The sequence below is a fragment of the Magnolia sinica genome, chromosome 15 (genome assembly GCF_029962835.1).
Source record: "Magnolia sinica isolate HGM2019 chromosome 15, MsV1, whole genome shotgun sequence".
NCBI classification, from domain to species: domain Eukaryota; kingdom Viridiplantae; phylum Streptophyta; class Magnoliopsida; order Magnoliales; family Magnoliaceae; genus Magnolia; species Magnolia sinica.
This window is the reverse complement of record NC_080587.1, coordinates 66,755,424-66,827,512: the sequence shown is the minus strand read 5'-3', so window position 1 is coordinate 66,827,512 and position 72,089 is coordinate 66,755,424. Positions and strand designations below refer to the sequence as shown.

Below are 72,089 nucleotides of genomic sequence, written 5' to 3'. Positions count from 1 at the left end.
ATGTCCTAAAGCTCTAGTCAAACAGTAGATCGCAGTTTGCAGTCCTTGCATGGCTCGCAATTTCTCCTATTGGAAAGCCTCAAACACCGTCATTGTAATATGATTGTTCCTTAGAGTAATGTCCATGGAGTTGTTACTCAAACAAATGTTAGATGTCATTAAACTAAGAAAAAGCTTCACCATAATAATAACTAATGCAGAGAAGAGCATGAAACAATAAGAGAAAGATCGCCATCTTTCTTAAGTGATTAAAACCTTAAATCCACAAGGAGAGTTCTTGAGTCTACACGAAAATAAGAGAGAAAATTCGGGTCTTGATTGAATAATGTGTGTATGATTTCTCGATTACACAACTAATAAAGAAAACCCAAACCTTAATTCCAAATTATCCAAAAAGCATAATTTGCCAAGGAAAAAAAAAAGTCTAAATAAAATGTACCGAAATATTCTCATCCTAATTACAAGTAATTATTAAAAAGACCTAAATTTCTAAAACTCCAAAAACAATAAAGAATTTAAAAAAATTTTAAAAAAAAGTCTAAAATAATAATTTTTTTTTTAAATCACAATGTTGGAATGGAGGGTGCTTTTTCTAGTAAAACAAATGAATTTGCCAGCATAGTAGGCCAATTGTCCTTGAAAGCATCATTACTATCATGCGTTTTATGACGATGCCTGAATCAAAGATTACAATTGATTTATAGTCCAAACTTTGAACGGCAATTTCTCCTTGCCCGGAATGAATTTCTTCGATCCGGACACCCCTAAAGCCTAGTTACGTTATGCCCTATATGTATGATTGGTCCAATTTTAATGAGATACTTCAGCTTACGTTTGGGCTTCTTTAGTCCAGTAATGCACCTATAGCATGTCTTACATCATCATGTTAAATCAAATTAATTATATCCCAAGTATGCAATTTTCAGGTTATTTATAAGTGCCAACTCATCATCTATAATGTTCTGGCAAAGGTTTTCCCTGCTAGGATGCATCCACGTCCTCACCTTTAGTTAGTGCGCTTCCCTTTTTTTTATAAAAGGTGAAAGCAACCCTGAGTGTCTTTCCAACTCCATGTATATTATAAAAGGTGAAAGCAACCCTCAATGTCTTTCCAACTCCATGTATATCATTGAAGGAAAGTCTTAGTATTAAATAAACAAAGAAAAAACAATATACCAAAAGCCCCCTCGACAGGAGAAAGGATTAATATTAAATAAACCAATAAAAAAAAAAGCAATATACCAAAACCCACCTCGGCAGGAGGCATGCATCTCACTTTAGGTGCTCATTTTACGTTTGCGCTTATGTCACCTAGGCCCACATGCTAAGATAATTTGAACCGTCTATTTTTTTATTTTTTTTATTACTAAAATAAATAACTACTGTCCTGTGATCACACTTCATGATCCTCTCAGAATTTTTAGAGTTGAATTTAATCCATTGAAAATATTCTTCTCATTGTTTTAGAGTCGTCCACAACAACCATGGAGGTCAAAATTATCCATTTAACGTGTTTCATGAGGTAGGACGTATCGCATAGCATCCAAAACATTGAAATCTGGCTACAATAATTTTTGGACCACTCAGCATGTGGACCGTAATTGACAGTAAAACAATTGTGACAAATATTGCCTAGATTTTGAGAATCGAATGACATTTTGCAAAAAGAAAATAAAAATCATTTAAATGATATTAATGCATTAATATAACAAAATTTTCAAAATATCAGAATTTTTTAAAGTTTATGATTTTGAAACACGATAATTATTTTAAATTCTAAATAATTCGTTATATACCTATATATATTTATACTTCTAGAATTAGTTTTATTGTTTTAGATCAGAGATGCTATGCTGCTCTCAAAGCACTATAAGCTATAGTACTCCTAGCTGCATTGGTTCACTTGGATAGTCCAGTTAATCAATCTGAACTGCCCACTAAATACAGAATCCATTTCATAAGTTAGCATACAAAAATCACAATGGTCAGATGATCCAGAATCCATCTTTGATTTCACCTCTTTATTTTACAGCATCCGTTTTAGAAGCCATGGATGGAATGGTTACAATTGCCTGACGAAAGTGATTCTTTAGAATCATAAGTAACTTTAGATGCACCCTAACAAATAGATGGATCAAATTGTTGATTAGTCTTGATCGACCATATTAAATACCATTGATCAAATGGGTAGATCTGTGTGATGTAAACATGGCAACCTATTATATATGTAATGAACCTAATGAGTGGCTAGATCAATGGATTTGACTAAGGGCCTGTTTGGATACCAACAAATAAGTTACTTTTCCTACTTATAGCAGTAGAGTAGATAAGTGACTTATTTCGTATAAGTAAGTTTGGTTTATGATTAGTTATAATTAACTTTTTTTACCTAAAGAGGCATATGAAGAGATGAGAAGCTGATAAATATGTTGTTTGCCGAGCATACATTTCTTTTTAATAAGTAGAAACTAAGATAAGCTACTTGTGGAATAAGTAGCTTATTTTAAGCAACTTAAGATCCAAATGCCCTTAAGTGTCCCCATGCAACTAGGACTCTACATGCACTATAAATTACTTTATAATAAATAATTTTTAATTTTCATTTTTAAGCAAATTTTCCAAATAAACACTTGTGAAAAACACAAAATTTGCAATCTCACTCCTTTTTATACAAAAGGTGAGAGCAACATAGAAGCCAAGTCAAATTGGCCCATCTCTTTTCAATCACATGCATCACATAAGGGTATAGATATTATCAGTGTTTATATCAGCCGATATATCTTATATTTCACCTATGTGATACAAAACGTACATGTAGTGGGATACATCTCACATGTTCAATACAGTGAGTATTTTTTATCTCCTTTTTTTTATATATAAATCATGTTAAATCAGTGTCAGATTATTACAAGTCCATGATTTTTCATGTTTGAGAGCTTCAATTTTGAGATTTGGAGAAGATGGTTCAACTATGAAAATTTGTAAGAAAAAAAAAAAAGCTAAAACTTCTCAATTTCTCATAAATCTGTTGCAATCTTTGTATCCAAACATAAAATCAAACGTGTATGTAACATAATCTAGTGATTCCTCTTTTACTTTTGAATGCATTTCTTGTGTTTCCACACATCTTCTTACATTTATAAATTATATGATGACTTTAAATATACTTGCTTCAATTTAGTTAGACAGCGCATAGATTAAGACTCTATACAAAGAAAACGTTTTATGTGCACTTGCTTTTATAATATTTTGATTTATAAGTGTATATTGATATCCTTTTTAACAATCATTGAAGTTTTATTAAAAAATTTGACCAATCTTCTAATGTTTCTCCATGTTTCCAACAACAATGATACATTACGCGATACAACTGATATATCTTATGTGATAACTGATACATATCCGTATCCTAAGGGTGTATCCTAAGGATGTAATACTTAACGCAATACTCATATTTCGAACACTGGGTATGATAAGATTTATTATCATTTGGTGGGCTACAAAATCGTAGCAACTATTCCATGACACGTCTATCATTTTCATGCGCGCACACAATTCAGGCAATCCTATCCATAGGTACCAACATGGATGGATTACATCACAAGAATCACACTGATTGGTTTATCCTAACAGTCTGACAGTTCATAGTCTAATGGATGGTTTAAAAGGAAGCAATCAGTGGTGTGAACTCCACGGGATGCTTGGATAAGCCTGATTTTTGGGACATGACTTTTATTGTGAGGCGACACTTCTCAATAGGTTAGATGCCATAGAACAACCTGGTAAGCACATGCAGGCCACTTGTAAAAATAAGCTTATTCTATAATAGCTTGTAGGGGAACAGACCAACAACTGGCCCTTCTTTTAAAAGCCATGAACCAATAACATTTTGTTAAGCTTAGAAAGACCAAGGCCTGACCCTGTCCCAAGCCCAGCATGAGCCTAGCATTGCAGGGCCAAGCTCAAAAGAATTTTAGTTGGGCCTGGGCACAAACTAGACCAAAATTTTATGAGTAGCTCTCTAAGTTTTACCGGTTGGACATTAATTTACAGTCCACCCAGCAGATAACTTTCAACCAATAATGTGTGTCCAAAATCCAACCTATCTAATAGGCTAGCCCTATCATAAGGATCGTCTTTGAAAAAATTCAGCCACAACCACTTTTCAATATGATCACACCTGTAATTTAATATTTATCAATGGCTAGAAATTGTTTCCTATAATGTGGTCTGCCCAATGATCAGATGGTCTGACCTTTGAATTAAGCGATCCTCATAAATGGGCCAACCCGTTAGAGGGGTTGGATGTCACATGATCTTAACTGGTTGAAAGTTATCCACAGGTTATGGTCCAACCGGTTGGAGTAGAGAGTTAATCATTTATAAAATCCCCTGTAACCACCTTGAAATTTCCTAATTTATTTATCAAGTTAGCCACACATGTACAGGGAAATAAACATTTTCAAGAAATGATATCAACGTTCCGCATTCAAGATTGCCCAAGGAGTAGAATGGCGTATTTGTAGGATATAAGGCTTGCACATGTAAAGTCGGGTCAACTTGGGTTGGGTCGGGTTGGATCGGGTTAAAATGAGTTGAGCCCAAGACCAATCCAAAAAATGATTAGACAATGCGTGCAAGCCCATTTCCAGACCACGGGCCAAGCGAATTATAGATCCAAGCCCTGCCAAAAGTCGTGTCGGGCTCGTCGGGCCGGGTTGGCTACATGCGCCACTACCACCCTTAATGAGATAGCTGAGTGGGGTGAAGGCCATGTTGCTTGATAACTCTTGGTCAACACTAAAAGTTAATTCTATATTGGGAGACAAGCTAACGATACATACACCTCACAGGTGTACCTCATTAGCATCCAAAGAAGATGAAGCCAGCCCACGTGGGTTGGGCCCACTTGAAGTGAAAGAACACGGTGGGCCATACTTTCCATAGGAGAGCACAATAATGTGGTTGAGATAAGACTAACATAGTGCTAAAGCTGTGTGCGTTTTTTTATGGCGGAACAACGAGGATAGCTCTCGGCTTTCAGCTATGTGGAGCCCATGGTGATGTGTGAGTGCCTTCCAACTTATCCATGACTTAATTGAGACACACCAAAGGGAACAGGGAGAAAAGGAAAATCATATAGACCGTTGGGACGGAAGTATATTGTTGGGAGACGCAAGAAGCCCTAACACGACTTGTCCAATGTGGAAGCAACATCAGGCAGACAAACAATCAACTATAATTATAAAAAATAAAATAAATAAATAAATAAAAAGTTACATCGAGAGATGGAACAACTTGTAAATGAGAAACCTTAGCTTCTCCCTTAAAACCCATGAAAATGTGCTAAGATTTTTTCATTCTACCTTGATTACGTAATTAGAAGCCTATTTATACAACTTCGTATAAAATTAGAAACAAAAACTCATACTTACATATTCTACTTGGTCGACACCTTCAGTTGGACAAGCATCAACAGAGTCTTTCAGATAACAAAAACAGATCCCGATCGACCAGGAACATCATAGTTTGCTTCTGTCAACCTAAGAATTTCTCGGTCGATTCAAGAATTCCTCGGTCGACCAAACAACAATGCACCATATTAAAGGCACTCTATCAACAATCTCTAACATGTGGCTTAATCCCCCAAGTCTACTATTCCAAGTTGTTATAACCATCTTTAATTTCCTTCACAGTAATAACATCATCGTCGCTTCTTGTGCACATTCCATCTTCATTCATTCTTTACCAAGTCCAGAGAAGTTAAGCAAAACCTGAACTTCTCTGCATGAACCATCTTCGTAAGCATGTCCGCCAAATTCTCATTAGTGTGAATCTTCTCAACAGTAATACCACATTCCTCTAGCATCTATCGGATAAAATAATGATAAACATCAATGTGTTTATTTCAAAAATGGTACACTGAGTTCTTTGCCAAATTGATTACGCTTTTACTATCACAATGTATAAGCATGGTTTCCTGTTAAAGCCCTTACTCATTTTTAAATGCTTCTGTCACTTCCTTATATTCTATTTCAATTGTGGAAAGAGCAACCACAAACTGAAGCTTTGACATCCAACTGATCGCTCCACCCGCTAACACAAACGAGTAACTGAAAGTCGACCTTTTATTCTTTACGTTATCAGCATAATTCACATCTACATAACCTATAAGTCTCTCCTTATATTTATCGAATGTAAATATATAGTCCGTCATACCTCGTATGTAACGAAGTAACTATTTCACAGCATCCCAGTATTGCTAGCTAAGGTTTAACATATATCTGCCAACAACACTTATCACATGTAAAATATTCAATCTAGTACAGACCATGGCACACATAAGACTATCAACCACACTCGAGTAAGGCACACGAGACATATACAACTTTTCTTTTTCTGATGTAGAACATTATTCTAAAGAAAACTAAAAATGAGTAGCGCGGGGTGTGCTAATCGGTTTACTCTTTTCAAGTCCAAACTTGATAAAGGCCTTCTCAAGATATTCTTCCTAAGATAACCATAGCATGCTCCTTTATTTGTTTTTGTGTAAGCAGATGCCGAGAATCCTTTTTGCAATCCTCAGATATTTCATCTCAAATGTCCTGAATAATTGAGCCTTCAATATGTTGATTTTAAACATGTTATGTCTGTCGATAAGTATATCATCAATATACAATATCAGAATATTGAATTCTTCATCAGTTAACGATCTAAAGTAAACACATTGATTGAACTCACTTCTGACAAATAATTGGCTCAATACGAAAGAATCAAACTTTTTGTACCACTGCCTAAGCAATTGTTTTAGTCCATACAACGACCACTTTAACCTGCAAATCTTATTGTATGTTCTCTCCACCTCAAACCCTCCAGGTCGTTTCATGTAGATCTACTCTTCTAGTTCCCCGTGTAGAAAAGAAGTCTTCATATCTAACTGTTTTAATTCTAAATTGTATTGGGCAACCAATGCTAATGCAAATTTGATAGATACTTGTTTGACCACAGACGCAAATATCTCACCAAAGTTGATGCCTTCTTTTTTAACATAACCCTTTGCAACCAGTCTCTCCTTTTACCTATCCAGTTTCTTGCAAAAAAAAAAATCACTTGTACTTAATCTATTTTTGCCCAATGGCCAGCTTCACTAGCTCCACGTTTCATTTTTGTATGGAGAATTCATCTCATCATGCATCGCCACCATCCACTTCTCAGTATCTATATCTTCCAATGCTTCTTGGAAGGTAGACGGATTCTCATCATCCGTAATAAGGAAAAATCCAATATTTGAGTCATCCTTGTATCTCAATGGTACTCTATGATCCTCTGGTAAATTTTTTATCTGCAGCTCAACTTTTTCAAGTGTTTCAACTCTATCTATTTCAACACCAATTATTTATTTTTCTTATTCTTTGTGCTCATCCATCCAGAGTAAGAAACTCTCATCAAACTTGACATATGTTCTAAATATGATCATGCGTGAAATCTGGTCATACAGTCTGTATCCTTTCACCATATCATCATAGCCAACAAAAGTACACTTTTTTGCTCTTTGATCAAGCTTATCTTTCTTAACTAACAGTACATGAGAGTAAGCATTACAACCAAATATGTGCAGCCCTGAGTAATCAACTTCCTGACCACTTCATACTTCTTCTGAAATTATACAATCAATTGGAGTAGATGGAGATCGATTCACTAAATAGCAAGTCGTGTTTATAGCCTCAGCCCATAACTTTTTGCCCAACATTACTCAACATACTTCGAGTCATTTCCAAAATATTCTAATTCATACGTTCAACCACACCATTCTTCTCTAATATACGCCTTACTGTGTTATGCCTCACGATCCCCTCATCCTTGCAATACTAATAACTCCTAAGAAGTAAATTCTCCGCCTTTGTTTATCATTAGAATTTTCACCTTTCACTCTATTTGTTTTTCAACCATTGCCTTCCATATAAAGTGGTGAAAACATTGGATTTATGTTTCATTAAATAAACCCACAAATTTCTAAAGAAGTCGTCAATGAATGTGACAAGAAACGACAACCCTCCTCCAAAAATAATTGACGATTGCTCCCACACACCCGAGTGCCAATAATTAAGCTAACCTTTAATAACATGTTTCCCAGTTTTAAAACTCAACCTTAATTGTTTCCCGTATATGCAGTGTTCACATATATCTAAATCAAAATTTTTAAAGTTAGGAATCAAACCTTGATCAAGAAGTACCTTTATATCGCGCTCGCTCATGTGGCCTACACACGTATGCTACACACATGCTAACGTGGGTTTTGTTACAGAAGTTGCACCTCCACCCAATCTAGTACTCTCAATCAACGTGTAAATGTTTCTACTCCGTTGTGCCTTCATAATAGTGAGTGTCCCTTTTAAAACTTCTAAGACATCTTCATAGCTGGCGAATTTGCATTCGAGTGCCTCAAGAGTTCCCAGAGATATCATATTCTTCTTTAAATCCAAAACACACTTCACATCGGTTAAAGTATGCACCATCCCTTCATATATTCTGATGCGAACCGAACCAATTTTCATCATCTTATAGGCATGTTCGTTGCCTATAAGAACCAGACTACTATCATACTCGTTGTATGTGGTGAACCAGCTCTAATGAGAACACATATGGTATGATGCCCCCGTATCCAAAATCATCTCATTACACAAGTGTCTGACATTAGACATAGATAATACGTTACAATCACTCATCCCCTCATTGGATTTCGCTGAATTGGCCTCCTTCGACGAATCATCTAATTTTTTCTCCTTCTGAGTTTTGGGAGTTGTACAGTCATTCATACGTCTCATCCTACCACAATTTCAATACTTTAACTTCCCTTTGCACTTTGACTTAGATTTTGATTGCGACTTCTCATTCTCTCACTTAGATGATCTTCCCCTAGCAACCAGTGCACCCATAAACATACATTTCCCACCATTATTCCTTCTTAACTACTTTGACTAAAGTGATGAGATAACGGTATTAAGGTCCAAGGTATCCCTACAATGGCACAAAGTATTCACTAGATACTTATAGGAATCTGGAAGAGACATCAATAAAATTAAGGCTGTCTTCTTCATCGATCTTCACATCCACACTTGTCAATTTGTTGAAGGCATTGATGTGCTCAAAGAGATTTGATCCTTCCACCGTCTTCAGATTGTATAGTTGTCTCTTCAGATATAGACAATTGGAGAGCAACTTCTTCATGTAGATGCTCTCTAACTTCACCCATAGGCCCGCAGTAGTTATCTCATTGACGACATTATAAAGGACTTCATCGACTAAGTACAATTAGATTGCGTTGATCACCCTCTAATCAAGTTCATCCAAATTCTCTTCTTTCATCGATTTAGGACATTTCGCATTACCACGGAGTGCTTGTTGCAACCCTTATTAAATTAAGAGGGCTTTCATTTTCAACCTCCATAATTCAAAATTATTTTTACCTATGAATTTTTATTTCAAACTTCATATTTGATCCCCTCGATGTCATTTCTTAAATTCTATTTGAAAACCTAACGTTCGCTTTAATACCACTTATTGGGGACGCAACAAGCCTTTACATGATATGTTCAATGTGGAAGTAATCTCAAATAGAATCACACAACGCAATAGGGAAATAAAAATTCAAGCAACCATAGAGATCACATGAATTTTACATGGAAAAATATTTGAGGAAAAAAAAACTAGGACACCAACCAACAAACAATTTACTATAATCAGAAAGTTACAATAGATGAAATAACTTACAAATGAGAAACCCTAGCTTATCCCTCAAAAACCTTGAAAGCATGTTAAGTTCCTTTCATTCTACCCTAATTGCGTGATTAGAAGCTTATTTATACACTTCTATATGAAATTAGAAACAAAAACATACATTTACGCATTCCGCTCAGTCACACATTCGGTCAACTGAGACATCAACAGACTCTCTCGGTCAACTGAAACAGATCTCGGTCTACCGAGAATATCACAGTATGCTTCGGTCGACCCAAAAATTCCTCAGTCAACTGAAAAATACTACACTAGATTAAAGGCACTCAATCAACAAACATCATATTAGAAAGTTTAATTTAAGAGTCTAGCATACATCTTAGCTTGCTATAACCATAACTTTACATTTGATTATTCATTTTGTCGGCACGATATTTTGTTAAAATGGGCCCTTACTCATAGGTTAGTAGTAAACTCATAGGAGTTTCAACACTAAGGCCATGGGTTCAAGTACCCATTGTGGTGTGTGTGAGTGTGAGGGTGTGTGCATAAATAAAAATATATATATATTAAAAAATATTGTTAAAATGTTGTTAATGAGTTCTATATGATGGCTAATGCTAATAGCAATTGGCACTAAACTGTTTTCTAAAAATAGATCATTTTTAGGGTTTAATTTTATTTAAGTTAAAACTTATTATTCCTAATAAGTTCTAATTTTTTATATAAAGGTTTAATAGGTTGGTTGCCGTGCAAAGTCTTTGTTTTAGTCATTAAAGACCTATTAATTTGGATACCAAATATTTACAATATTATATAAGTAACTTATTTGAAATAAGTTTAGTTTATGATTAATTATAAGTATCTTTTTTATTTAAAGTTACTTAATCACTTCAATTTAATAAACACAAATCAATATAAGCTACTTAAGACATAAGTAAATTATCTTAAGTTACCGTCCAAACGCACACAAGGGTTGTTCGAAACCTGTAAGATGAATATTATTATTACTATTATTTGTATTTTTTACTATTTAGAAGTGTATCATGTGAGTCAAATTAAATTTTATGGTTTATTTCACTTATACAAGGTCATCAGGTAGGTTGTAGCCGGCATTTTTCAAATTTCTTTCCTTTTATAAATAATATCCGAGTTCTTCTCTTATTTGGAGATTTTTCTCTTTTCATTGATTTAAGGAATATTTTTGAAAAGATGATGGTCACAACCTCTTTCACCCATTTTTGAAAAGATGATGGCGACCACCTCTTTCATCCATGCACCCTCTGCATTATTTGGAGGGTGCTGACAACCATAAAAACTCCCGCATGGAATATGAAGTAGTCCACCATACTATGTATATTCCATCGGACCCACTCATCATGTGCGCCCCATCTAGATGAAGGGACGCACTGGCACTCAGGCCATTCCAAAATAAGGTGAACTGCACTACCAGAATATACAAGTTTTAGGTAAGATTGTTCATCGTTCGCTCCCTGGTGCGTTGAATCTGAGTTTTGGGTCATGATGATTCTTGGTGTGTACGGTTAACGTAAGGAGGGAAACTAGATCCACGGTTTGGATTCTACCTAGGCATCAGAGGTGGGCCCCCACACATCTCAAACAATGGAAATTAACATACTATTGAAACTATGTAATCATTTCACGTGTTCCACATGGGATCAAACATCTGACCATGAGAAGACTTAAAGTCTTTCACCTTTCCCCACCCAATGGTATAGTCTTGTCGCCACGTGGCACAATCAAAGGAGCACACGTGGAAAGATCCAACGGCTCGAGTTCACTATAAAAAAAACACTCACGTTTCATCTCTAAGCGTGTGTGAGTGTCCATTTGAAGTACTTCTTTGGTGGGAGGATGGATAACGTGATGCTAGAAGCTGCATCAAAGAGTATGGCAGAAATGCTAACTCCTGCACAAGCTCCTAGCAGGGGAGTGTCCTTAAATGGTGATCCTGACCCTAGACAAGATGCCATCCATCTCAATACGGCTTTCAAAGGTTAGAAATCTTTGATTGTTTTCTCAGTTCCATTCATTTTCTTTGATGATTTCATCGGGTCACAACTAGTGGGACAGTAGCATCCGTTTTCCCGCCAACATGTGGGAAATCAGTGCCATAAAAAAGGTAGGCCCCACCCTGGACGTCCACACAATAGTTAGGCCGGTCAGGTCGGAATTGGATTGCGTCCTGAGCCGCTGGACGGAATCGGTCCAAGCAGGGGCTCTGTGGGGCCAACTGTAATGTATGGGTTTTATCCACACCGCTCATCCATTTGTCTAGATCATTGTAGGATATAAATCTAAGAATGAGACAGATCCAAAGCTTAAGTAGACCACGCAGTGAGGATTGAACTCCCACCATTAGAAACCTCTTGAGGGCTACAGAAGTTATGGATCAAGCTGAAATTTGTGTTTCCCCTTCATCCAACTCTTTTTGACCTTTTCAACAGGTTGGATGGAAAATAAACATGAAGTAGGAAGGTTTCAACGGTAGACGTAATTATCACCGCTGCTTCTTGTGGTGTAGCCCACTTGAGCCTTGTGCCTCGATTTTGTACTCATACGGTAAAATGATATATAAAAATAGATGAACGGAGTGGATAAAACCCATATCACGGTTGGCCCTACAAAGCCCCTATGGACCAGTTTCCGTCCAGACGGGCAGGACGCAATCACCTCCGGTCAGCTCAGCAAAGCTAGACCGGTCAGCTCACCGGCCAGGTCCACTACAATGTTGGAATCAATTCCACAACTGACCATTGGTCTTAACCCAAACGTAAAGGTGTGGCTAATCTAGTAAGTGCATCCAACACCAACCAGCTTGATGGTGCCTTTGAGCTCACTATGATGTATCTGTTTTATCTATGCCGTTCATCCATTTTTTCCGGGGCACGAGCTAAAAAATGAGGCAAATCCACGCCGTTCATCCATTTTTTTTTCAGTGAACCACAAATCTCAAGTGAACCACGCGCAGGAAAATAATGTTGCCATCCAACATATTAATAATGTCACACAACCTTATGAGGGGAAAATACAGATATCAGCTTTATCAAAAAAATGTCCCTTAAAAAGCTTTCAATGGTAAGGATTCAATTCCCACTGTTTCTTGTAGTGTGGTTCACCTGAGAATTGGATTACATCATTTTTGGTCCTATATTTTTTAATATGTTCTTTAAAATGAATGGATGGCGTGGATGAAACAAATACATCTTGGTGAGGCTCACGGAGATTTTACAGGTGTTGCGTTCACTAGCCAATCCGCGTCCGTGCAGAGCCTGCAGCCTTTCTCTTTCTCGGGCTGCATGTACCTGTACGTGTCGAACCAGTTCCGCCAACTGTCCATGAAATCGGATTGCGTACTGAGTTACTAGCAAGCTCTTATGGTACTGAGTAAACTCTATTGGACCCACCGTCAATGTATCTGGTCTATCCACGCCGTCCATCCGTTTTTCCATCTTATTGTAGGGGTTGAGACCAAAATTTAAACAAACCCAAAGATAAAGTGGACCATACCATAGAAAACTGGTGGAATAATGACTTCCACCGTTGAAACCTTTCTAGGGCCCACAGTGATGTTTATTTCTCATCCAACCTGTTTATAAGATCACACAGACATGGATGAAGGTAAAATACAAGCTTGATTCAAAACTTGTGTGGCTCCCAATAAATTTTCAACATTAGATGTTCAATTCACACGGTTTCCTATGGTGTGTTCCACTTAAGGCTTGGATGTATTTCATTTTTAGGCTCAAGCCCTAAAATGAATGGATGGAGCGGATAAAATACATAAATCACGGTGGACCCCATACAGTTTACTCAGTGTGCTTAGCGTACTGAGTTTCTCAGTATGCAATCCGCTTCCACTGTCCACCACTACGAGTAGTGGTAGGACTGTTGTGGGGCCCACATAGTGGGTGTATTTGTTTTAGAAAAAATGCACTCGGGGAAGGGGAAGAATCTTTTAAGAACATTCTATCCAGATCATTTCACATGGTGCTTTTTCCATCTTTCAAATATTAGAATTTAAAAAAGAAAAAATTAAAATTAAAATTCCCTGACTACTCTAAAACACCAAACCTCATCTTAGTTTTATCATGTATCTATGTACCAAGATTTAGAACATAAAACAAAAAATAACTAAGATTGGAAGAAATGAAAAAGGGCTTGATGAGTTTTTTGAAGAGAAAATGTTCAAATTACATAAGAACTACAACCAGGCAAGAAGTTATGCCAAAATGATTAGACAACTGAAAAATAAAATTACAGTATTTGTTGAAATAGCTCCTTTTTAAAATAAACTTCTTTAGTTATTTTTTCTTTTCTTTCATTTATTTCTACCATACCGTTTTAAAGTTAGCTTCTTGCTTGCTACTTAATGTTTTCAATGTAATTTTATACAGGAAGAGGGCAAAACATGCCTGAGATTATCAATATTCTTGCACATCGTGATGTAACTCAACGCGCCCAAATTCAACAAGAATACCAAGCCATGTATTCTGAGGATCTCAAGCAACGTCTCTCTCAAGAGCTTGGATTTGCTGGGGATGTCAGTGAGAACCTTGGTGTGAACATTAGTGGGGGCCTTAATGGAGAGCTTTTCGGGCCACTTAGTAGCAACATTAAGGTATACATATATTTCATGAGCCCACGAATGGAATTCACAATTCTTTCAAAATAGAATCTAAAATTGTTGTCTCCATGGATGATGGAATATATTATCTTAAGCATTGCATTTTTTCACTCTTTAGAATTTTCAAAAAAAAATTTAGAATAATTTCCTAGTTTTACTATCTTAGAAAATAAATCATAGAAGGAAGAGGTATTATACAATGCTCAACAAAGAATTACTTAAAAGTTGCTTGGGTTTTCGGTTCATGTGGGTGGGGAGGACCGAATGTGTGGGCCCATAAGATCTAATTTATTTACATATTTTAAGGACCTTCACACAAAGCTAGAGATGGACAGCCCATGTCCAGCTGTTTACCTAGCTACTTTGCGAATGAAAAGGATCTAATCATTCATCAAATACTATGGTTAAGATGGCCTTTAGACATGATCAACTATTTAAATTGTCTAAAGTTAACATAATGGATAATGATATTGATCATTTATTCCCCTTCTAATTTTCTCTGTAGAGTTCTTTCGGATGATTGGGGGAGTTCATATGCAATAAGACTTATCCTTATCACATCTTACTTCAATGTCTCTCTCCCTTTCCCTTATCCCCAATCATTTTCTCTCATTTAACTTTAAATTCAAATTCGAACTTAGAGAGAAAATGGAAAGAAGAATATTCACTTAGAGATATTCTGAAGGAAAAATGTGTGGGACTCACCCACAATTAACCCTAAGAGTCTATATCCAACACAACTTGGTTCAATCTCTCTCTCCCTCTCCCTTATCCCCAACCATTTTCTTTCATTTAAGTTTAAATTCAAATTCGAACTTAAAGAGAAAATGGAAAGAGGAATATTCACTTAGAGATATTCTGAAGGAAAAATGTGTGGAACTCACCCATAATTAACCCTAAGAGTATATATCCAACACATCATATTCAATCATATTATAATATGTGCACAATATAGATTGTCCATCTAACTCTTCATATAACAATCAAAATCAAAATATTATTATTAAAAGAAATAGAGATATAGGACTAATTGAATATTATTATATTCTCGTATGTGTTTGAATACTAAGGGAACATTTGACTAGCATTCAATAACACAAGCTTTGTTATATCTGTCCTAGTTAGCATAATCACACTGCATTGAATTAACTCCTAATCTGGAGTATTCTACTAATATATGTACTTATCCAATTTATTAAGTTTATTTAAAAAATTCAGTTTTTCACAAACATCAGTTAAAAATCATTTTTAGAGTAATAGTATATTATATATAAAACTTTATCAAAACTCGAAACTAGCGTGCAAATAAGTTATAAAGACATAAGTCTTCAAGTACATACTAATAGTTTTAAAAGCTCGATGTAGTTATCATGGAGTCTTTCCATATATGTGTAATTCAAAATCGATCAAGTGACTTTCTTAACATAACTAAGTCCAACCAATTTAAGGGCATTTGTCATCGTACACTCTCATCCTCCTATACACAAGAGGAGAGTGACTAAGAATATAAAGGCATCCATATATCTGACTACTTCTATAATGCACTAACTAGATCAAATTAAAGCATTATGTATATAATATGTTAACACTATGATAATAATTTACATAGTAAAGTAGACAACACTAGACATTTGTGAGGTATATAATACTTAAATCATTACACATAAGGTATAACTCATCTCATATCCTCACAACCTCACTTTTTAATCAGACCATAACATTAATCACATAGAAGAGAAATGAAAAAATTATATTATTTCGACTTTGATTAGTCACACCTTCAATTTCTTAAGACCAAAGATAAATATGATGTATCATCACTCATATCCTTAGTATAGGATTGCATATAGTTGCATTTACGTTCAATGCGAACAGTGACAAACATGCAGACAATCACTATTTGGCAAGGATGTAAGTGGTATGAAGTAAATGGTACTGGTGGTGTAAAGTTGAGAGACCTATTTTACTTGCAAGTGCTAAGTGTCTCAAATTTATATTATCGACATTGCTTAATTCCATGTTCAAGAGAGTCACATGCATGTCATGACTAGCTCTCATAGGACGAGTGATAATGATGTGACTGATTCTCGCCAGGATTAACTAGTTGGGCCCATTTTCATCATGAACAATTCAATTAAAGGTCTCAATGAATTGAATTTATGATAATTTTGCCTAATATTTAGTTTTATTCGTGAATAGTTTAAAGTAAACATATCAACTAATATGAGTATAACGTAATCAAGTTGACATTCTAATTCAATGCAACTTAGTTCTCCTTTTAACCAGGTTTAATCATCCCAGAAGGGAAGAGTTCACAATGTTAGTCCTAGGGAGCATGGAAAATGACCTTACCTTAGAAAGGAGGGGAAAAGTCTAGATAAGGTTCAAAGTGTTCATCTAATAATCTTAGGACATATACATAATGAAAAAATGAAAAGAAAACATAGTTCTAAAAAGGAATATTCAGGTTTTATAGCTAGCAATCAACCTGAAGAAAGGTCGAGCAATAAACGGGTTAAGAAGAATAATTGCTTCTTCTATAAGAAGTCAAGCCATCAGGAAATAGACACCATTAAGTTTAAGCAGTGACTCATAAAGAATGGTAAAGATCATGTCCTTTTATGTTTTGGGTCAAATTTGATCGATGTGTTGGAAGTTTCTTGATGGATAGATTATAGTACAGTTATTCATATTTGTAATTACATACAGAATATGTTGTATAGCCGACTACCAACTAATATAGAGCAATCAGTATATATAGGCAATGACATTAAAGTGGACGTAGAGGCAATCGGAGTCTACAGAATTGGGTTAAAGTCAAGTCATATGTTGGATCTAGTAGATACATTTTATGTGCCTTCCAAAAGTACAATGTAGTCTTAATTTCTTGTTTAAACAAATCCGATTATATGTCTAAATTTGATAATAGAAATTTTAGTATGTACTACGATTTGACTATGATTGATACTAGCATTATGGTTAATAACCTGTACCAATTGGACTTGAATGCATCACACGTCTATAATGTGAATGTTTTACACGGAAATAAAATAAGATATAAGCGAAAACTAGACTATGAAAATTCCTTCATGTTATAGCACAATGATTAGGCTATATCTCTTTTAAGAGATTGAAAAGGCTAGTGTAAGAAGAAATTCTTCATTCTCTAGGCTTTTCCAACTATAAAGTATGTACATATTGTATTAAGGATGAACATACTAGTATCAGGAAAAAAGGTAGAACTATGAGTGTAGGACTCTTAAAAGTGATATATACAGACATTTGTAGACAATTCCCTACAGTATCTTGGAGTGGACACAAATATTTTATCATTTTTATAGATAACTACTCTCGTTTTAGACACATCTATCTTATAAATGAAAAATCAAATGCCGAAGTAGAAAATCAACTCGATAAGAAGATTAAAGTCGTCAGGTCTAACCCATGGTGGTGAATACTATGGGAGATATGACAAATCAGGTCGCAATCTAGGACCCTTCGCTAGATACCTATAAGATTTGGCATTGTCGCCTTATACATCATGCCTAAAATCCCATATCATAATGGTGTATCTAAATGGCGCAATCGTACCTTTATGGACATGGTGCGTAGCATGATGAGCAATTTAACATTGTTAGAATCTATAAGGTGATGCGATTAAAAGCACAGTTCATATCCTTAATAAGGTCCCCAACAAGGCTATAAGAAAAACCCATTTTAAGTTATGGAATGCGAAAAAACCAAGTCTCTGATATCTCCACATTTACGGATGTCCTGTTGAGGCCAAAGCATTTAACCTAGCATGAGAGAAAGCTTGATCCCAAAACCATAAACATTTTTATAAGATAACTAGAAAGGTCAAAAGATTATTAATTCTATCGTCCTTTTCACTCCATCAGGATTATTGAAACTAAGAATGCCAGATTCATTGAATATACTGAAAATAGTGGGAGCACGAACATCAAAAATTTTGTATCCATGTTGGTATAAATCCTGCAGTTGAGCCTATTAGCATTGTAGATCACCACTATGAACCTCTTGTACAACCCATTGAGGAAAATCCAAATCACACTCAAAAAAGTGAGCCATTAAGAATTTCTAAAATAAAAAAGAGGCTTGCAATTCCAGACGATTACACTATATATATGCAGAAGCACAAGTTTAACATGGGGGTGGAAAATGATTTTAATTAAATCATTTACATAAGCCAAACAAAGTGTTAACCTTTCCCGATGGACTGATGATATAAAAGATGAATTGAAATTCATGAAGGACAATAAAGTATGGAATCTTATTGAGTTACCCCAAGGAATAAAGCCGATTGGTTATAAATGAATATTTAAAATCAAATGGGACTCCAAGGTCAATTCGAAATATATAAAGTCAGACTTGTTGCCAAGAGTTTTAACCAACGTGAATGCATTGATTTTAAGGAGACTTTCTCAACAGTATCTAAGAAAGACTCATTTAAGATCATAATGGCTCTCGTGGATTATATGAATTTGGAGCTACATTAGATGGATGTAAAGACTGCATTTCTCAATGGAAATGTAGATGAGAATGTATACATGTTACAACTTAAAGGTTTTGCAGTCGATAGCTCAAAAAAATATGGTTTGTAGACTCAAGAAATTCATTTATGGATTGAAACAGGTGTCAAGATAATGGTACCTAAAGTTTTATAAAGTAATTTCCTCATACAGTTTTGTAGAAAATACTGCAAGTAAGTATATCTACATTAAAATCAGTGAGAGCAAGTTTGTCATATTGTTTTTGTATGTTAATGACATTTTGTTGGTGACTAATGACATTAGGATGATGAGCGATACTAAGAAATTCATATCTCAAAGGTTTGAGATGAAGGATCTTGGTGATGCCTCTTATGTCATCGGCGTTGAGATACGCCATGACAAATCAAGTGAACCGCTTAGCCTGTCACAGAGGACATATATTAATAGGGTACTCGAAAGGTATGGCATGTAAAATTGTGCTCCTGGACAATCACGTATTGTAATTGGTGATAAATTCGGCCAATTTCAATGCCTTAAGAATTAAATAAAAGATTTTCCATATGCGTCAGTAGAAGGGAACATCATGTATGCTCAAGTCTATATATGACCAAATATTGCCTTTGTAGTTAAAATGTTTTTGCATTATCTCTCCAATACAAGTATGCAGCATTAGATAGATATAAAGAAGGGGTTGCCTTACCTGCAAATGACAAAGGACTTCAGACTCACATACGGAAAGTCTGACCATTTGAAGTTGGTTGGATACTCAGGTGCAAATTTTGCTGACTGTGTTGATACTAAGAAGCCTGCCTTAAGTTATATCTTCATAATGGTGGGTGGAGCTGTTTCTTGAAAAAGGTATGAAACAGTCAATGACAGCTTCATCCACCATGAAAGTTGATTTTATTGCTTATCATGAAGTATTAAATCAGACATTATGGTTATATCGTTTCTTCTTAGGTTTGTGAGTATTGGAGCATATCTTGAAATCATTGAGAATTGTTTATGTGATATCTCGGCTGCAATTCAATTCTCTAGTAACAACAAGTATTCATCAAAGTCGAAGCATATCGACATCAAGTATCTTATTGTGAAAGAAAAAGTATAGAATCATCTATTGTCTCTGGAGTTTATCAACTCTAAGCAGATGATTGTGGATCCACTCACTATAAGGCTCCTCATCATGCTATTTTAGGAGTATGTGACATCTATGAGAGTTATTGATCTTGCAGATGTATTCAGTTAGTGGGAATTGAATATGATCCATTTTTATAGACATGTATAGATATCTCATTTATAGAGTTTGATGATTCTAATATAAAGTTTATTTCTACTTCTTTTCAAGTATGCACAATTTTATTTTGAGTAAGCATAACTAAAGTCTCATCTCATTGGAAACATGTGAAAGCTCTCGCACCTCTTAAGGATAAGAACATATTATTATACTGTATATGTAATCCTTATACCACACTTTGTACTTCATAATCCATATCGTTAAGATTGGTAGTATTTGTGACCATGCATAGTCTCACTTCACTAAGATTAAATGTTGTGATGGCTATTGCGATCCAATACTAGTGATCTTGATGGACCAGATTGTAAAAGTGTTGCTTGTATTATCCAACGATTGCATTAGTTATCCATTTGAATGTTTTCTTTAATACTAGGACATATTTTTAAAATGTTTTTAAAATTAATCCTTAACATTGATCAATGTGGCGCAAGTGGGAGAATGTAAGAATTCTATAAGATAAGCCTTTTTCATCAACGGTCTGGATCTCCCTAAGGGTTGGATAGTGTAATTGGGCATACCAGTGGACCCCGCTCAGATATGATTCATTTAAAATCGTATCAGGGATGGTGCACTACAACTATGTCACATGCAAAGTATTCTAGATGGACTAAGATTGACAAATTTATATGGAGCTAAAGGGAGAAGAGTTTCGATGGGTTTCAAACTCCTCAACCATCTAAAATATGTAAACATGGCTGGGTCCCCAAGCCTACACACATGTGAAACCTATTCATTTCATCTCGGTGCTTTTCTAAAGGTGCAAGTTGTGGAATGTCACAGCATTCGCCTTCAGCAATACCTTCCCCAAACAGGTACACCTTTTATTCATTTTATTAGATATCCATACTAATGTATAGGTCGATCCTTTCAATTCCGCATATAAGATTTTACAATAGATTTATATAAAATTATTAAAAATGCAAGAGTATTTTAAAAGGGAGGTTAGCATACATTAAGAACCTAAAGGAGAGAATTAAAATCATCTCAAAAATGGAATTCATTGACTTTAGGTTGATAATTTAAGTTGTCAAGCTTTTACTCTAGAGCAACTCTAAGACAAGAGTGTGCCTACATCCTAGCAATCTAAAACATCAGTCTTATGGGCCCCTGTGCCCCTGCATAGATAGTGGTCCTACAATCTCCCATATTGAAAGATCTTAGCCGTTGAATTTATGACCATTTTCCATTGAACATGAACCGGTAACATTTTTTTATTAACCATCTAACTTACAAGGTTTTAGTCGAAGGGTCACCAGGGGAGTTCCAATGGTCTAGATCACTAAGCAGTGGCCCACCCATACAAACTAGAGGATCAAACAAGCTTTTCTCTAAAATGTGTTTAACTTGGTTGTTTTGTCTGTTTCAGAAAGCAGTTATGCTTTGGATGCTTGATCCAGCGGAGCGTGATGCAACAATAGTGGGCCAGGCATTAACACTGACGAGCCTTGATTTGACAGCTCTGACTGAAGTAATATGTTCTCGCACCCCATCTGAGATACGACTATTTAAGAAAGCTTACTTTCAAAAATATGGTTCTCAAATCGAGGATGACCTTAGCCTCAAAACCTACTTCTCTCACAAGAAGGTTCTCTCTCTCTCTCTCTCTCTCTCTCTCTCTCTCTCTCTCTCTCTCTATTTGTTTGTCTTATCAATATTATGCAGCATTACATTAGTTAGTCCAAGATGATTAAGTGTCCTAGACCAAGAATCAGGATGCTTCAGATCTAATGAGCCATAACATTAAAATTCGAGTGGACCACCTTATATGGTCAGGACCACCTAATAGACGACTTGGATCACTCACAAATGTGCATTCAATCACATGTCGAGGCATGCATTCAGTGGAGTATACATTCACCAATTAAGAGACCTACAACAATATGTTTTTATATATTTATAAATCGACTACAGTGATAGCCTTAACCCAGTTTCAAGATGGGGTGATTCATCCACCATATATGCTTAATATATATATATATATAAATCATCCAAATATTGGGCCCCACTTTGGATGAATCATGTCCTGAAAATAACTAAGAATGACTTTAACGGCTGAATAGAATGCTCCGAACACTTAATGTTGGGCCCGAGCCAGATCATGAGGGTTGGTACGGTTGGAGCAAGTAGAGAAAGAGAGAGAGAGAGAGAGAGAGAGAGAGAGAGAGAGAGAGAGAGAGTGTGTGTGTGTGTGTGTGTGTGTGTGTGTGTCTGTGTGTGTGATGGAAGGCATGGGTTAGAGAAATAACATGAGTAGACGATGATTTTTATGTATTGTACGTGTTATAAAATTGCCCTTACAAACACTAATGGGTCACACTCTACCAGGGCTGACATATTCTTGTAAAGAGTCTGAACCCAACCCGATTGAGAAACGGGCCTTAAGTTTGAATCTGAGCCTGGCCCTTGAGTTTGATACTCCGACCCAAGCTCAGTTGTAGCATTTTATTTGAGTTATTTGATAATCTGGCAAAGTATGGCACTTGATATGCATGCAATCAAAAAGTTTACAATGCCATAATTAATAAAATAATATAGTAAATTGTGAAACCCACATGCTATAATTCACAATATTAAGATAAAATTGGTTGAACAATTCTAACTTATGATTAGTGGACACTTCTGTGTTGAAATAGGATAGTTGGATATTTTCATTTTTAACCGTCTAATATTAGTCGAATTATCCTATGAGGCGTACTTTTTATTCATGATGCATTGAAAGTGGGACCCATAATTGGGATAGTTTAATTTTGCATTATTTATGTGCCATGTATGCAATTTCTTAGTACCAATATCTCCTCCATTACACCGCTGGAGTATCAGAAATTTTCTCCTTCTTTAGTGGGGCCATGATTCAAGGAGGGACCTTAATGTGAGGGGATGAACACATGTTAGAAATTTCAATGGCTGGAGCACGTGTAATAGATCTATACTATTCTTTAGGTAAGATAACATTATAAACCTACATGGCCCCAAAAAAAAAAATAGCATTCTTCCAACAATTAGGTTGGTCAAACTAGGAGCAGACTAGGTGTTACCCAAGTAACACCTTAGAAGAGTGTTATCCTTACCATGTGGGGCTATCCTTGATGAATTTGTTATATATCCATGCCATCCATTTAGTTTTTTCAGCTTATTTTACTACGTTATCCCAAAACTTAAGCATATTCAAATCTCCGGTGGACCACACAAGTGAAAAAAGTGGTGAATGACCATTAAAAGCTTTTTGTAGGTCACGAAGTTTTGGATCAAGCTCATCTTTGTATTTTCCATTTATCCAGCCCTGGTTGACTTTATCAATGGGTTGGATGGAAAATAAACATTACGGATTTTCTTACAGTGGCCCTAAGAAGTTTTTAATGGTGGACACTCAATCTCCATTGTTTCCTATGGTGTGGTCCACCATAGATTTAGATCTACTTAATTTTTGGGACACGTCCTAAGATGGGATGAAAAACGGATGGACGGTATGGATAGACAATACACCATCAAGTGGGCCCCACAGTAAGGGTAGTAATACTTACTTGGCTCCCCTTGATGAGTAGCCTTACTTGATTTTGATGTATATTCCCAGTGCATAATAACTTATCAATAGCCTTGATTTTGACACATATGTCATCCAGCTGGGAACTAGAGATACATGGGAGCTATCACAAGGCCCCACGTTCTATCAAAACCAATACTTTTAATCATTTAATGAAGTAGGAGATAATTTCATGACTTTTTAAAAAAACTAATATAATAAAATTTATTTTATCATGAAGTTGTTAATTGCATGTTTAAATGCCGAACGGGACGAGGGAACGGTGGCCAATCAATCACTGGTGGAAGAGGATGCTAAGAAGCTATATAAGGATGGAGAAGGTAAATGGGGAACAGATGAGAAGACTTTTATCCGCATTTTCACCCAAAGGAACAGAGTCCATTTAGCTGCAGTCGCTTCTGTTTATCACCGTTTGTATGGGAACTCACTTGCAAAGGTATCTTTCTCAACCTTTTTTTTTCTTTAAAAGTTTATTAATCGGCATTATTTAGTGTTTTATTAAATGATGGAAATGATGGAAATATAAAATTAACTATATTTTTTTTAGTAATTCCTTAATGTAAAACTATATTGTTGTAGAAATATATTGGTTTACAAAATTTAATCATTAGAATTTTCCCCTCTTTCCCTTAACTTATGTTTTTAGTGTTGGAGAAAGTAAACAATATGTTGATAAAGGATACTTTGCGTATGAGGAAAAAATACACATTTTGTTACCTTTGTTGGTAGTATAGTTGTATTACTTAGTATTATAGTGTTACCATTAAAACACAAAAATTATCAATAAAATATTGTCGTGATTGATCTCTTTTGTGTGATTGCTCATTTACAACAAATGTTCCCACCATAATATGTTTAGAATTTAAAAGATATAAAATTAGCTGGATTTTTTATTTTTTTCAAAAAAAGTATATAGAGTACAATTGTAATAACAAATAAGAGTAGAAATAAGGAAGTAATTAAGATCATTGACCAAAAAGTTTCTTAAACTGAAGACTCTCGGTATCCTAAATTGATGGCTCATGAGAGTGGAAGGATTGTGGAGGATGTTGCCCATATTATTCAAGCTAGGTCAAAGAAATGGAGATGTGCCTCTAGCGTTTTACGCGGTTGTCATGTACCAATCAAAATAAAGGAAAATTTTTATAGGATAATTGTAAGAACAACTACACTTTATGGGGCAGAATGTTGAGTAATTAAGGAACAACATGGTCATAGGATGAGCATAAATTAAATGTGGATATTGAGATGGATGAGTGCAAAAGCAAGAAATGATAGAATTATAAATGAATGCATTTGAAAGAACTTAAGAGTAGCACCAATAGGTAATAAAATGAGAGAAAATGGATTGCTATGGTTGGTCATGTACAATGAAGACTTAGAGCTGCGTCTATTAATTAGGAGTGAGTTAGTTCAAGTTGGAGCTTCTAAAAGGGTAGGAGGATGGCCCAAAAGGGAATGGGTGGAGATAGGAATAAAGACTTGATGACCTACGGTTTAGCTGAAGTTATGACCCTTGATAGAGTGGAATGTTAAAAGATACATGTAAACAATCCCAATTAGTTGGGCGCTAACGCTTAAATGATGACAATAACAATGATAACTAGTAAAAAGCTCCTAAAATTTTTAGGATTTTTCTTTTAAAAGACTTTTAGTTCAATAAATAAATTTTTAAGGTTTACTCTTAAAAGATTTTTCATTCAATAAATGAATTTTACTATGAAAGTATAATTTGTGGAGATAAATGCAGTTTCTTAATTACTAAAAAGTATAATAATTTAGTGCTTGACCTCATGTTTTGGGTGGCTTCTTTCCATTTCTTTTTCTTCTTCTTTTCTTCTTTTTTCCCCTCAAACATAGGGTGTATGCTCATTTTCTTTTCTTTTTCTTTTTTACTTTTCTTCCAAGGGTTCTTGGCCCTCTTTTATTTGTATCTCTTTTGGGCTTCACTCTGGGTAAATAATAAGAGAGTTACTTCTTGCTTGCTTTTTCTAAAATAATAATAATAATAATTGAACAAGTAAGACATTCAACTATGCACATGCTAAGAGATGCTTCTTTTCAAAAATCACCCTTGAATCCACAAGAAGTGAGAAATCTCTATAATTTTTTTTTTTAAAAGTAATATTATTGATAAAAGTCTATTTATAAAGTCTTTTCATATGACTTAATAAGCCACATATCCTAAATTTATAACTTTTTTGACATAATACTTTCCCTAAAATAATAAATCACTTCTAAACTGGCTCAATCCCTTTCCCTTGACTAAAAGGAATTTAGCCACAAACTAACAACCCACGAGCCCCTTCAATGATTGTGGATAATTTGTTACCACAAATATGTTTGCGACCATAGCCTTAGTCAATAAAACAATCATCGTTTTTATCTATTGCATTGATTGTAAAAAATCTTGTTGAAAGGCTTTGCACTTTGCCTAAGATAATACTTAATTCTTCATAACACTGCTCGTAGGATTGTTGATACCTAATCAATTATTTAGATATCATTACCCAAGAAAAAATATCACTCTAATAATAACAAAAAACTCGCTTTGCGAGCGCTTAGATAAAAGAGAAAAGATCACCATATTCTTTGTAAAAATAGCTTTAAATCTACAAAGAGGAGAGAATATCTAAATTTTGAGAAATAAGAGTGATATTATTAATGTAATTAAGAATGTTTCCAAAGCACTTTTATAATACTTATATAAGCCTTAAACCATAAATTCATAATTTTCTTGAAATAGTAATTTTTTTCATAAATAGTAAATTTACTAAAAGTAGTAATTAACTTATAAATTGAATTAACTTTTTTTTACATAACTCCAATAAGGACTTTAAGATATTCCAAGACTCTTCAAACCCTAAAATAATAAAAACTATAATTGACTAAAAATAGTAACATTTGACTAAAAACTTGAAATTAACCCTTCAAATGTCTTATTTAACAAACACGTTTTATAGTCAAATGTCCCTTGGCATTGGCTAGCACTTAAGAGTTCATTGATATCTTTTAAATTATATATTATATGCACCGAATGTATAACCACTCACAAAGTTGTGGTCATCATAAGTTATAATGCCCGCTAGACCGTTGGATCGAACTTTCAAGTAAGATTTCTTTCAATCCTAGCCATACAAGTGATTGTCCTTAACTTTATCCTACATCAACATGCATACATGTGTATGTACACACATGCACATTTACATATGTATATGTCCGTGACCACACGCGCTCATACACGTTAAAGAGATCCCACGTCCAACCAGTTGGACTACTAACTATCCAACACATGGGTAACTTGCATCCTATCAAGTGTACGCAACAATCAACCCGTCCAAAAGGTTGGCCCCACAGTGAGGCTCGCCTTGCTTAAAAATCAGTGAATTTTTTCATTACACCTGCAGTTATCAGCTTTGGCAACCTGAGGTATGTCAAGGACTTAATGGATAGTTCGGATTGATTGATTGGACCATCTAACTAAACCTAGGCAACTAGGAGCACTATAACTTAATAGTACTCTACTACTTGTGAAACAACATGAATACTATTCTATGGAAATACATGCGTTTTTTCTTCATTTTCTGATAATTCTCAAGTAAATTCCTTCCTTTGCAGGCGGTAAAGAAGGAAACATCTGGAAATTTCATGTTTGGACTTCTTACACTCTTAAGATGTGCTGAGAATCCTGCCAAGTACTTCGCCAAGGTATCACACCATACATGTTGTAGTAGATATGTGTGCATTTACTATGCAATTAAACCCAAGCCCGGTCCATGACTGGGTCCAAAAACGAGATGTGGTAGCCCAAACTATTGTCCTATGTATATCCACCACCCTAAATAATTCAATCTCATCTAAAAATTTCTCAGGTGTTGTACAAGGCCATGAAAGGCTTGGGGACAAGTGACACGACACTGATAAGGGTAATGGTGACAAGGGCTGAGATCGACATGAACTATATAAAAGATGAATATGCAAAGATACATGGGAAGTCGTTGCGGGATGCAATACAATCCGATACATCAGGCGACTATCGGACCTTCCTCGTTTACCTTTCCGGCCCAATCGATGCTCCATAATTAAACAGAATTGTGTAGGAAAAATGGTACTTTGTGTGTGTTGACGTCAAGGTGTTTTGTTTCCATGCTCTTCTTTTCTCTCTTTTCTTTAGTTTTCAACTATGAGTGTCATTTAGGGTTTACACATAAGAGTGTTTGGAATGCTCCAAAAGTAGTTTGTTAGTGTTCGGCATTGTTGTTTTTGTATACTATGGGATTATGTGTTTGACTATTGAAAGCTAGTGCTTGCTTTTACTCGTTGTGTTGTCTTAAAAATGAGGAATGATAAATGATCTCGATCTACCATGTACACTTCCTGGCCTCCCACACATAGGAACATGGCATAAAAGATCCAAGCTAGTAATTAGAAGGGCCAAACATTAGCCTAATAAAATCACTAGATGCGACCTGCATGCTAAATAAACTAGATGGTCAGAAAGAAATCGACAGACGACTTAAAATCATATGTACACAATACAAATCATATTCGGGTAGTAAAAACATGACCAGGCGCAGGACTCAGGACAATGGAAGACCAAACCCGATTAGAATGGTCCAGGAACTGTCTGGGACGACCACAGCCATACCGACAAATTAAGCTTGGATCCGGCCAAATACTCAACAAAACTTTGGAGGTTAACTTTAACCTACAACGCCATGTGTGGGGCCCACCATGATGTTTTCAGGACATCCAATCCGTCCATCATGTGTGCTTCCTCGATTTCCCGTCTTCCAAAGATTAGATCGATCCAAAGCTTAAGTGGCCCCCCCGCCATATGGAATGATTGGATTGGGACACCCACCATTAAAATCCTTCCAGACTGGGTGGGCCCCAACGTTTATCATATGATTTTAGAAATTCTAGGCATGATTTTACACGGTGTGGCACACCTAAAAAATAATTATCAGCCTCATAATTTGTATCCAGGAGAACAGGAGTGGGTGCACATGATGCACGGATTCCATGCCATGCACACATCACATTGGGCCCCACAAATTCGTTGTGGGTAAAGCTCAACCTACAGAGCTTCTCAATGGCCAATGAAAATACTCTCTCTCTCTCTCTCTCTCTCTCTCTCTCTCTCTCTCTCTCTCTCTCAATATTTCAGACACATGCAATGCAATCTATTAACAAAGAAGTGCAAAATACATTCTCAATTAGCTTCTTTCCACTGGGGTTAAGTGCTTTCTTACTCTCAACTATAAGCTATTAATGATTGTCTCCTTAGAAGAATTGGAGGACATGAACTTCTTGAGCAGCTCGATCATGGACCGCACAATCTGGACTGTGGGGTCGATGTTCGTGGCCTCCATGAACGTGGCATGGAGCCGCAGCGCCGCTTCAATGCCCACTCCGAGCCGGACCTGCTTGTCCTTGATTGCCTCTTCGCACAGGCCGCACACCCACGTGCCACCGAACTGCTCCTTGACCCACCCAATGTAGCCTATGGTGCACTCCTCCCACATGCCACAGCACCCACATTCAACCCTTGTTACTACCTCATTGCTGCTCATTGCTTCTTCTCTCAAATGCTGCTACTATTAACACTGGCAGTGGGATTCACCTCTACTACTGCCAGTGGCTGTTCCACTAATATAGCTGTTGTTGTTGGACCTACTGCTAGTGGGGCCACTTTACTATGAGCCCACTTCCCTACTAATGCCACTGCTCCCTCTCGTTCTCCTCCTTTTGTCTTGTATATATAAAGCATCATACAATGCTAGGGTTGGGAATTGCACGCCACAATTGTGTTTTCGGTTTTTACTAGTGGGGCCGACTTTTCGGTGATGGGGAATGTTGATATGATGGGACTCACTGTGGAGAATATTGGTGGGACGATTGCATCGTAGATGATGATCTGAACCGTTCATGTTGGTATTACTGCCTTACAAAAGCTATGATGTTATAATCATGCTTCATTCATGATCCTGACCTTGGACTCTTGGATTTGAATATGAGCCATTGAAAATTTGCAATCTTTTAAATGCATGATGCATAAATCTTTCTTGGGATGGCTTTATAGTATAAAATCCAGAACAGGTGAAAAACATACCGCAGCTATGATAAGGTGGGCACCTTTCCTGTCAAGTTCCACCGTTGATTGAACGATTTAGCGGTCAAATATTAGGAGTTTTATTATTAAAAAACACCTAATTAATATAGAATTTTCATTCGGTTCCTTATAAAGCTTTTCAAAAAGCTACCTCTACAACCCGTATGATTATTATTCCACTGCCTTTATATTTCTTTAATATAATAGCCGGTTGGGTGGGCATGTGATCAAATAGTTTGGCTGCTTGGGTGGGCCCCACTATGATATTACTCCATGTTAGTCTAAGTACCCTAAAATCAGCTTCATCTATGATTTCAGGTGCAACTCTATCCCCCAAACTGCTTCCATTAGTCTGGCCCACTTGAATCACAGATGGATATCCTTGTGTGGAAGCTAATGATTAGAGTGAATTTCATATAATTACTAGGGTAGACCTTGTAAAAATCAAAAGCATATGTCTCTCCTAATTATTTTTTCGTTGTGGCCCACCAAAATCACATGTCAGGTTAATTTTATCTTTGAGCCTAATACAAGACTAAATAACTAATAGTCGGAGTGGATCTTACATCACAATATGCCCTCTCGTGTTAAATTCAATTCCACGTTCTAAACGAAGGGATGCTACTACTTGATTTTTGGCTGGGCATACAGTGACACGTATGCAAAATCCACTCGTGCATAGTCCATGTTTAGAACTAGGAAATCAAGTTGACTGGTTAATAAAGTGGCCCATTAGATGTCCCTTTAAAATTTAGGCCTGGAAAATCAGGCCTCCTGTCCACTGTTTATAATTAGTAAGTGGGCCATACCAAGGGAAACAGTTTGGAAAGTGATCATTGTCCTGTACACTATTTATAATCAGGTGGTCCATCCAAATCTCGGATGGGCGATATTTAGTCCTTTGATCAAACATGAGGTGACGCATCTTATGATCTGAGTGGATTTTGTAAAAGAGAAATTTACCACTGTACGACCCATTTATGGCCCATTTACCCGCTTTAGCCCACTCCTTTTTACATCACCAGAATATGCCCCAGCTGTACAGGCGACTTGCCAAAGGTCGAAAATGCCCCCTGCTTTCACCTTGAAGCGGATCTGCTCGAAGACGAGCGCTTCCGCTCCTCGACCTCCGGTTCAAAAGAGATCAACGTTACATGGGCGCCACATTTATTTATTTATTATATCCACAACGTCCATCCATATTTCGAGATCATTTCGGAGCATTATCCCAAAAAAAAAAAATCATATCCAAAGATCAACTGGACCACACCTTAAAGAGCAGTGGGAAAATTGATTTTCACCGTTAAAAATTTTGTAGGGCCCAGCATAACATTTATTTTCCATCTAATCTATTCATAAGGTCACAAAGACCTGGATGAAGAGAAAAACAAATTTCATAATGATCCAAAACTTCTGTAACTCCTAAAAGGGTTTCAATGGTAGACGTTAAATTCCCCACTGCCTTTTACAGTGTAGTCCACTTGATAGTTAGATCTATCTTATTTTTTGTCTCAAGCCTTAATATGAGCTCGCCAAATAAATGGACGGTTTGGATATAACACAGACCTCATGATGGGACCTACAAAAGCAATGAAGATTCCACCGCCATGAAAAAAAAAAAAAAAGCCCAGGCTGCCGCGGCTGCAGAAATTTTTTATTTTTATTTTTATTTTTTATTTTTTATACAAGGAGAACTTTTCCCCCCTTACATTTCTCTCTAATACATAATTATGTAAACATGTTTATACAAGTATATAAAAATATTTTTCTATCTTTTAATTCATTTCTTTGTTTATTTATTTAACAAGCATATCTCCTAAACTAGAATGAGTTACTTAAACTAACCACGCATGATTTTGGGGTAGGAGAAGCTAATTTAGCCAACCAACGTAGTTATTTTCCAAGATTCCATCGGGTCGATGGTCGAAAATCCATTTCATTCACTTCGCGGTCAATTTCAATCAGTTTGCAGTCAATTTCATTTATTTAATTCACTTCGCGGTCAATTTCATTCACTTCACGGTGAATTTCAATTAGTTCGTGGTAAATTTCATTAACTTCGCAATCAATTCCATGCATTTCGCGATGAATTCCAGCGAATTCCCTTTACTTCACGGTCAATTCCATGCATTTCGAGGTCAATTCCCTTCACTTCACGGTCAATTCCATGCATTTCATGGTCAATCCCGGCGATTCCCCATCACTTCACGGTCAACTCCATGCATTTCATGGTCAATTCCCTTCACGGTCAATTTCGTGCATTTCACAATCAATTTCATGCATTTCACGGTCAATACTGGTGATTCCGCTTCACTTCACGGTCAATTCCCTTTACTTCACGGTCAATTCAATGCATTTCACGATCAATTCCCTTCACTTCATGGTTAATTCTATGCATTTCGAGGTCAATTCCGACGATTCTCCTTCACGGTCAATTCCATGCATTTCACAATCAATCACCGGAATTGAAGGGAATTGACCGTGAAGTGAAAGGGAATCGCCGGGATTGACCATGAAATGAATGGAAATGATCGTGAAGTGAAGGGAATCGACCGTGAAATGCACAGAATTGACCATGAAGTGAAGGGAATTGACCGTGAAGTGAAAGGGTATCGCCGGGATTGACAGTGAAATGAATGGAAATGACCGTGAAGTGAAGGGAATTGACCATGAAATGAATTGAATTGACCGTGAAGTGAAGGGGAATCGCTGGGATTGACCGTGAAATGAATGGAAATGACCATGAAGTGAAGGGGATTGACCGTGAAATGAATTGAATTGACCGTGAAGTGAAGGGGAATCGCTGGAATTGACCGTGAAATGCATGAAATTGACCATGAAATGAAGGGAATTGACTGTGAAATGCACGAAATTAACCGTGAAGGGAATTGACCCTGAAATGCATTGAATTAACCGTGAAGTAAAGGGGAATCACCGGAATTGACCGTGAAATGCATGAAATTGACCATGAAATGAAGGGAATTGACCGTGAAATGCATGGAATTGACCATGAAGTGAAGGGAATTGACCATGAAATGCATTGAATTGACCGTGAAGTAAAGGGGAATCGCTAGAATTGACCATGAAATGCATGAAATTGACCGTTAAATGAAGGGAACTAACCGTGAAATGCATAGAATTGACCGTGAAGTGAAGGGGAATCGTTGGAATTGACCGTGAAATGCATGGAATTGACCGTGAAGTAAAGGGAATTGACCGTGAAGTAAAGGGAATTGACTGTGAAATGCATGGAATTGACCGTGAAATGAAGGGAATTGACCGTGAAATGCACGGAATTGACCGTGAAATGCATGGAATTAACTGTGAAGAGAAGGGGAATCGTTAAGATTGACCATGAAATGCATGGAATTGACCGTGAAATGAAGGGAATTGACTGTCAAGTGCACTGAATTGACCGTGAAGTGAAAGGGAATCGCCGGGATTGACCGTGAAATGAATGGAAATGATTGTGAAGTGAAGGGAATCGACTATGAAATGCACGGAATTGACCGTGAAGTGAAGGGAATTGACCGTCAATTCAATTCATTTCACGGTCAATTCCGATGATTCCACTTCACTTCACGGTCATTTCCATTCATTTCACCGTCAATTCCCTTCACTTCACGGTCATTTCAATGCATTTTACAGTCAATTTCCTTCACTTCACGGTCATTTCCATGCATTTCACTGTCAATTCCGGTGATTCTACTTCACTTCATAATCATTTCCATTCATTTCACGGTCAATTCCCTTCACTTCACAGTCAATTCCATGCATTTCACGGTCAATTCTAGCGATTCCACTTCACTTCACGGTCAATTCTATGTATTTTACAGTTAACTCCCTTCATTTCACAGTCAATTTCATGCATTTCATGGTCAATTTCGGCAATTCCCCTTCACTTCACGGTCATTTCCATTCATTTCATGGTCAATTCGCTTCACTTCATGGTCATTTCGATTCATTTTACGATCAATTCCGGCAATTCCCTTTCACTTCACGATCATTTCTATGTATTTCACGGTCAATTCCCTTCATTTCACGGTCAATTCCATGCATTTCACAGTCAATTCCCTTCACTTCACAGTCATTTCCATGCATTTCACGGTCAATTTCAGCGATTTCGATTCACTTCACAGTCAACTCTCTTCCTTTCACGGTCAATTCCATGCATTTCACAATCAAATCCGGCGATTCCCCTTCACTTCACAGTTAATTCAATACATTTCACGGTCAATTCCCTTCACTTCACTGTCATTTCCCTACATTTCATGGTCAATTCCCTTCACTTCATGGTCAATTCCACTCATTTCACGGTCAATCCCTTTCACCTATAACGATACCGATACTTCCGGTTATCAGCAATATTATCAACGATATCAATACTGTTTCCATATCCCTGGCCAGCGAAACTTGTAGTGATACCGATATTTCCTGTTATTAGCGATATTATCGACATATCAATATTGTTTCCATATCCCTAGCCATCGAAACTTGTAGCAATACCAATATTTCTGGTTATTAGCGATATTATCGACGATATCAATATTGTTTTCGTATCCCTAGCCAGTGAAACTTGTAGCGATAGCAATATTTTTGGTTATCAGCGATATTATTGACGATATCGATATTATTTCCGTATAGAATTTACCGTGAAGTGAAGCGGAAACGCCATAATTGATTGTGCATGGAAATGACCGTGAAGTGAAGGGGATTGTAAGACCCGTATCCTAGTCCATACTATTCCGTCGACTCTTGCGATCCTTCCCGTCGAATTCCGGTAACCTGCGACCGATAATCGACATTTGCACGCGACTGTAAGTCGAATCCCGTAGATTTGAGTCGGCTTAATCCGATACTTGTACCATTCCGACCGCACCGTTGCCACGGTTCCAACGCCGCGTCTTGCATACTGATCCGATACCCTGGCCGAGAGATGTGGGCTTGCGTTCAGTTGGAAGAAAAACACTACACGTTTGCAATCCTAAGAGAATCTCTACAATATGTCTCATTAATCAATCACTCAAATCAATCAATCAATCATTGCTTTCTTTCTCCTCAAGTGAAGCAACCCCAAAGTCAACTCTTTCTCACTCTCTCTCTTACACACCCATACTTGTCAAGTACACTATCAGCTCCATCCATCACTCACATCCATCACCTCTCCCTTACAACCCTCTCTCTCTCATTTCTCTTAACATTTTCAAGCAACCAAAAATGGTGCATGTCCAAGCTCTTTCCCAAGTGAGAGAAAAGTGAGATGTGTGTGGCCCACTTTCCATCCCAAGATCTCTCATCCTAGCCATTTAACTCTCATCACCCTCCATCAAAGTGAAGTACAAGGAGACCGGCGTTCCAATGGACTAAGAAGATCGAACGGTGGGTGCTTCTATAAGCTAGTTTTCATGTTTTTATGATGGGCCAAGTGAGGCCTACCGATCGATGGTATGGATCTCACTTTGGACCCTAAGATGTGGCCGATGGCCCACCTTGATCACTATAATTATTCCATGATGGGGACATTCTCCATGGACCCCATCATGATGTTTACTTTTTAAGTTTGAAAGAGGTCATCTAGACCTTCCATTTTGGTGAAGGAGGAATCTCCACTGTTAATCTTTGATTTGATGGGCCCACATGTATTCGGACCCACTTGATGTATGATTGAATGCAAGGGAGGGCTCATAATGGCGAAGCCCTCCATCACACATGTCCCTCTCTTTTTCTATCTCTCTTTCCCTCTCTTTTTCATATTTTTTTATGTGTTATGATGTGGCCGTGTGGCCTACTTCTTGGACCCCACCATAAGGCATGCATTTTATCCAAGTCATCTATAGATGGGGCCCACTTTATGAGTGTTGTATCCACACCACCCATCATTTGATGGCCCATGTGGGCAGCCCACTTGAAATGCACAACCGTCCAGTGTCCCTAGACGCTGGACGTTGAATGGAAAACACAAATATTGACTTGGTGTAAAGCATTTGGGGTGGCCCACTTGTGTAGGCCCCACCTTGATGCATGAATGTAATCCATGCCGTTCATCCTATTCTTCAGATTATTTGAGGCGTTGAGCCGAAAAATGAAGCTGATCCGATTTTCTGGTGGGCCATAGCATAGCAAATAGTGTTTTTACTGTTGAAATACCCCCCCTGTCATTTCTATACCCCAAAATATATCAAATATTAGGCTTGTTTGGCTTGTCTTGAGCCATAGCAACCAATGGTTGGGTCGGATCCACCTGATGCGGGCCCCACCTACGAAAAACCTTGAAAATACATTTTTTTAAAAAATAAAATATTTAAGCAACAGCAGCAGACGCTGCTACTGCTAACAAGTAAGGACGCCCAGCAGCATCTTGGGCACTGGAAGCAAGGGTCCCATGCGTGGGCCCCACCATGATGTGTTTTGAACATCCACGCCGTGCATGTGGTAGGCCCCTAGGGCAGTGGGCCCCATCCAAAAATCGGCCCTATCCGGAACTCAGGTGGCCCACACGGCAGGAATCAGTGTGATTGAACGACTGCAATTGAAACCCTTTTTAGGTTGCAGAAGTTTTGAATCAATATGAAATTTGTTTTTTACTCTTCATCTGGGTCTGTGTGACCTCGTCAACAGATTGGATGGAAAATAAGCGTTATGGTGAGCCCTACGTGGGACCCACCAATGACATATGTGTTTTATTCACACCACCGTACAGTGGTGTGGACGGTGGGACCACCAATGACGTATGTGTTTTATTCACACCACTGTCCAGTGGTGTAGACGGTGGGACCCATTATGAAGTATGTGTTTTATCTCTGCATGCCCACCCCCTACACGTGCACATGTGTTGCGTCCATGCAGCGTGGGACCCTCGTGGTGTATTTGTTTATCTATGTTGTCCACTATTTAGACGGTGGGGCCACCATGATGCATGTGTTGCATCCAAGCCGTCCAACCATTTAGAAAGATAATTTGAAGGCTCGAGACTAAAACAAAAATAAGACAGATCTATTTATCAAGTGGACCACACTGCATAGTGAGGATTGAACGTCTACCATTAAAATCCCTTGGGAGTGCAGAAGTTTTGGGTCAGTAGGAAATTTGTCTTCCTCTTAATTCAGGTCTGTGTGACCTCATGATCAGATTAGATGGGAAATATATATTATGGTGGGCCTTGGGAATTTTAATGGTGGAAATCATCACCACCACCTATATTTAGGTGTAGCCTATTTGATATGCATATGGCCCATGTGATTAGGCCCATTTTGATGTATTATAAGGCCCATGGGCTATAGCCCATTGCAATGTATATAAGGCCCATTGGTGCGGCCCACTTGATAAATATAAGGCCCATCTGATGCGGCCCATTTGATGTATCTAAGGCCCATGGGTCGAGGCCCAATGGGATATACTTAAGGTCCATTGCAATGTGTGATTCCTCCATGGTTTGTGTAATGATGTTTTATAGCAGGCCATACCTTGGGAGCAATGTTGGTTTGACGTCCACATTGTAAGAATAATGTTGGTTAAATGTCTGCATTATAACTCTCCCTAGAGCCCATTAATAGGCCCGTACTTGTTATGTGTAGGCCATCTAGTCCCATCTTCATTGTAAGGACAGTTCATCACTTTATAACATGCTTAGTATAGCTCTATGATTCATGCCCATATGCATCATATGTATGCTTGGTATGAAGAATGTTTGATCATAGCATAAGCCATTAAACTGAGACATTTACGGGACTCCTTATGAGATGGAGTGCCCCCACATGAGCGCGCGGTATGCGCAGGATTTGTTGCAAGATTTGACGTTGTGACTTATGCATCCCGTATATGTGTGACTTGATCACTGCACGTTCTAGCAACATCAGGGTCGTGGCCTCCATAGGCACATCGTGGATGGTCGTAATGAATACCGAAAATATTGGCTCTAGCATTGTGAGCACTTAGGATGTTCTTGGGTGAAAATTTCAGAACCTTTTTAGTACCAGGACATGCTCCAACGTCTAGACCGAGTGGATACATGAGCGCCCGAGTGCTGAATACCAGTAGGTCGCGTCTCCCACTGTGTTGTGGTAGGTTGGAAGGGAGTGTGGCCTTATCCGCCCGATTGAGGGGGCTATAAGCTAAGCTGAGTTTGACCAGCTCGCAAATGAGTCCACTATCGACGAGCCGGGTAGGTATTGGCAGACTACTGGTCAGGCAGATAGTGTGGTCTCTTCCATTTACTTGGCTGTGCAGCTAAGGAGGAGGCAGTAGTGTGAAGTGTATTAGACCTCGGTGATATCCAGAGAAGAACTGCACTGATATGTGTATTTGATGAGTACTGGCATGCTTGCTTTACATCTCGCATATGACATTTGGCTGCATAGGCCTCGCATCGCATAGCCTTGATATGGCCGATAGCATTTATGCCTTACATTACATAGCTTTGGTACAACTGATAGCATACATGGACTTACCGCATATTTTCGCATTACTGTGATATTGTACACTTGGCGCTTGCCTTGCGCACACACTTTTATCACACTCTAAGCTTTCTATAAGCTTATGCACGATAGATGCGTGCAGGTAGCGTTAGGTTGCAGCAGCGTTGAGCTTGGAGCGTGCAGCGGTCTTCTGGAGTTTTGATTTTCGATATATGTATTTTCCTTTCAATATTGTACTGAAATATTTATATTAGTGGATATGTGATGATGATGTTGCCTTTGTGATTTGGGTAAACTTGTAGTTATGCTTCTTACGAGATAAATGTACGTTGAAAAATTCTCCTTATAGGATCCCAGGATCGGAATCTGGTATGTCAGTGCTGAGATCCGAGAATGGGGCACTACGGAGGCTGTCGGCGCTGGATTCGGCTATCGAAAATTTTGTGAGCCCGGTTTTCGAGTTTGGGGCGTGACAGGGATTGACCGTGAAATGCATGGAATTGACCGTGAAGTGAAGAGGAATCGCCGTAATTGACCATGAAATGCATGGAATTGACCGTTAAATGAAGGGAGTTAACTGTGAAATACATAGAATTGACCATGAAGTGAAGCGGAATCGCCAGAATTGACCATGAAATGCATGGAAATGACCATGAAGTGAAGGGAAATGACCGTGAAGTGAAGGGAATTAACTGTGAAATGAAGGGAATTGACCGTGAAATACAGAGAATTGACTGTGAAGTGAAGCGGAATCGCCAGAATTGACCATGAAATGCATGGAAATGACCGTGAAGTGAAGGGAATTGACCGTGAAATGCATGGAATTGACCGTGAAGTGAAGGGAATTGACCGTGAAATACATGGAATTGACTGTGAAGTGAAGCGGAATCGCCGAGATTGACCGTGAAATGCATGGAATTGATCGTGAAGTAAATGAAATGAATGAAATTGACCGCGAACTGATTGAAATTGACCGCGAAGTGAATGAAATGGATTTTTGACCATCGACCTGATGGAATCTTGGAAAATAAACAGGTTGGTTGGCTAAAGTAGCTTCTCCTACCCCAAAATCATATAGGGTACATCAAGTAACTAATTTTGGTTTAGAAGATATTCTTGTTAAATGAATAAAGAAAAAATGAAAAAAAGAGAAAAAAAATTTATATGCTTATATATACATATTTATATAAATATGCATTGGAGAAAAATGTAGGTTGAATAAAGTTATCCATGTAAAAAAAAAAAAAAAAAAAGTGCACAGGTGGATGTGGGGCCCACCAAAATCATGAACATTGAGTGTGGGGCCCATTCAAAATTATGTGGGACCCACCCAATTTTAAAAAGAAAGAAAAAAAAATGGGCGGCACTGCCGCACAGATGTCTAGAGGTCGGCGGTACTGCCGTTTGGATTAAATTTTTTTCTCAATGGCTATGGTTATGGCTACGGTTATAATCTATAGCTATAGGAACCCTAGCCTTCCAACACCACCAGATCTACTTGAAGGAAAAGGCAGGGGCATTTACGACCTTTGGTAAGTCGTCCGTACAGATGGGCTTATTCTGGTCAGGTAAAAAGGAGTGGGCTTAAGCGGGTAAATGTGCCGTAAATGGGTCGTATAGTGGTAAATTTCTCTTTGTAAAAACATTATGGTAAGGCCCACCAAGCAGTTGGCGCATTTGCTTGCACACCTCATAGAAGAAGGCAGGGGAATGATAATTATATGAATTAATGACTAGCATTTTGAAAACCTTTTTAAAGCAGGGGTAAGAATATAAATTCCATATTTACTGGGAACTTTTTGAAATTCCCTAAAGTATGTAAACTTTTGTTGAGTGGACGGGAGGCCTTGGCTACTAGTACACAATGGACGCATTGGAACATCATAACACCTTCCAGGGATGTGCTGTATATCCACGCCGTCCATCGGTTTCTCCAGCCCATTTTAAGTCGCGATCCGAAAATTTTAGCAGACCCAATTCTCAGGTGGACCCCACCACAGGAAACAGCAGTATTTGAGTTCTTCACCGTTAAAAATTCCAAAGGGCCCATAGTAAGGTTTTCATCATGTTTATTTGCCATCCAATCCGTTGATAATGTAAAGAATACCTGTATGAATGGAAAATACAAATATCAGCTTGATCCAAAACTTTTCTTGCCCACGAATTTTTATTAAAATTTTTAATAGTCATTCATCACTGCTTTTGGAGGTGTGATCCACCTGAGATATGCATATTCTTTAAGGTTTATGATCTCATCCTAAAATGAGATAGAAAAACAGATAGACGGTGTGGATATACAACAAATACATAAAGGTAGGCCCCACATGGTTAAGGTAACACCTTAGTGATCCCAAAAATTAAACAGATCCAATTCTCAGGTGGACCCCACTACAGGAAAAATCGGTATTTGAGTGCTTCACCGTTAAAAATTCCAAAGGACCCGTACATCACGGTGGCCACTCAAAGCTCCTCCCCGTTCCCAGCTGGAGACGGGCGGGGGTAGGACGCAATCCGCGTCCTTAGTAGTAGGGCTGTCAACGGGCGGGCCTGGGCTTGGTCTCGACCACACTTGTTAAAGATCAGGGCCGTTCATCAGGTAGAATACACTGTGAACATGCTCTACAGAAGTAGAAAAATGTTAGTCCTTGCACCAGAAAATGAACTTGCGTACGACAATGTTCAAAACTCAACCACATCCCTTCTTCGGGTGGGCAATAATTCTATTTTATTATTTATGCAGCCGTACATTTGTTTTATTTGGTGTGGTCCACTCGAAGAGAATACTTAGCTAAATTTTCTATAAGGTGGTCTTCATGGTAAGACAAACCCATTGAACGGATTGGATGTGGGGTGAGTAGAACATGTAAAGAGTTATGCCACTAACTGCTGCAAGGCCAGTCAAAGGAAGAACTGATACCGAGAAAATTCTGTGGGGCCCACTGTGATGTATGTACCTTATTCACACCGTCCATCCATATTACCAGTTCAGTTTATGGCATGTATACAAAATTGAAGCATATTCAAAGTTAAAGTGGACCACACCACAGGAAAAAGTGGCAATTGAATGCCTACCGTTGAAAACTTCAAGCTGATATTTTTGTTTTCCCTTCATCCATACACGTTTGTCTGACCTTACGAACATGTTGGATGACAAATAAACGTCGCTGTAAGCCCTAAAAAAGTTTCAACGGTGAATGTCATTATAAGCACTATTTCTTGAAATGTGGCCCACTTGAGCTTTGGATATTCTTAAATTTTGGACCCATGCCCTAAAATTAGCTGGTAAAACGAATTAACGGTGTGGATAACACACATACATTAGGTTGGACCCCACAGAGTTTACTCGGCAGGCAATCGGCGTCCAACAACAAACAAACAAGGAGAGTCGTATATAAAAGGGCAAAAAGGGAAATAATGATAAGATCAGTTGGATATAAAAGGTTTAAAAAAAGGGGAGGAAATGGGAACATGAAGCTAGGTTTTGAAGTAGCAGTTTTGTGTGATGATTGGTGGACACATGTGATTGTACGGTAGTGATTCACGTGCTTTGAGGAAACAAAATAATAGACTATTAGCTGGAGAGGGGCTCGAGGCCGTTGATCTACGTCGCCCATCAATGGATTTTCTACTCTCTATCATTATATTCTTTCACGAGGAAAGACCGAAGGAATATCCTTGTCAGGTAACGCAAATGACATGATACTCTATAAGACTATCTATCATCTTTGCGTTTGAGCTTATACCCTACAGCACGTTGTCTGGTCCCACCGTGATCTTTTGAGCCTCGGAAGCAAAATCGGATTGCGTACTAAGTTACTCAGTAATCTCTTACCGTACTGAGTAAACTCAGCTGGGACGAACCTTGAATGTATGTGGTCTATCCACGCCGTCAATCCGTTTTTCCATCTAGTTTAAGGGGTTGAGCCAAAAATCGAAGCACATCCAAAGAACAAATGGATCATACCACTGGAAAAGTGGGGATAATGATTTCCACCCTTGAAACCTTTCTAGGCCCCACAGTAGTGTTTATTTGCCATCCAACCTGTTCATAAGATCATACAGGCATGGATTAAGGTAAAACACAAATATAAGCTTGATCCAAAACTTATGTGGCCTCCAAGAATTTTTCAACAGTAGACTTTAATTCAATTGTTTCAGTGGTGTGGTCCATTTTAAGATTGGATATGCCTCATTTTTCGTATCAATCCATAAAATTATCTCATAAAATGGATGGACAAATAGGATAAAATACATAAATCATGGTGGACCCCACTGAGTTTACTCAGTACGCTAAGCGCGAAGGAGTCACTCACTAGGCAATCTGCTTCCCTCAAAGGCGTAGAACTGGGCATGTCTAACCCGATCTGATGGATCCGACCCGATCCGAACCGAACCGACGGCTTGGATCGGTGCAGATCAAGTTGGGTCATTTCGATCTGAATGGTTTTCGGATCGAGTTCAAATCGTAGTCAATCCGGACCGATCCGATCCAAAACCCGATCCGAATGGATCCAACCCGATCCGGAGTGGATAAACCACATGCATTCACGGTGGGCCCCAACAGAGTTTACTCAGTACGATAAAAGAGCCCAGAAGCGGATTTACTGGTGTACCACACACCAACTATATAGCTGTTGTAGTACGTGTCGTGCGAAGACGGAGAGAGGACACGGCTTTCCTGCGAAAGGCTTTCGCAAGAAGTTCCTACGCTGGGATGCGAGGTGGCGTCCACCGTGATGTTTATGAGAAATCCAACCCGTCCATCCATTTTTCGAGCTCATTTTAGGACATGTGACCAAAAATTAAGAGGATCCAAAACTCAACTGGGCCATACAAGATGAAATAGTGGGAAAAGGAATTCCTAACGTTGAAACCTTCCTAGGCTCCATCTTGATTTTTATATGCCATCCAAACTGCTTATAAGGTCATTTTTACTGGGATGAAGTGAAAACACCAAAAACTTAGACCAATACAAAAGTTTTATGGCCATATAAATATTTCAACGGTGAAAACTAAATCTCTATTTTTTTCATCTCTTATGGCCCATTTGAGTTTTAGATCCACCTTATTTTTTTCTCATGTGTCCTAAAATGAGATCAAAAAACGGATGGACGGGTTTGATTTCTCACGAACATTGCAGTGGGCCCCACCCGGAATACTTGCGCAAGAACTTCCTGCAAAGCCTTTCGCAAGAAATCCACGTCCTGCGAAGATGAGTACTGACGCTCCTCGAGCTCCGAGTTATATGAACGATTCAAAGGAGATCAAAGTTATATGGTCCCCACAGTGATGTATTTATTATATCTACACCGTTCATATATTTTTAGAAATCATTATAGAGTATTATCGAAAAAATGAATAATATCCAAAGATCATTTGGACCACACCACAAATAGCAGCAGAGATAATGATTTTCACCGTTAAACAATTCGTGTGGTCCACTTGATAGTTAGATCTGTCTTATTTTTCATCTCAAGCCTTAAGACGAGCTCGCCAAATGCATGGATGGTTTGGATATAACACATACCCCATGATCAGACCCACGAAACTTGCTAACGTCAATATAATGCAATGCACTGTGCACAACACAGCTGCACTTTCGTGCATAGCATGCCACTGTGGTTTCGTGCACAGCACGTCAACACTACATAGGCACAGCTGTGTAGATACGTGTTGTGCAAAGGCGAGCGGAGACGCACCTCGAGCTCCGAGTTGTATGAACGGATCAAATGAGATCAAAATTATATGGGCCCCACAATGATGTATTTATTATATCCATACCGTTTATCCATTTTTTGTGATCATTTTAGAGTACTTGAAAAAAAAATGAATTATATCTAAAGCTCAAATGGACCACACCAAAAATAGCAACGAGGATAATTATTTTCACCGTTAAAAAATTCGATCCGAATCGTACCCAACCCGATCTGACTTGGTTTCCCTGACCGAGTTGGAATCAGTTCGGGTCAGGCCAACCGTGCATCGGATCGGTTCGAGTCAGATGTCTTAGAATCGGTCTCGGATCGGATCGAGTTCGGGTCAGCTTATGTAGATTTCGGATCGAATCAAGTTGGACCCTATCTGATCCGACTCGATCCGATGCCCAGCTCTACGGAGGAGGACAGGAATTTCTAGCGAAAACCTCACGCAAGAAGTTCCTGCACAAGGATGCTGGGTGGGGCCCACCGGGATATTTTTGGGAAATCCACCCGTCCATCCGTTTTTAGAGATTATTTTAGGACGTAAGAACAAAAATGGGGTGTATCCAACACTTAAGTGGGCCACGTGAGAGGAAACAGTGGGAGGTCGGCGAGAACCGTTGAAGCATTCTTATGGTCATAAAAGTTTTATATCACACTATATTTCTGAATGTTTTCACTGCATCTCATTGTTAATGACCTTATAAAGGGTTCAGATAGCATATAAACATCAAGGTGGAGCCCAAGAAGGTTTCAATGGTAGAAATTTCTTTCCTCAATTTTCCCTCTCGTGTGACCCACTTAAGTTTTGTATCCACCTCATTTTTTATCACACGTCCTAAAATGATCTCGCAAAACGTATGTACAGAGTAGATTTCTCACATACATTTCAGTAGGCCCCACGTAGCATCTTACGAAAGGCTTCGCAAGAAATCCGCGTCCTCCCTTGGATTGCATGTGGGTAGAGGTGTACAGGAACTGAGCTAGCTCGGTTGGCTGGCTCAACTCGACTCGAAAAAGCTCAATTCGAGTCGGTTCGAAGCTGAGTTCGAGCAGAGTCGAACTAATTTTTTGAGCTCGAAAATGAGTTCGAGCTGGCCCCAGCTTGACCCGACTCGGATTGAACCCAGCTCGAATCGAACCAGTTCGGTGACTCGGTTACTTTGATATTGATGTTGCTCACCTAGTGTTTGATGAATTAACTCAAAGAAGTGTGGCTGGTGGCAAGGAAGGTATGTATATGAAACCAACGCCTTTTTTTTCTTGATTTTTATATTGCTCATAAGGTGTTTTATAAAATACTTGTAAAATCTTTGTTGTTGTCTCAAATATAGTGAGATTTTGAAGGCGTAGTCCATGTGTTTGTAAAAATGCTGCAATAGCGAACTCGGTTCGATCTTGGCTTGAACTGGCCCGAGCTATTGATTGAACTGGGCCGAGCCGATTTTGAGCTGAGTTCAGCTAGTGACCGAGCTGAGTCAAGCTGAGGCCAGCTCGACTCGGTTCAACTCGATTTACACCCCTACATGTGGGACAAAGATATTTCAATGCCCAGGGTTGTGGGCCAACAGAGATGTCCTTAATCAGTCCACTCTGTCCATCTGTTTGCAAGACCATGTTAATACAGAGATTTAAAAATCAGGCAGATCCAAAACTATGCAAGCCATCTCACGTGAAACAGTGGGGATTGAACGCCTGGGGTGACAGAAGTTTTATATCGTGATGATACTTATGCCTATAGTTTATCTGTGTAGTAATGACCTATGAATGATTTGGATGGCATATAAATATCATGGTCAGCACTAGGGAGGTTTCGACTGTGGTAGTTCCTAATGTTTCGTTGGTGTGGCTCACATGAGTTTTGGATACGAGACTTTCGTATTCCTGTCTTACTGTGGTCTTTCAAAATAGATGGACGGAGGATTTGTTTTTTCCCTTCATCCATGTCTTTTGATCTCATGACCAGGTTAGATGACAAATAAACATCCCTGGGGCCTTAGAAAGTTTTCAACGGTTGAAATCAATACTTCTACTTTTTCAAGTGGTATGGTACACTTGATCTTTGGATATGCATCAATTTTGGGTTCAACCAATAAAATGATCTGAAAAAAATTAATGAACAGTATGGATAAACCACGTGCATTCAAGGTGGGCCAACAGAGTTAGTACGATAAGAGTCCCGTTTCCCTGATTTTGAAGGCGGTTTAGCTGCAACCCCGGATCCAGCCATGTGGGTGCGAACCTGACAGTGGGCCCACCTCGATGTATGAGCTGCTTATCTACACCGTACATCCATCTTTCCAACTTATTCTAGGACATGTTCCCAAAAAAGGAAGTAGATACAAAATCTCAGGTGGACCACACAGTAGGGATTAAATTCCCACGAATAATAACTTCTTGGGGCCAAAAGAGTTTTGGATCAAGTTGATATTTGTGATTTCCCTTCATCGGGTTTGTGCGACCTTATCAAGCTAGTGACGAGTAAACATTACGGTTGACTCTAGGAAGTTTTTGATGGTGGAAATTTAATGACCACTCTTTCCTGTGGCGTGGTCCACCCAAGATTTTTATATGCTTCATTTTCAGAATCATGATCTAAAATATGCTAGAAAAACGGATGTACGGCGTGGATACACCATGCATACATCAAAGTGGACCTCATGGTCAGGGTCACACCCACCTTGGTGAATCCGGGGTCGCAGGTAATCCGCCTCCCCTCATATTCTCCGATTTTCCCAAAGATCAGGTGTACCGAAAACTCAAGTCAAGTGGACCACCCTCACATAATCGTCCGTAAAACCTCTAGAATTACGTAGTATGGCCCACCTGAGTTTTTTTAATTACTTGACTTTTGGGGTATCTATTCAACCTGGTGGACTGCATTTTGTGAACGAACTGGATGGCGTATACAAAACACGGTGGGCCCCACATTCGGGCTGCAAGGTTTTGATGGTGGGCATCCCCATCTTAACTGTTTTCAGTGGTGTGATACACCTGTGTTTTCGATTGGGACGACTGATGGCATATGGTCAGGACGTGAAGGGGCGCACCTCATAGACGGAATGGATGTGGGGCCTACATCACAACGGGTCCAGCACGATAAGTTATACGGAATAAGCTGATTCTACGGAAGAACCCGCCTCGCTAAGCACACGTAAGATGGACGCGGATTTCCGGCGGAAGCCTTCCCGCGCAGGGATGCTGGGGTTCCGTTGCGATGTTCATGAGAAATCTACTGTACATCCGTTTTGAGAGATTATGTTATGTCATCCGACAAAAAATGAGGTGTATCAAATACTCATGTGCACCGTACAAGAGGAAATAGTGGAGATTCAGTGACTTCGTTTGAAAGATTCGTATGGCCACAAAGTTCCATACGAGGCTATGTTTTCGGTGTTTTCACCTCATCCAAGTGGGAATGACCTTATAAACTCTTTGGATGGCACGTAAGAACTGAAGGCAGACCCCAGGAAGGTTTCAACGGCAAGAAACTCTTTCCAAAGTATTCCCTATCGTGTGGTCCACTTAAGCCTTGGATCTATCATATTTTTTGTCTCATAGACTAAAATAATCTCTCAAAACGGATGAACAGTGTGGATTTCTCAAAAACATCACGGTGGACCTCACCTAGCAATCCAGTGCAGGAACTTCCTGCCAAAGTTTTTCGCAAAAATCCGCGTCCACGTAAGATATGCGCAAGAGGCGCAGTTGCGCGCAAGCTAATCCCTCCGGGCAGAGCTCCGTGGACGCCACCGTGTTGCAAATTTCTTATCCGCCGGCCATCCCTATTTACATATCATTATATGATATGAACCTAAAAATAAGGCAGATTCAAGACTTAAGTGGGCCTCAAAGTGGGGATTAAAGGTCCACCGCTAAATACTTATCGGGAGCTGTAGAAGTTTGAGATCAAGATGATATTTTTGTTTTCACTTCAACCAGTTCTACATGACCTTATGAAATAGTTGGATGGTAAAAAAACATCACAGTGGCCGTTAGAGAGGTTTCAACGGTGCTGTCAATATCACCCCTGCTTCCTTTAGTGACGTGCTAGATGCTTTGGATCATGTCATAAAATGATTTGTTTGTAGGTATGGACGGCGTCGATAAGACGGTTGCATCACGTAATCCGCTTCCTGCGCAAGAATGATGGGATCCTAGACCCTAGGCTTTGCACGGCACACACGGATGGTGGGATCTGTCAAGTCGGCGCCACGGTTCTCAACCGAAAACGGATTGGCTACTCCCCCTCCACCAGCGCCGTGGCTGGTGGTTGGTACTCTGTGGGCCCCACCATGATGTATATGTTTCATCCATTCCGTTCATCCATTTTTAAAGATCCTTGTAGGAGTTCATTCCAAAAATGAGAGGGATATAAATATCAGGTGGATCACACAGCAAGAAAACAATAGTGATTAGATATCCACCATTAAAATACTCTTAAGGCCCACTGTACTTTTTATTTGACATCTAATCCGTTGATTAGGTCATACAGACCCAGATGAAAGGGAAAAAACAAATATCAGTTTGATCCAACACTTTTATGGCCACAAAAAGTTTTTAATAGTCGACGTTCATTCAACACCGTTTCCTGTAATGTCCATTTGAGATTGGGATATACCTCGTCTTCTGTATCATATCATAAAATGATCTAGAAAAATATATGGACGGCATGGATGAAACACATACATCATGGTGGGGCACAGAGCACCGACCCTCAGCCATTGGATGGTGGCAGGGGGAGTAGCCAATCCGTTTCCTTCTCAACCTGAGCTTTGCACGGCACACACTGGTGGCGTATTGCGTGGTGCGCCACTCACCACCGACTTGGGTGGTGTGTTGACGTGGCAAAGTTCTGTGGTCCCCACCATAATGTATGTGCTATATCCACACCATCCATACATTTCACGAGATCATTTTAGGGCATGACCTCAAAAATGAGACAGATTCAAATCTCAGGTGGACCACACCACATAAAGCAGTTGGAATTGAACGCCACCATTGAAACTTCTTGACGGCGAAGAAGTATTGGATCGAGCTAATATTTATGTCTACCCTTCATTCAGATCCGCGTGACCTTATGAACAGGTTGGTTGCCAAATCAACATCATAGGGAAGGTTTCAACCGCGAGCCACCTCACTTGAGGTTTGGATCTACCTTAATTTTTGGCCCAAGCCCTAAAGTAATCTCACAAATTGGATGATCGATGTCGATATAAAACATACATTATGGTAGAGCCCACAAAACATTGCGACGTCAACCCACCACTGAGGTCAGTTTTGGAGGCACAACGGACAATGGGCCCATCAAGTGGGGCCCATGGGACATGGTCTTCAGGAACCTACAATAGATAGGCTGTGCCCAGTACGATCTTCAGCATGGTGCACTTCTACACATCAACCTGTAAAAACCATATATGGTGGGACAGAACAAACCAATGGTCTGGACAATACACATCAACATGTAAAAACCAAAGACTATTGATTTAAGATGCAAAGTCTCCCTATAAAGGAAAAAACAAACAGATACGTTTGGACAGTAGAAAAAAAAAAAAAACGTCCCAAAAAAAAAAAAAAAGCAAATGATGATAGCTTGAAAATAATACTTCATGAAATGGGGCAGAAATAATATACTTTTGCCTGTTACGGGAATTTGTGAAAAACGTCAATCAATTTTTGCTTTCTACTTTAGTAGTAAAATAAAATAAAAAATTATTTTTCTACATTTACACTTAATAAAGTAATTTTCCCACGGGATAAGAAAAAAAGGATTAAGTCCAAATGTGTCCCCATCTATCTTTTATCGCGGAATGAGCTATTGGATCCAGATCCATAGCTTAACTAGCAGACTGAGTGGAGATACCTCGTTTCAACACTTGAGGTCTTGGTATCGATCCCTAGTGGGGGTGGCTAACATGGACTGTGTGTACTGACATGGAATCGATAAACTGTTCGATCCTATCGAAGGAGCTTAGATCCCATTGTTGAGTGTCAAATATTACATATTAGACCCCAATTATTACTTGGTTTTATTAACATGATAATGCTTAATGTTCTATTTTATTGCAATGTGAATTTAAGAGTTTAGATTGAAAATGATGCTAAAAGCATGGATTAAACACTTAAGAATCACCAAAGCCAAGGATGGATCTTATGAGACCAAGAATGAAGAATTTACATGCCAAAAATTCAAGAAAACCAAGTGAGAAATGAAGAGCATTGAAAATTTGAAGTGAAGAAAATGAACCCTAAAAATCGGCATCCTTCAACTAGTCTAAGCCAATCCTCGACCAGTCGAAGGATCCTTCTCGACCAGTCGAAAGTTCCTTGACTCGAACTCCAGTGACAAAATTTTCAAAAATCATGTCATCCTCAACCAGTCGAAGGAAACTCTCGACCTATCGAGGGTTGTCCTCGACCAATCTAAGGTTATGCAGACAGCACACAAATTGCAAAAATTTGAGGCAGTTTCTAGAATTTTCCAACTCGGTGTGAAAGTTTGAGTTGCAAAACTATAAATAGGGGTCCCTAGGATTTTCCTAGGCATCATATAGGGTTTGAGGAGTGGAGCAAAAGCGTGGAGAAGCCGTTGCCATGAGTTTTTCTTCCATTTCCTTAATTGTTTTTATGCTTTTCTTAAGAGTTCTTTGTTCAATCATGTGTATGGTTGACTAAACCTCTTAGTTAGGGCTAAGAAGTTAAACTTGTAGCGTGATTAGGATGTTTGCTTTGTTTTGATTCACATTCTATTGAACTCTCTTGGATTCTAGTTTGATTATGAATGAATATTTTCAGTTTTTAATGGTTTGTTGTGACAAATTACAATAGATCTGCGATAGCTTGAGATATCTTCTTTTCTTGAATTAAGATTGTGAAATTAGGAGATCCTGTCGTTCACCATCGTCCCTTGGGCATAGTAGGATAAAGGAATCCTTCCTAACCTTTACAATTCTCTTATGATTGGTTGTATGATTGGTAAATCCCGTTGTTTGCCTTGTCTCTTGGGCATGGTTAGGTGATGGAATCACTTCCAAATTCTCACAACTCTTATCCATTGATAATTAAATCCATGAGAAGTTTAGAGATTTGACAAATCTCTTCATCCTTAAATCAAGCAAGGTAGCATCCTGAAAACATACAAGTGGATCCTTTGAACCCTAGTTTCTCACCTTTGAATTTCTTAAGTTTTTCATTAAATCTCTCACAATTACTCTTAAATATTCTAGATTTAGAATTTTATCTTCTTCTAATTTTAGTTGCTTTCAGAAGACACACAAAGTTCAGTCCCTGTAGATTCAACCTTGGTCTTACCGAGATTATTACTACATCGCGACCCTACACTTGGGGTTGTGAACAAGTTTTTGGCGCCGTTGTCGGGGATTAACAGCTGAGTTTTTTTTTTTAAATTAGTTAGTTTTGGAATTAGTTTAAGATTAGGGTTTTTCTAGTTTCTATTTTTAGGATTAGGATTTTCTGAATTATTTTATAAACTAACTTAGCTTTCTATTTTTGTTTTTAAAAACTTTCTAATTTTAGAATTTCTATTTTTAGAAACTGACTTATTTTGTTTTGTTTTGCAGGATCTTAATTTAGGAACTTCTAATTTGGTAACTTCTTTCTAATTCCCTCTCTCTTTCTATTTTTAGATTTCTATTTCCTTTTTCTTTTCTTTTTAAGTTTAAGTTAGAATCTGAAATTGAGGGCTGAGAGTGTTTCATGCCCAAGTGGATCCGTGATAACACTCAACGTCTTTTGAGTGAATGAGGATTAGTTGAGGGGTTATCTATCCATCACAGGATTAGACACCACTTAAGATTCTCAAAGTTAATTGAAGTGATGACTGTCAATCAACCAGGAAGACAACCTCAACCTAGGGTTAAGGAAGTCCAGGATGAGAATGAGGTGCATTAAGCACCCTCGCTTCGTACTTTGCAAGACTATTTACAACCGGCGAGGGTGAGCATGCCCTCATGCATAGTTTTTCCAGAAAATACGAGACATATGGATATTAAGTCAGGGGTGATCCAAATCCTTCCAAAATTTCATGGACTTGAATTTGAAAGTGTCATTCGGAAACCGGGCTGACAAAATTCTCGATCACCGAATCTGGTGCTGACAACTTCCGTAGTACCCCATTCTCAGCTCCCGGCGTTCATACGCCAGATTCCGATCCTTAAATCCTATAAGGAGGATTTTCCAATGTACATTTTACTCATAGAAGCATAACTACAAGTATACCCAAATCACAAAATCAACGTCATCACCACATATCCACTAATATAATTATTTGAGTACAATGCTAAAAGAGAAATACATAAAAAAAAAAAGGAAAAAAAATCAAAGCTCCAGAAGTCAGCTGCACGCTCCAAGCTCGACGTCGCTGCAACCTAATGCAACCTGCACGCATCTATCGTGCATAAGCTTAAAAAAGCTTAGGTGGTGGTGTAAGTGTGTGCACAAGATAAGTGTCAAGTATTCAATACAATGCTTTAATCATATAATATCGAAATTACTGGCAAGATCATGAACCATACGATATCAAAGTAAGCGAAAATACTGGAAGTCTATAAATCATACAATATCAAAGTACGCAATACAGATCAGCTATGCAAATGAGGAGTCATAGAGAGCTAAATATAAGATGCTGAGGATACAATGTAATATATAAATCCTGTTAAGTCCGTCTAGGCCATATAAGTAGGGCTGTACATGAACCGGGCTAGCCCGATTAACTCGCTTGACTTGGCCCGAAAAAGCTCGACTCGGCCCAACCCGAAACTGAGTTCAGGTCGGGACGGACCATTTTCTTCGGCCCAAAACTAAGTTCGGGCCAAGTTCGGATAGGTTCCAATTCAGCCCGACTCGGCCTATATATATATATATATTCCTAAATTCTTACCCAGTTACCCTAACCATTTACAGCAATCCAGGCCGTCCAAATCGTGGGTCCCTTTGTAGATGGAGCAAAGTCTTAAAAATCTATGACAAAAGCCCTTCCCAAAAATTAAGGTCGTTCAAGTTACCTGCCAAAGCTCTTCCCATGAAGTAGATGGAGCAAAGTCAAAAAATCAAGGTCGTCCAATCGTGGGTCCGAAACTGGCCCGAACTAGCCCGATTGCTGACCGGGCTGGTTTGGCTGGTGACCAGGCCAGGCCGGGTTGAGCCCAGTTCGACTCGGTTTGGCCCGATGTACACCCCTACATATAAGTGCAGAAACATAGCAACCCAAAATATCATATGCCTGTGGATGTAATGCAATATGTGATGCGAATGAAATGACCAAGCTGGAGTGTGAAGTTGGGATGATAGTACGTAGTATCGCAGGCTACAGGGTCCACCACAAGGGGTTTCTATCCAAACCAGTCTTATACCTAAATTTGGATAGTTAGACTCAATGTGGTAAACTCCTGATCTCAAGTTAGTCGTGCGCCCTAACCGAAATCCTGACTATTGCGAAGGTACACGTAACAAATAGTTGCGCACCACCAACCTGAGTGGATAGTGAATGAATGAATGAGTATATAATTCCAGCTCAATAAGTCCACATAACAATACTGTACATCTCTAAGATCATCACCAGGGTCTAGTACACTCTACGCCAGCTTGCCGCCCCATCAAGCGCACAATACAATTGGATAAGTGGAAGAGACTTCACTATCCGCCTACCAATATCAGCCCGGCTCATCGATAGCGGACCCATTTAGGAGCTGGTCAGACTCATCCTAGCTTTGCCTACTCCCTCAGGCGGGTAAGGCCACACCCCCTCCCAACCGACCACGGCACAGTGAGAGACGTGGCCTACTGGTATACGGCCCTCATGCGCTCATATATATCTACTCGGTCTAGACGTTGGGGTGTCCTCTGGTACCAAGAGGGTTTAGAAATTTTCACACGGGGTCATCTATAGCGGTCTGATGCTAGTAACAGATTTCCGATGTCCCATCTGGCCATTTACAACATGACTGTAGAGGCTATGACCCTGATGTCACTAGGGCGTACAATAATCACCATCACACAATGCGAGATGCATGAGTCACGCAGTCTAATCATGCATCAATCTTGTGCTCATGTGGGATAACTTCGCCTACTAGGGAGTCTTATAAACCACCTGCACTATGGCATATGCAATGGTCAATCACATCTCATAAACATGCAGATGATGTGTATGGGCATGTATCATGATGCTATGCTGTAACATACTCATAATCGGTATCAATAATCGGCCTCGATAATCGACATTGGCATCGACAATCGGCCTCGACAATATGGACATTTAACCAACATTGCCCCCAAGGAGTGGCCCACATAGAGCCTAACATATAGTGGACCCATGGCCTCACAAAGGGCCTAATATACAATACCATGGGCCCCACTCAAGGGCTTGATACACATCACGATGGGCCTCTCGCATGGGCCTAATATACATCATAATGGACTCAATCGCCTGACCCTCAAATGCATCGCAATGGACCTCATCACATAGGCCTAATATACATCACAATGGGCCTTCAACACGGGCTGAATACACATCACAATGGGCCTCAAATACCGTTCACATATATATCACACATTAAGTCTCGCCAATCGGCCTTGGCAATCAGAATCGACCTCGGTGGTCGGCCTCGACAGTCAGAATCGACCTCGACAATCAGAATCGACCCTAATGATCGGCCTCAACAATCGGAATCGACCTTGACAATCAGAATCGGCCTCGACAATCGGAATCGGCCTTAACAATTGAAATCGGCCTCGACAATCAGAATCGGCCTCGACAATCAAAATCGACCTCGACAATCAGAATCAGCCTCGATAATCGGAATCGGCCTCAACAAACGAAATTGGCCTTGATAATCAGAATCGGCCTTGATAATCGGAATCAGCCTCGACAATCAGAATCGACCTCGATAATCATAATCGGCTTCGATAATTAGAATCGGCTTCGACAATCAGAATCGGACTCGATAATCGGCCTATATAATCGGAATCGGCCTCGATAAACAATCGGCCTCGATAATCGGAATCGGCCTCGATAATCATAATCAGTCTCGATAATCAGAATCGACATCGACAATCAGAATCGGTCTCGATGATCGGCCTCGACAATCGGAATCAGCCTCAATGATCGGCCGAACAAGGCCTAAGGGAATGTCAGAATGTGACATTAAACCATCACTGCCCATTAATGTGGCCATTTAACCAACATTACTCTCAATGGATGGCTCACATAGAGCCAAACGTATAGTGGGCCCATGGCCTCACACAATGGCCTAATGTACATCACGATGGGCCTCACTCAAAGACCTAATACACATCACGACAGGTCAAATACATAGGCCTAATATACATCACCATGGACCACGACCCATGGTCCTCAAATACATCATAATGGGCCATGACCCATGGGTCTCAATATACATCATAATGGATCGTAACCCATAGACCTCAATATATATCACAATGGGCCTCAACCCATGGGCCCCAAATACATCTTAATGGGCCTCAACCCATAAGCCTCGAATACATCATATTGGGCCTCTCAAATACAACAAGTGGGCCGCACTACTTGGGCCGCACCATCTACACCATTCATCTATTTTTAGAAGTCATTTTAGAGTATTAAAAAAAATGAATCATATCAAAAGATCATCTGGACCATACCACAAATAACAGTTGAGATAATGATTAAATGGTCAGTTGGACCACATCACAAATAGCAGTGGAGACAGTGATTTCCACTATATAAAAATTTCACAGGGGGCCATCATAACATGTATTTTCCATACAGTCTATTCATAAGGTCACAAGGACCTGAACCAATAGGAAAAATAAATATCATATTGGTCCAGAACTTCTGTGACCCAAAAGAGTGTCAATGGTAGACATTCAATCCCACTGTTTTGGTAGTGTGGTCCACTAGATAACTAGATCTGTCTCATTCTTTTTCTCATGCCATAAGATTATCTCTTAAAATGGTTGGACGGTGTAGATACAACACATGCATCATGGTGGGTCACTGCACGGACGGTGCAGATATAAAACTTCAAGGTGTGCCTACATGGCACCGTCCAAACGGATGGTGCTGATGAAACACGTAGATCAAGGTGGGGTCCACAAGCGGGCCCACCTAAGATGAGCACGTCAATGGATGGGCGGTTGATATACAATACATACAACCAAGGTGGGACCCACAGAATTTGTTGATGTCAGTCCAGCAGCTATATTGCTGCTAGACGGACAGTGAAGATAAGCACATATATCATGGTGTGGTGCCACATGGGTCGCCTAGCAGCGTCCAACCCTCGTCCAGCAGATGATGGACGGTTGGAATAAACACATGCATCAGGGGTGGGGTCCACATTGGTGGCCCACCAGAGAGAGCTCACCATTTGGATGGACGGCTAGGATATAATACATATCTCATGGGGGGTCCACATCTAGTGGACTGGACGGTGTGGACTGCCACACATGCAGCAGGCCCCACCGTCCAGCATCACACGGACGGTGAGATAAGACTCATATATCACGGCTGGCCCACAGCAAGTGGGTTCCCACATGGGGCCACCATATATGTATATAACATATATGTGTGTGTGTGTGTGTGTGTGTGTGTATATATTTAATATTATATTATACACACACACACACACACACACACACACACATTCTAAGCAGTAGCATCGTCCAGGCCCGGGATGGCCTGGATGAATCCATACATCAAGGTACGGCCCCACACGTGGGGTGGGTCCCACCACAAAATCACATGGGCCCCAAGGAATTTGCTGACGTTACAGTAGTGGGACCCACAGAGATAATCGGCGTCAGCTATATAACTGGTGTGAGATACCCAGCCAATCCGCTTTCAAGGTGGGGTCCATCTCGTGGAGGGCGTGGATTAAGGTGGACCATACAATCATTATCATCATCAAGAATAAAAGAGAGAGAGAGAGAGAGGCGGTGTAGTTGAGGGACCACGCCACTATGGGCCCTCCCTATACAATGCATACATCGAGATGGGTCTCACCATATGTAGGCCCTCAAATCATCAAATCCAAACAAAAAATCACCCACCGTTAGATCTCCTCTTCCTTCCTCCGCTAATGCATGCTAGAGCTCCAATGGATGGACTTCAACGGTTGAGATCGATCATGGAGGGTGGGATTGGATGGTAGGAAGGTGGGCCACACCTAGCTCTTTCTCATGGAGAGCTTGGACGTCCACCTCCCATGGTTTCTGGGGAGAATGAGTTTGAAATGAGAGAGAAAGAGGATGGGATGTAAGAGAGAGGGATGGGTGAGTGAGTGATGAGTGATGGGGAGAGTTGACTTTAGGGTACTTGTGTAAGAGAGAGGTAAGGGTTGCTTGTACTTGATAATGGGATGTACTACTTAACATTGATTGATGGATTGATGTGATGTATTGTAGAGATTCCCTCGGTATTTGTAACACGCAGCGTTTTTCTCGAACTGAACGTGGGCCCACATCTCCAGGCCTGGGTATCACCTCGGCATGCAAGATGCGGCATCGGAACCGCGACGACGGAGCGGTCGCAAGGGTACAAGTCTCGGGTCGAGCCAACTCTGAAATACGGGACACGACTCAGGATCGCGAGCAAATGCCGATAATAGATCGCGGGTCGCCGGAATTCGACCGAGAGGACCGCGGAGGCCTATAGAACGTTCGGGCTAGGATATGGGTCTTACAAAAAAATCATATCTACACTTGAAAGAGTTTGACGAGATTATAGCCACTTTATATTTTTTTAACGTGTTTGAGGACACGGTCAGACTGAAACTCTTTCCCTTTTCTTTGAAAGAGAAAGCTAAGACGTGGTTGCATTCACTATGTCGCAGATTTATTGGCACATGGAATGACATGATAAGGGAGTTCATAAAAAAAAAATTCACATCATAAAACGAACACCCTTAAAAAGTCAATCATGAACTTCGCCCAAAAGGAGGATGAAACATTTTTCCAATGTTGGGAGCAGTTCAAGGATCTTGTCAGTTCATGCCCACAATACGGTTTTGAAACGTAGCGCATTACACACTTTTGCTATGAAGGTCTGACATCTTCCATGCGCCAATTGGTTGAGATAATGTGTAATGGGGAATTCATGAATAAAAATGTCGATGATGTGTGGGACTACTTGGACAGACTTGCTGAAAACGCACAATCATGGGACACCTACCCAAAATCAAGCACCACTTCTAGGCCCACTCAATCAAAGGAAACGGGCGGATTATACCTTCTGAAAGAGGATGATTATATCAATGTTAAAGTAGCTAAACTTATAAGGAAATCTGAGGCCATGGAACTAAAGAATAATAACGTTAAGGAAACTGTTTGCGGTATTTATGCTTGCAACGTTCACACAACTGAAAATTGTCCAAAAATACATGCCTTTCAAGAGGTGTTAAATGGGCAATCTAATGTCGTGAACAATTACTAAAGACCTTTCAATGGACCTACTTCCAATACATACAATCCTAGTTGGAGAAATCATGCAAACTTCAGTTGGAGGAATGGACAAACTGCTACTCCTCAAGGTTTCTTCAATCAAATTCCAAATCAAGGGAGACCTCAAGAGGATCCAGTCTGGAAACATATTCAAAACCAAGAGCTTATCACTTAGGGTATATTGCAAACCCTTCAAGACCTTTCAAAGGCCTTACAAGGGCATGAGACAAAAAATTCAATTGGGGAAAAGGGATTCTTCCAGCCCAACCTTTCCCCAATCCAAAACTGCAATATGAGATAAGTGATCCAAACTTTTTAAATCAAATGGAGCAAGCTAAATCGATCACCACTCTTAGGAGTGGGAAGACCATTGACAAAACAATTCCGGTTAGGGCTAAAAAGCCTAAGGCTCCGGAAGAGGACAACGATGATAGACCTAGCAATGCTCCACAAGAATTGGAACCGGAACTTCAAGGCAAGCCAATTGACCCATTCCCCCAACAATTAGTTGTACCAAACTCTCTCTCTAACTCTCAGGACATTTTAGAGGTGCTGAAACAAGTGAAGGTCAACATCCCTCTACTAAATGCGGTTAAACAAATACTTCATATGCCAAATTTCTGAAAGACTTGTGTACGACCAAAAGGCAGCAAAATGATCAAAAGAAAATCTTTTTAACTGAAGAAGTGAGTGACATCCTAAAACAAGATGTACCATAGAAATACAAAGATCTTGGTAGCCCAACCGTCGCTTGTGTAATTGGGAACTACCGAATTAAGCATGCACTTTTTTACTTAGAAACGAGTGTAAATCTGATTCCTTACTCGGTATACGAACAACTAAGTTTAGATGAATTGAAACCCACCCGAAGTACATTATAACTTGCCGACCGCTCAATTCGTGTACCGAGAGGGATAATCGAGGATGTGTTGGTCAAGGTTGACAGATTCTATTACCCAGTAGATTTTATCATCCTAAATACTCAACCCATCACGGAGATAAGCACTCAAATTCTCGTCATTCTTGGTCGCCCATTCCTTGTCACTTCAACCGCAATCATTAATTGAAGGAATAAAGTCATGCATGTCTTTTGGGAATATGACATTGGAGTTGAATATTTTTTTCAACACAGGTAAACAGTTAGAGGATGAAGACGAAGTCTACGATATTAACCTGATTGATTCTTTCATGGAAGATAGAACACTTCTGACCTTATCCTCTGACCCTCTAGAGACATGCTTGGCCCACTCCCATGATTTAGATGATGATATGATTAGGGAGACGGGTGTCACGCTTGATGATGTATCGGTACTTGAAGTTAACCGGTAGAGGCCACAATTTGAAAAATTGCCCCAAACTGATGTAGTGCCTCTACCGTCTAGCTTCAAAATATCGAAGCTTGACCTAAAACCTTTGCCTACTGATCTTGAATAGGTTTACTTAGGTTAAGAAGAGACATACTCGGTGGTGATTTCATCCCACCTTAAGAAAAAATAAGAGAGTATGCTTATTTCTACTCTCGAAAAAGATAAAGGAGTTATTGGGCATATCATCACAGATCTCGATGTGGTGAATGAACTCATTTCAAATGAATGTTTTGACTCTTTAAAAAATTATCTGGTGCAGTTTGTGGATTCAAACAATTCATGATACAAGACATAGTGGATGCCTGACAAGGTAATACCTTGGTAGTTGTTACTAACCGAGAGAACCCTTATTCTAAAGAATCTCCTCCCCCAGATCCTGAAAGAGGAGCTGAAAATTGAACCGAAGACTAAAACTTCGAAGTGTGTTGAGACTACACCACCTACTAAGAATTTTTCTGAATATTTGTAATCTTTGATTCATCATGGTGTACTAACCTCGAAACTCTTTCTGCCAAAGGTGAATCGTATATACTTTGGACACTTCATGAGATTAAAAGGAAACTTTATGCTGAAGTCCATCAATTTCTCTAGACATTCATACTCTAGGACATCCAAGCCTACTGCAAAAAGGGGATTTTGATGATCTTGTTGAGACACATTCTGAGAAATTTATCAAGATACTGGCCGAAGGAAGAACCTGGATGCATGACTGAGTAGATTTCCCGTGCTTTCACAGTTGAGGATTAGAATTTATTACTTTCATAGAATTTAAGATCAGAATAATTTGCTTCCGCTGTTTTAAGATAGTTTGCTTTCCGTTTGCTCAGGATAGTTTGTTTTTCAGTTGTTAAATTCTTGTGCTAACCCACCTTCACGCTGAGATCCTTTGGAAAAAGCTTCAAAATTCATTCATCAGGTACTATCTTTCCATCACTTCTCCTTCAATTACGTTGTCTCTTTTGCAAATCATGTTTATTTTTTTTACATTGAGGACAATGTAGACTTTAGGTTGAGGATGGGAGATTAGGTAAACTAATCAGTGTTTTCTCAGTTTTGAGCGAAATTTACAAAATTTTTTTAAAAAAATCAATGTTTATCTATTTGGAAAGTGATAAGTTGTGTATTTAAGAATGTTTTGAGTATGATGATAAGGTAGAGATTGAATTTTGAATTGTTGGAGTTTGGTCATCTAAGTAATATATCAATTACAGTTCTTACGCTCAATTGATTAAGAGGAAGTTTAAATATCATGTTAATCTAAATCATAAGACACGTTTAAATTATTTTCTATGAATAATGCTAGAATTTCTTATTGTTAGTATGTGAATCATTGATAGATGGTGAGAATCAAGTCTGAAGAGCATTATCCACCTTAAAAGATGAAAAGAACCAGTGAAAAAATAATGAGATCGACAAAAAAGTCATGTATGGTGAAAAGACCGGAAAAGACTTAGGTAGTATGGCTCACTTAGTTTTTTAATTGCTTAACTTTTGGGGTATCTATTCAACCTGGAGAACTGCATTTTGTGAACGAAATAGATGGTATATACAAAACACGGTGGGCCCCACATTCGGGCTGCAAGACTTTCATGGTGGGCATCCCCATCATAACTGTTTCCAGTGGAGTGATCCACCTGTGTTTTCGATTGGGATGACTTATGGGATATGGTCAGGACGTGAAGGGGCGCACCTCATAGACTGAATAAATGTGGGCCCTACATCATAGTGGGCCCAGCACGACAAGTTATATAGAATAAGCTAATTCTACATAAGAATCGGAAACATATCGGCTACTCACCCTGCCACTAGCCAATGACTAGTGGTCGGTGCTCTGTGGGCCCCAACATGATGTGTGTGTTTAATCCATATTGTCCACACATTCTTTCATATCATTTTATGGTATTAGCCCAAAAATGAGGTTGATCCAAATCTCAAGTGGACTGCACAGCATTGATTGAACGCCCACCGTTAAAAACTTCTTAGGGGCCACAAAAGTTTTGGATCAAGCTAATATATATTTTTTCCCTTCATCCAAGTCTTCATGACCTAATCAACAGGTTAGATTTCAAATAACCGTTACATTAGGCCTAGGAGGTTTTTAACAGTGGACATTCAATCACTATTGTTTTCCCATGGTGTGGTCCACATGAGATTTAGATCTACCTAATTTTTGGGATCAAGAACTGAAATTATATTTTTAAATATATGTACGGCGTGGATAAAACACATACATCATGTTGGGGTTCACATAGCACTGACCACTAGCCACCTGGCTGGTGGCAGTGTCAGTAGCCAACCCGCGTCCAGAAAAACCCACCTCGCTAGGAAACGGATTGGCTACTCTTCCTGTGACTAGCCCTATGGCTGATGGTAGGTGCTCCATGGCCCCACCATGATGAATGTGTTTCATCCATGCTGTTCATCCATTTTTAAAGACCATTTTAGGGCTTGATCCCAAAAATGAGCGTGATATAAATCTCAAGTGGACCACACCACAGGAAAACAACAGTGATTGGATATCCACCATCAAAATCCTCCTAAGGCCCACTGTACTTTTTATTTGACATCCAATCCGTTGATTACGTCATACAGACCTAGATGAATGGAAAAGACAAAGATCAGCTTGATCCAAAAAAATTATGGGTTTTAATGGTCGACGTTCACTCAACACTGTTTCTTGTAATGTGGTCCACTTAAGATTGTTATATATCTCATTTACGGTATCATACCCTAAAATGATCTAGAAAAATAGATGGACGGAATGGATGAAACACATACATCATGGTGGGGCCCACAAAGCATTGACCATCGGCCATTTGCTGGTGGCAGGAGAGTAGCTAATCCGTTTCCGCCTCGCTAAGCATACGTAAGATATGCCCAAGAATGATAGGATCCTAGACCCTAAGATTTGCACAACACACACAGTTGGCGGGTTCTGCCAAGCGGGGGCCATGGTTCTCAATCCGAGGCTTTGCACGGCACACACTGGTGGCGTATTGCGTGGTGTGCTACTCACCACCGACCTGAGTGGTGTGTTGACGTGGCAAAGTTCTCTTGCCCCACCGTGATGTATATGTTATATCCACACCGTCCATACATTTCGCAAGATCGTTTTAGGGCATGAGTTAAAAAATGAGACATATCCAAATTTCAAGCGAACCACACCATAGAAAGTAGTTGGGATTAAATGCCACCATCGAAAACTTCTTGTGGGCCACAGAAGTTTTGGATTAAGCTAATATTTGTCTCTTCCCTTCATCCAGGTCTGCATGACCTTAGGAACAGGTTGGATGGAAAATCAATATCATAGTATGTCCTAGGAAGGTTTCAACCTTGATTTTGGACCCAAGCTCCAAAATAATCTCACAAAATAGATGAATGATGTGGATATAAAATATACATCATGGTAGAACCCACGCAACATTGCCACGTCAACACAACACTGAGGTCAGTTTTGGAGGCACACCACACAATCGGCCTATCAAGTGGGGCCCATGGGACATGGTCTTCAAGAACCTACAATAGATAGGTTGTGCCCAGTAAGATCTTCATCGTGGTGCAATTCTAACTGTATGTTCCGTGGCTGGTAGAGAGGGTTACCAAGAGGAGCAAAGAAGAGTTCCTCACTGCGGACAAATTGAGGCAGTGTCCATATATAGTGGGATATAATAAAGCAATGGTCTGGACCATACACTGCAACGTGTCAAAACCAAAGACTATTGATTTAAGATGCAAAGTCTCCCGAGAAAGAAAAAACAAACAGATATGTTTGGACAGTGGAAACGAAAAACGTACAAGAAAAATAAATGACGATCGCTTGAAAATAATATTTCATGAAATGGGGCAGAAATAATACAATTTTGCCTATTGTAGGAATTTGTGAAAAACATCAATCAATTTTTGCTTTCTACTTTTGTTGTAAAATAAAATAAAAATTTATTTTTCTACTTTTACACTTAAAAAAGTCATTTTCCCACTCTGGAAGGAAATCGAATTTATTAATGATTGAGTCCAAATGTGTCGCCATCTATCTTTTATTGCCTCATATGTGTCACTTATGTCAATGCGCAAAATGAGCCATTATTCAACTTGGGTTATACTCACATATGCGACATGTGCAAATGTGCTACATGTGTCACCTATTATCGTATTGATTTATTGACCTTGTTTATCAATCATGTGATTTCGTGGATCATATAATTGATTGAGATCTTGGAAGCTAAAGACCAAAGATACAAGTGGACATGGAGCATCAAAGAGCAATGAACAAATATATGAGGTGCCTTAGTGACCCTAACCCTTAACACAAAACAATCATAAACCTCTAAATGATCCTAACCATATAGGTAAACTTTGTTGATCATCCCTTATCTTAGAATCTAAATTGAAACATGATAAGTAAGGCTATAAGAGGTGTGGAGCTAGCGATGAAATCGTACCCCTAAAACAACAATTTTTTAGTAGTCCTCGATCCCATAGACAGGTTGTCAGTGGGACTCATTGGAATCGAAAGACCACTTGATCGGATCGAAGAATGAATCCAGCAATCATTAGTTATAATTTTGAAATTTTTTTTATGGGATTAACAGACTGTTCGATCCTATCGAATGAGCTTTAATCCCATCGAATGGCTTTTCAATTAGATCAACAGAGCCGTTAACTAATCATTTTATAACTGTTGCAATTCGGTTTCCAATAAAATGGTATTTGGTTCTTAGGGCAAAAGAATAAGATTTTGGTGTAATAGAAGCTTAAGTGATTCCGTGCTCATATCCCTCATTTTAACCCTCTAAATCAATGAGTTCCAAGTCTTATTCCTTGAGATTAAGACTTTAATAAGGATTCCAACCTCCATCTTAAAGATGAGCTTGAACTCCACCAATTTCTAGATATTAGACACAATCTTATTAGTATATGCTTTATCTAAAACCTCTAAAAGACATATCTAGGTGAATCCCTTAGGATTACAACCTTCCATTAGTTGTAGAATATTTCGCTATCCCCCCATCACCTTGGTCACCTTAATGGAGTATTGCATGCAAAGTATTTGGTTTTAGTGTTGAAGCATTACCAAGCATCGGCATCAATGATCGAGGGAGCAAATAAGGAGTTGATTGAAACACAAGAGAGCATTGATCAAGCAACCTAAGAAGACAATACAAAAGGGGCTCAATTCTTCAAGTGAGTTATCAATTTTAAGAGTCCACACATTCTTTCCTTGTATAGGATTGAGTATAGAGTTTGTAACCCAAACTCGTATGGGTTATTGCGTAGGACTATCACTACCGACATGGGTGAGTATGTGTGTAAGTACTTATGTAGGCCATTGACACAAGTATGTACATAAATAAGTCCTTGTCTAGGCCACCGACACAGGTGTGTACGTGGTAAGTCCTTCTGTAGGCCACTAATACATGAGCATACTTGGTAAGTCTTTGTGTATGCCACTAACATGGGTGAGTATGTGGGTAAGTCCTTGTGTTAAGTTCTGGCAGGACTATATGCTTGCATAGGTTAGAGGTGAACCTAAATTAAAACATCCACTACTGAAATCTGATACACTCATGGGTTGAATGCGTCTACCGAGAGTGGAGTAAGGAAACCGAACCACTATACATGTATGTGTTTAGTATTGTCATTTGAGCACTTTTTTAATTATGATTAATGTGATTATTTAGTTGAATTATATTTATACATAATTAGAAGAATGCTAGGATTGAAATAGTCAGCACATCTCACATATGCATACACTATCATTTATAGACTAGTTGCTTAAATGACATATCTATTGTAGTGTATGTGAATGCACCCTCAAATGTCTTGGAAGCCTTAGAGTTAATTGCCTTAGTTTAAATTTGCATATTACTTTAAGTAAGCAATTATTTATTAATTAGAAAAAAATTATTTGATCATAATCACTCCCCCCTACGACATAGCTTTCATTCTATAGCTTTGCCAAACTTTCGTACGTAGCCGTGGTATCCTATCCCACCATACAATTTCAATTGGTATTAGAGCAAGTAACTCTTTAAGGGTTTAACTACCTAGAGTTGATCCAAATAAGCCTTAGAATGATGTTTTCCTATAAGGGGAAAGCTAAGGTTACCTAAGAAAATGAACATATTTGTAAATCTAGTATGGGTAAGTCTTTTGGGGACAACAGAGGATTTGAACTTGATATTTATATATTTGTCTCTACCTCTACCTCTCCGGTAATCCAAATGGACTCGTCTACTTCGGGAAGTATCTTGAGAGCCTATCTTGTGTGCTATGCTTGTTGAGACATCAGGTACTTTAAATTTGAATGTACATCTTAAAAATGGTCCAATCCACCTCAGTTACAAATTAAATTGGTAAAATTTTCATGACTGATAAAATGACACATCAATGGAGAAACATCCCTAAAGAATTGCCGGAAAAGAAGGAATAAATGTGTCGCTGAAACTAATTACCCGGCTAAATGAGAAAATGATAAAAATGCTAATCAATGACAATGATAATAGGGTAGGACTAACATAAATAAATCAGTTACCGAACATATATCTCCAATTAGGAAATCACCTAAATGAGATGAATTTAGGAAAATCATTCCCCCTCCCGAACATGGTATGGGTCCTAAGAAATTCACACATGAGTGAGTTATGAAGAAGGTTATGGGTGTTGAATTGTTAAATCTAAGGACTTAACCTCATCTTGTACTTCATAAGTATATTCGATGATTTTTAGCCTCATTTATTTTTTATAGTTTAAGTTTTAAAGTTACTTAATTTTTGGCATTATATGTTTTAGATTAGATTATCATTGTTCATTCTTGTTTTCAATTGGTATACCTCTTGAATTACCATAATCAGCAAGCTCCATGAAATTAATGTTTATATGCACATAATTTCTCTATTGATATGTGCTTATAGTAACATATATGACTTACAGAGTTTTTTCATATTATGTATTTTGTTGGTATATTAATGGAATTAACTCTTTGTCAATTTTGACAAAAATGGAGAGAAAAATCAATTCCCACCAAAACAAGTTGAATTCTATTTTAAAGTATTTGTTTGTTGTTGCAGGATTTGATGAAGATAGGGAAATCAATGTAAGTGCTACATGTCTTGTTTGTATCAAGTTGTAAATTTTTTGTAATTTGACATTGTAATACCCCGAATTTCGGGGGGCCGAGTAGATACTCGACTCCCGATATCCCGGGGGTCACTTGTGCTTTACAGAAGTAGGGTTCTATAATTCATTTTACTTGTCATTTGAGCAATTCATGGAATTAAATGAGACTATATGATGTACTCTGGAATAAACGTAAATTTTAATGCAAGTAAATCAATTAACAAATAAAATATATTTATCCAGAGTACAGGACTACAACTGAGTAAAATATACCGTTTCAAAAATACAAAATGTATAGACTCTAAAATTTCATTGACATCCTAAAAGTGTCCTACATCGGCCCATCCAGCAACTAGAAGTACGAGGACTCCTCCGAGTCTGTATGAGCCTCCTCCAATGCATCAGACTCCTAGTACCTGCATCTACAAAAGTATCTAGTGGGTGTTTTAAAACACCGTCCCAGAATGTAGTGAGTGATCAACTCAGTGGTTCCATTAGCATCAAGTTACACAAGTTATCAATTCCACAAGCGCAAATAATGAAAAGCAACTAAGCACATGATTCTTAGATACTCTTGTTAATGTACATGCATGGTATTATGATATGATGCATGCTCTCACCATCCAACACTCCCTCAAGCGACATCATCTATACGTTCGCATATGACCAACACTCCCTCAATGCGAGCTCGATTACCTAGTCGTCATCCTATGCTAATGCAATGTTATGAATGTTCATGTTAGCCAAGTATTTAATTAAGCTCATTCATCCATTAAGATTGGAGAAGCTGAAACACCTCCATTTAATCAATGACCTTATTCAGATCACTTGGCCCAAGGCGGCCATAGCGGCTCTGAGCCTGTGATCCATTATCCAAATTTAGGTATCACCTATTTGTCTCACAAATCAATAATTCCAAAGATAAGGCATGATACACAAAGATATGAGGATCAACCCGGCATGTGTCGTCACCCAAACACCGAGTATGATCACTTAGTTCTGAGGTGTGGGCTTATCACATATCCAAAATATTATAAGGAAAATGACTCGTCACCCAATTTCATTCATACCCAAGTCGTTCGAATAGTACTCTGGCACGAAACTATCGGCCGGGTCATTTGACGGGGGCTGTTCGAATAAGGCCTATCACCTCCTCTACTCGAAGATCACTACGGGGAGGCTCATCACTCCAGCGTAGGCCGACAATACGGACACAATGTCCCATACCACCAGCCCGGCTCCCGAGACTTGGGGATCTTATCACTAGCGGTTAATAGTAGGTCTCTCAAAGGTATGGAGTGCTTCAGATTCAGGCAGGCATGATCATACATGGTGAACACACACGGTTGGTCGTCTGTTAGGCTAATTCGATTGACTCAGACAAACTCTGGCATCACTCGCATTGGGTGCAAGCATTTCATGTAGTCTGATTACTGTCAATTATCTGTGTTCGGCCCGGATCAATCGGACTAGTCTGGGGCGGCCAACCCAATCGAGGCCGCCCTCGTGGATCTACGGTTTGTCGGCCAACCCGACAATCCAGGTAGTCTCGAACAGTCAACCACACTAAGAAATTGACTAACGTGACTACATGGAGGGATATAAATGGTAATTCAGAGAATTCCACTCTATTGGGCATTTTATTGAACATATAGTTGGCATTACAGTAAGCTAACAATTTATGGTAAGTGAGTGGGCAAACAAGTGCGATGGTTAAAAAGCATTCATCTATATAGTATCTCAATCATCAATCGGCACTGATTAGCACACATTTATCCACACGCAACCAATAGTAAACTAGCACTGGTTAGCATGAATCCATCTACGCACTACACAATTATAAATCGATACTAATTATCATGCATTAGCTCATACATTACTCAAATCAATAATCAGCAATGCTTAGCATGAATTCGCGTACGCACTACACATTCACAAATCAACATTAACCATCATGCATTCATCTATTCACTACATAAACCATTAATTGCGGTAAGACTTTGATAATTGGCAACCTAAAAGTAATGGTCCGCACCTATAGGTAGTCCGTTGGATTTCTAGCACCACCACTAAGATTCAGGTCCGTGGATGGGTATATCGAAACCCTGCGCCAATGGGACTAGCTTATAAGGGCTCATGTAAATGGTCTACAATGTTGAAATTTGAAAAGGGCTAGAGGATTACCTTTTTAATGTCGGTGGGTCGTTCTCTACGGCGGGGCGGAGTTGCGGGCTCCAATGTGAGGAGCGGCGACAAGGGAAATCCCCAAAACAGCTCCCCCAAGGAGCTCCTTCGACTTCTCCCCACTCCCTCCCTCCCTTGCAGCTGAAAATTCATATGGGAGTGAGGGAGTGAAATTCTGGGCCTTATATAACCTAAACTTTGTCTAAATGATCCTAGGGCCTTTTTTTTAGCATGCATGCCCCTAGTGGGATGGATTTTGGCCCATAAGGCTATTTCAGGGGCCCGCTGGCCCATCCGTGTCATAAGGCAGGTGCCCCATCATATGATGAGCAATCTGTCCAAATTTGGTGGAGATCGAATGCCTCGATTGACCGTAGGGACCCTTCTTGCGATAAACGGTCGTCGGCGATCGATTGGGGCCGCGACTATATAGATATGACCAGGGAAATATCCTTAACTCATATCTCAAGTTTAGTTGCGATCTAACGGTCAGAAAGCTACAACTTTATGAAAGAGTGGAAAGTCTATTTCACTTAAGTTTCAGGCTTCAGCGTTGGGTATTTGCACATTTCAAGTACTCGGCTTCTTGCCCAATTTGTGTAGTTCTGCGTACAATCTTGATTTACCACCCGCGATGGACATCAAGCCTAGTGAAACGGACATTATTCTATAGTTTCAGAATTAATGGCCCACTAATGAGTGGTCTAGAGCTTATTTGGATAATCGGGGCATTTGTGAAATGAATTATGTATCAAGATTTCTTGTGTGCAATTATTAAGGTTTAGATTAACTATGTTCATAGTGTCGCCTATTCGCAATTAGCAGAAATGGCGATTCAGTCATAATTAGTCTAAATTGTTGGTTCGTAGGCTAAATGGATAATTGAGTCACTTTGGTTTTTTAATTAAAATCTGACCCATAGTTGTCTGGCTTTGGGTAGATCTTTAATTTAGTTGTGGTCGTCTTGATTAATCAATGATATGTTGGCTAGATTTGAGCCCTATGTGAACAAATCACAAGGCTAAACTCGATGCTTAAGTGATCAGGTACTGGATTCGTTGGCTTTATATGGTTGATTAATCGAATTTTTGCTGTTCTTTACTAATACCACCTACGTATAGTCTAACATCGAGTGTTAATGGTTAGTAAGTGACAACATAAGTTAATTATATTGAAAATTTTCAAGGGTTTTAGAAAAATTCAAAATAGCGAAAATCTGGAATGTTACAAACATGTAATATTTATAGTTGTTTTGGTATATCATTGGTATAGACCTGTAGACGCCCCACCCAGGCTAGCAACCTGATGAAACATGGATGATCCTTAAGAACCAAACCTAAACCCTAACTAAAATCTCAGCCATTTTCAAGCCTAAGCCAAACCCTAACTGAACCTAAGCTATTATTTAAGTCAAGTCATTACCTAAGTTGAGTCATACCTAAGCCATTACCTAAACCGAGCCATACCCAAGCCGTTTCCAAGCCAAAGCCTTAAAGCCAAGCCTTAACCCGCTCTCTAGGCACGAACGAGCCAACTAGCTAAATTGCAGAGATAAACAGTAAACGGAGGTAATTCGATTACCGCTTCCTCTCAGAAAATGTGCCCCAAGATATAATTGTTGCTCCTCTGGAGAGACAACTATGTTGGGACCTACTTTATCCCTAGACTCCCACCCATTTATCGTTTTACCAAGCCTCATCAACCTAGGGGAGGATGCCATATGGCACCCCCTACCCTTTAACCAATCATAAGCCTACACCCAATTTTTACCCTTCATAGTCCCAATAATTACCTAAAAACTAGCAAGAGGACTATAAATACCCCCTCCTCTCTTCATTTCACACCAACCAAAATCAAGAGAGGGAGAGTAAGTGTGATAGAGTGAGAGCGAAAGGAGAACTTGAGTTTCTAAAGCTTCCATCCTTTTCAGCCCCCTTAGCATCCTCTAAACCCTCTCTTAGTCGTCTAGCCCACTTGGGTCAACCCTCTTACCTAAGTCCACCTAGGACTACAAGTCCAAGCTGCTTCGAGTCATAAGTCAAAGCTTGAGCCGCTACAATTTACATGCATACTCCATTAACATCATCACTTCCCTTCTCAACCCCCTTATTTCTTTAGGTTGCCACTGAATATATGCTTTGTGACTTACCAGAACTTTGGATCCTATCACATCAGAAACTCATGGTACTCTAGTCCCCTTACATGTCATTCTAGCATCATCATGATCTCCTTTTAACCTCTTTTCTCCTCTGAACATTCTCTAGATGTATGCTTTTGTGGCTTGCTGGAATTCTAGACCTTGTCACATCAGAAATCTGATCCTGCCTAGTCATATTTTAATACTTTACATCTTATCATGTTATCCCTTAAGATCGAGTTACCACATAAAGTAGAGACCATACACATGTATGGGCAAAGAGGGTGCGCCTAGCACCTTCCCTCTCTATAACCGAGGTCCCTTACTCGGAATCCCGAGTCGTAGATTAAGAGTCAACTTAAAGCAATAGTCTTTAGATTCTCTGTCTTTTACAAATTCTACAGGTTTTAGCCGACTTTGGGATTTTGAACTAATTGGCTAGTAGCGACTCCAAGTCTACTACATCATCGATCTAAATCATCCCATACGCCTCAAAATCAAAGATAAAAGTGGGAGCGCTGATTCCCAATGAGCATAGGACTATGACAGCAACACCCCATACTTTTCAGTACTTGGGTATTACCATGTAACCTAACTTAGAATAAATACAGACCTAACTTATTCAAATGTTTACATTCATTCTAGTCTAATTCCGACCATTAAAAGAATCATCATCCATATATCAAGCTATCCATCCGATTGTTATTCAAGATGGGTCGTCACATCGTTAGAGGGACTTTTAGGATTTTCAATTTCATTAATAGACAAATCTAACCGACTATCTTAGATTCAGAACTTTAAATCATGAGATCCACCATCCATCATGTCCATGACGCCCTACTAATTAACTTATCATCTGATCATGCAGTCC

At 39.0% G+C, this 72,089-nt stretch overlaps 2 protein-coding genes across 3 annotated transcripts; one reads left to right on the top strand and one right to left on the bottom strand.

Moving 5' to 3' along the window:
* The first annotated feature begins 11,576 nt into the window (after positions 1-11,576).
* LOC131227444 (annexin D5-like) lies at positions 11,577-28,045 on the top strand. 2 transcript variants are annotated; one of them, XM_058223242.1, is made up of 6 exons: positions 11,577-11,752; positions 14,154-14,377; positions 21,555-21,773; positions 23,950-24,165; positions 27,348-27,437; positions 27,602-28,045. In XM_058223242.1, exons 1-6 carry the CDS (start codon positions 11,611-11,613, stop codon positions 27,809-27,811), a joined length of 1,101 nt encoding a protein of 366 aa, XP_058079225.1. In that variant the 5' UTR covers positions 11,577-11,610; the 3' UTR covers positions 27,812-28,045. The 2 variants fall into 2 exon arrangements, with proteins under 2 accessions (XP_058079225.1, XP_058079226.1); XM_058223243.1 differs by lacking the exon at positions 21,555-21,773.
* Positions 28,046-28,990: 945 nt separating this feature from the next.
* On the bottom strand, positions 28,991-29,305 carry LOC131226968 (uncharacterized). The gene has a single exon (XM_058222658.1). The coding sequence runs from the start codon at positions 29,303-29,305 to the stop codon at positions 28,991-28,993; it is 315 nt and encodes a 104-aa protein (XP_058078641.1).
* Between the last annotated feature and the right edge of the window lie 42,784 nt (positions 29,306-72,089).

Excerpts from the sequence above, each read along its gene's own strand:
- LOC131227444 (XM_058223242.1), top strand. The coding sequence starts at position 11,611 with ATGGATAACGTGATGCTAGAAGCTGCATCAAAGAGTATGGCAGAAATG. Across the intron at positions 11,753-14,153 it reads TCTCAATACGGCTTTCAAAG|GAAGAGGGCAAAACATGCCT; the intron begins GTTAGAAATCTT and ends AATTTTATACAG. Across the intron at positions 14,378-21,554 it reads CACTTAGTAGCAACATTAAG|AAAGCAGTTATGCTTTGGAT; the intron begins GTATACATATAT and ends TGTCTGTTTCAG.
- LOC131226968 (XM_058222658.1), bottom strand. The coding sequence starts at position 29,305 with ATGAGCAGCAATGAGGTAGTAACAAGGGTTGAATGTGGGTGCTGTGGC.